This window comes from Polistes canadensis, unplaced genomic scaffold, assembly GCF_001313835.1.
Source record: "Polistes canadensis isolate GaletaPanama2010 unplaced genomic scaffold, ASM131383v1 scaffold_49, whole genome shotgun sequence".
Lineage (NCBI taxonomy): Eukaryota > Metazoa > Arthropoda > Insecta > Hymenoptera > Vespidae > Polistes > Polistes canadensis.
The window spans coordinates 840,837-912,925 of record NW_014569596.1 but is presented as its reverse complement, the minus strand read 5'-3'; the positions used below and the strand labels follow the sequence as shown (position 1 = coordinate 912,925).

The 72,089-nt window shown below is 32.6% G+C and overlaps 1 protein-coding gene across 1 annotated transcript; it reads left to right on the top strand.

Moving 5' to 3' along the window:
• The first annotated feature begins 25,765 nt into the window (after positions 1–25,765).
• LOC106785380 lies at positions 25,766–71,074 on the top strand. The gene is made up of 3 exons (XM_014745785.1): positions 25,766–25,986; positions 30,038–30,135; positions 66,762–71,074. The coding sequence occupies exons 1-3, from the start codon at positions 25,841–25,843 to the stop codon at positions 66,863–66,865; spliced, it is 348 nt and encodes a 115-aa protein (XP_014601271.1). The 5' UTR covers positions 25,766–25,840; the 3' UTR covers positions 66,866–71,074.
• Positions 71,075–72,089: the final 1,015 nt, after the last annotated feature.

Below are 72,089 nucleotides of genomic sequence, written 5' to 3'. Positions count from 1 at the left end.
CTGAATTCTTTCCCATTCCCCATCCCCCCCCCCACAGCGCATCCCTTCACCCTTGTAGACTTTTAATACACGGTTGATATATTGTATCGTTTCTGAAGTACTTCGTGAAATCTCATTAAAGGATAATAACTAGGTGCAACAAGTTTCTCATCGATCGTCTCTTCTTGTAGGAAAAAAAAGAAGAGAAAAAAAGAAAAAAAGGAAACAGAAAATTATGAGACAGATGAACGAGACTTACCTCATACTTTTTCTAATAAAAAAAAAAAAAATCTTCCGTCTTTTCGATTGTGTACCCATGTCTATTAGAAAGTTCTATCTAAACGTCTTTTTTATTAATTATTCTTGTATTAACGAATATCATACGCGAACTAGTGTTTGTAATTAAAATTCACATAATAAGTGGATTGAACTCGGATTTTATTATTATCCGAACAGCGTAATGCAAATTTGCGAGATTACAAATTAATTGGGAAGTCGGTCCTTTCTTTTTTCCTTTTGTCTTTCCAACGGAAATTTAAGAATTCTTAGTTTGGAAATGGCTACCAATTAGAAGTAAAGTAAGGAAGGAAACGTAAGAATTTTCTACGACCATTTCATTTCTATCGATAAATTTTGTTATATACTTGTGACGATTTCAATTCATCGTTTCATCTCCTTTCTTTTTTTTTGTTTTTTTCTTATTTTTCATCATTCTTCTCATATAGATAGTAGAAAGAAAACAGAATGTGTTCGAATAACATTTTTTAATTAGCAAAAATTGTGTCTGTGTGTCAAACATCAAGTATAATTTTTTAATAAATATTCAATCTGCTTCTCTCTCCGATAAATTTACTAAACATTTTTTGATACTTTTTCTCATTGCTAAGAAAATAATTTTTATCTTCGTACACACACACACACACAAATACGAATGTTAGTGAAAATGTTAAATAGTATTAGTAGAACAGAGATTGAGAAAATAAAAAGAAGAAAATTACGTTACGTTGGTTTTACAGATAACAAAAACAGAAAAACTAAAGGCTATTTAGAGTTGGTTTTTACTCGTTAGAAAGGATCCCTCCTCTTTTTGTAAGATTCTTCCTTGCCTGTATTATATGACCTGTCGACCCTTCTCAGCTTCACAGTAACCAAATACGACGTGTTAAACCCAAACTTTGCATTACAAATACAATTGAGATATAACTTGTGCTTTTCAACGTATTGATAATTACATGTGTCATTAACTCGGGATAAATAATTTATTCTCTCTACTACGTAGAGAGAAAGAGAGAGAGAGAGAGAGAGAGAGAGAGAGAGAGAGAGATTGGCATGAATTTACGAACAATGATTCGTTTTTATTCGACTGATTTAAATATTAAATATCAATGAGAATTAACGAACGATCAACGAGACATACCGATGAAAATCGTTCTCCTAACGAAATTTTCGTTTTTGGGATGCTATAATCGTTAAAGCTTCACATATATCGAAGTTTATGGGCCAGGAAAGCATTCGTTATACGCTAATAAGCATAACGCCGAAATTAATCGTTTTTAGTTAAGCTTTGAATAATGTTTTTGCGTTACCCCTCGCACACCATTGTGTGCAATTAACAAAAAACGCAATGTCCCCGATGTCGTCCCAAATACACCGTATTTGATCGCACAAAATCATCGGTAATGGCTCGCGAGGGTCTGCATTGCGGGATGTTATCGATACCCGACCGATTTAGGACGAATTTTCTCTCGTTATTATTATTATTATTATTATTTTTCATATCTTTATTACATAGGACACACACATACATACACACATACATACCTGTATGCTAAATATCGAAAACATTTTTATCCAAATATTATAATATATACACAGTAGATTTATATTGCATGAAATATTCCATGGACATAAAACATCAAAATTCATTATTCATATTGTTCTTTTTCTCGAGCTACGATATTCTTATTAAAGTAAACACAATTTTCTTTTCTGGAAAAAAGAATATATATATATATATATATACATGCATGCGTGTACAATATTCCTATATGTATACGAACCATATATTGACTTTGAAAAACATCGACCTAGAAAATCCTTCCTTACCACTTTGTTTGGTGGTTCTCGAGAGCAGATACGCCCAAATGTTCAATAGATACGAACGATCTGGGTCGAACGGTGAATGTATAAAACGTACGACTCTATACCGGAGATCTTGGACGGACGGCTGGAATATTCGGTTTGAGATGAGGTTGGGAGAGTTATAGAAAGAGAAGAAACCGTATAAACGTTTGCTACTGTGATCAGACTGCTGCACAACCACTATATATATAGATATATAAATATATGCTAGGATAGATACGTGTAGATTTGGGGAAAAGCACCCTCTAGCAGTATTTTCTTGGTGATAGTTCAAGAAAAAGAATAGAAGAGATGAAAGACGAGCGCATTTTAAATATTCAATTTCATCTTTCTGTAAACTTGAAGCCACACACACACACACAGCTCACAGTAGATACGACTGTTTTTGATCGGCCGAATTTTACACTCAGGATTTACACATGAAAAGATAAATTCGGTCCATTTTTTATACCACACTTTTTTTTCTTCTTTAAATTTTCTTTATCTCCTAACTTCCTGAATCATCCTCTCGACGCTATCCAAAATTCCATCCTATAGGCAACCTGAAAGTACCTATATATATGTATAAATGTACTGCTCGTTGCTCGGCCATAAGCTTCATCTGGGACTCTCTACATTGGCAAATTGATGTTTGAAAAAAAGTTCGTGGTTTTGCGAAAAGTAAAGGATGAATTTTACTTCCGTGACAATTTCACTTCTACTTATTATAAATCTTTTTGTATTTTATTATTAATAAATGTGTGATTAATAAATGTGTGATTAATAAATGTTGAATTTGAAATCAAGTCGAATTATTCTTATGAATTCAAATGATATTCCTATGAGACTCGAAATTTTTTCTTCGTTAAAGTTTAGCTTTAAACGTTTTAATTTTGTTTTTCAATAAATTAAAAACATTTCGATTAATGTACCATCAAAGATGTATAGGAGTAATACAATAAAAATATATGTTACATAAATGTATCTATAATATATATCATTAATTATGATACAACAAAGGAAATTATTTATTCTTTTTTAGTAACAAAATGCTTAGTAACCTAAAATACAAAGGCTTTTTAGCTGAAAATTTATTATAAACGCAAGATAACACTTCGTCAGTTTAATCTTTAAGCGGATAACAAACAGAACTTCTAAGAACTTAGGGAAACTTGCGTCTCATAGGCTTGTGTAATATTTGTCTACAAAGTTTCTTAGTTTTTGACTGGATTTTCACGGGTCGGTCGCTTTTCGCGGAAAACTTGGTTTCTCTAAAACAGACTCTCTCTCTTTTTCTCCTGCATGTATTCCTTTTATTCATTGTTCGACCCCGCACGAATTCCAACAAGATACAGGAGCAAGTTTAAAGATGTCGTGTACGAGGTAGGACGGTTAAATGAGACGTTTTTCTTTTTTTTTCTTTTTTTTTGTAAAACAGAAAAGAGATAGTAGGACCGCCATTAAAAAAGAATAAGGGGACACGATGAACTTTTCGGCTTGGACTATAACTTTCCTAACGAAAATGTTCTAAATTAAAAGTCTCGTGTGTTTTCGTAACGTAAAATAAAAGAGACACACAAGCGAAGAATAACAAAACAAAATGTCTACAAAAATAATCAAAAAAGACAGAGAAAGATATAATAGATATTATTATAGTTATTATAGAGTTCGTATTATCAGATAATTTCTCGGGTAAAAACATTTCAAGTTATTGTTATAGAAAACTTTCTATAATTTCTTACGATACGTATAAAAAGCGATTACAGTTTCCTTTCCAAAAGTATTATCTTGCTGCAAGAAGGTAACGTAAAAACCCATAGAGAAAAGAAAAAAGCTACAACGTGTTCCTATTATTCGAACGATAGCACTTCAAAACGATGAACCTGCTAAATCTCATTGTCGACCAGGGTTTCTAAGAATGACCAGAGTTCGTTCTTTGGTATTTCCTTCCGTCCTTCCTTCTTCCTCTTGCCCTTGTCTCTCTCTCTCTCTCTCTCTCTCTCTTTCTTTCTTCCTCTCTTTCTCTCTTTTTCTCAATGCTCGAAAAAAGCAAGAGCACTTGTCCCATTGCCCTCGTTGCTCTCTGTACTACTGAAAAACGAAGAAACGTATACCGGCCGTATAATCTCGCTTGGTTCACTCTTTACGAGTGTCGAACTTGTTGATGTGTTAGTCTCTGCGTGGGGGGGAATGATGGGGAAGGGTAAAAAAGAGAGAGAGAGAGAGAGATATGCTCGTACGCGTGCGCGTGTACGGTCGAGTTCATATACGTACAGAAAAGGAGAGAGAGAGAGAGAGAAATACATCATAGAAACACGTGTATACGTAGAGATACATATATACAGAAAGAGAAAGAGAAGCAAATAGAGAAAGAGAGAGAGAGAGAGAAAATCGTATAAACGCGTTCAGCCGTCTATAGAAATAGGAGAAAGCAGGAGAGAGAATTACATAGCCTTCTTGATCTCCTCTTTGGTGGTAGCTCAAAGGGCAACGTTACGAGAGTAGAGAGAGAGAAAGAGAAAGAGAGAGAGAGGCTTGCAGTTTGACGTGCGAATGTAGAAACTGTTCCTTCTCTGAATCGTACGACCTCATCGTCCCTCTTTCAACTAGCACCACCTACATTCCCTCTCACACATATACCCTCTCATTCCAAACCCCCCCCTTCCCCCTTCTCTCTCTCTCTCTCTCTCATTCTCTCTTACTCCTTCGGTTTCTCACAAGTTAGACCTTCTCGTGTCTGGCACTGCGGATGTTTCGCGCGTTTCGAGTTCCAACCGAGACCAAATGTATGTCGCGCATGTGCCCTTGCTTCTCCAATGTGGTATACGTGAGTGTGCGTATATGAATATATATTGCCCCTGTGCATGTACGTGCGTGTGTGTGTGTATGTTCGCAGATCAGTTAGCTTTTTAACCCGATGCTCATCCAACTAAATTACATGTGCCCTACTTCTCCTGCACACTAAATACCGTGGCCAAGGGAATATGGGATTAATTAAAAACGTATCAAATCCGCCGCTTCACACCTCTCCATCCCTTTCCTCAACCTCAGCCTCCTCCTCCTTCTTCCTTCCTTCTTTTTTTTCCACCCATCACTTCTACTTTTTCCTCGGTTATTCTCCCTCCCCTTTTCTCTATCTCTATCTCTCTCTCTCTCTCTCTCTCTTGTTTTGACTCGGTTTGTAAACGAGACAATTTTTTTTCAGTCGAATGACAAAATGCCAACCCCACGAGTCGATCGATGTACCCAAAAAAACCCACCTACGACGATATTTTCATTAAATTAATTAAAGTGATAACCAGAATCATAATTTTGTAATCTAATTTTGTTTATGAAAATGATTCGGTATGTAGAAAAAATGGGTTCAACGTTTGTAATTAATGTGCGTTACCAATTTTTTTTTTTCTGTTTTTATTTAAATACTTTTGATCATGATGCGATAAATAGGATTTGTCGTTTAATAATTTTAATTGCGTACGTGTAAAAAAAAACACGTGCGTGAAACATTTTAAGCATAAATTTGTTTTCGTGGAGTTAAGATCGAATAAAGGTTTACGTAAACACGTCAATTTTCGTCACATTTTATAAGCAATTAACGAAAAAGAAAAAAAACGGGATGAGAGAACTAAAAGCAGATCGGTTTGTTCGGATTCCAAGTAACGATAAAAGAGGATTTGTCGATCGATAAGAAGAAGAAGAAGAAGAAGCAATTTCCATTAAACATTTTTATTTCCGACAATTGAAGTAGCAAAGACTTTTTCTCCGTTGAAAAAAGAACTTCACCAAGTACAATCCCTTTTCGTTCAAAGAATATCAGAAGATCTTATTGTAAAGAGGATATAAAAAATGAGCAAAAAAGACTTTGCATAAAAATATTAAAAACTTTAATATTATAATAATATATTTCCATTCTCATTTATATTTTCTTACTGTTATTTATGATAAAAAAAAAAGAAAAAGAAAAAGAAAAGAAGAAGAATAAAGAAAAAAATCCAAGAAACAAAAGGAAAGAAAAGAAAAGAAAATAAAAGACAAAAAAAGGATATTTTCTCTCGATAGAAATTCAAACTTGTAAGTACAAAAATTATCCTTTTTATATTTAATTTAAAAAGAGAAAAAAAAAAGAAAATAAAATAGAAAAACAAATGGGATAGAAAAAAAAACGGGGGAAGGAGAGAAATATTTCCGAAAACTTTTCTCGAAGACTTTACTAATACAGAAAATAATTGTCTTACGAAAGATTCGTTTATGGGACTTCTTTCTACTCGATAGTTCGCGGTAAGAGGAAAAAGTTTAAGCGATGTACCAGCTTAACACTGGAGCTATGCCAATGCGAGAGAAAATGAGAGAGAGAGAGAGAGAGAGAGAGAGAGAAAGAAAGAAACAGAGAAACAAAGAGAGAATTAGAAAGAAAGAAAAAGAAAAAGAAAAAGAGAGAGAGCACGCAATTAGCGTGCAATGATAATTTTATCAAATACTAGGCATTAACCCACTTTCATAGTCTTCGCGAAACTGCGCGTTTAACGAAGGGGAATATTTTCTTTTATCTTATTCTCATATTCCGCGTACGTTAAAAAAATTATTCTGAAAATTACAAATATTTGTGGAAAGAATCTCGTTTGCCCGAGCACTCTTAAAAATTTCGACGAACCAATCAAATAATTCTGGCAAGACCACATTATTGCCGCATTTTCAACAAATATAATATACAAGACATTATTATAATAAAATTAACGAAGAATTAGTGAATTAACGGGTGGCGTTGTTGCATCGTCTCTATCTCTTTTTTTCTTGTTTGTTTTTTTTTTTTTCCATTTCATCTATCTGTGTTTATCCATGTGACTTTTGCACTTTTATCGATGGAAACATTACAACGATGAACATTTTTTCCCTTTATCTTCGACCCATTAAAATGGTTCCCAACTTTTATCTCTTTCTCGGGGAAATTTTTTTGTTCAACTTCTTCTTCCAGGGGAGAGAAAAAAAAAAAAGAAAAAAGTCTTAAACGTTGAAGAAGAGAGGAAGATTGAGTTTAAACTGGAACGAATAATTTGACTTTCTTCCCCAATCGACGCAATCTCTTTTTCAACTTTGCTCTATCATAAAGTACGTACCTTATACTTATCTTTCGTCTTTCCGACTCTTGTCAAAAAAATTATTTCAATCGTTAATACAATCAAAAAAGAAAATTCCAATCGATTACTGTTATAAGAACAAAGAGACTGATTCGGATAATATTTCAATGAACCAATTCGTTACATTTATTTCAATCGTCTCGTTGATTTTATTCTCGTTTTAAATGGAACGCGTATCGAACGAAAGAGAAAACACTATTATTTGACGATCTCTCTCTCTCTCTCTCTCTCTCTCTCTCTCTCTCTCTCTTCATTTCTATCTATTTGTCTTTCTATGGATGACACGTTTCATTAATTGTGAGTAGAAACTATTATCCAAAGCAATGACGACATCAAGGTACATTTGATGTAATGCAACTCTCGAACGTTTAACAGCAGGCGTAATAATCCCTTACGGTAATTACCCATTTCCATTAGGACCTTCATCTCCAGAGCCGATTAATTTCTCCTTTACCAATAACCGTAACTCCATTACGAAGAACTTTCAACGATCTTTGAACTATGACGATCGATTGATTTTATCAAAAAAAAAAAAAAAACAAAAAAGAAAAGACAGTGAACCTTTTTATTTGTTTTATCATTAAGATAAAGAGAGAGAGAGAGAGAGAGAGAGAGAAGAAAAAAAAAAGATATAGGATTCTATCGGAACGTTCTCATTGATTTTATAACAATTTTTAATTGTGAAACTTTATATATCGAAAACACACATCCTTTCTCTTTTTATATATTTAATTAAATACAAAAATCTAAAACTACGATATATGTTTTTAAATCATATAGATTATTGGAATATTTTATTTTCGTAAAACGTAACGAAAAATGAAAGAACGAGGGGAAATATATAATCGCATTTGTATAAAAAAGAAAAGAGGGAGCCTACCGGAGCTTTAACTTACGTAATCTCTTTTTAATTTTATCTCCATATCGCATAAAAGAAACAGAGAAAAAGAGAGAGAGAGAGAGAGGAAAGAAGACAAAGTAACGATATTCTTTTAGTACACGTAGAATAATATACGTAATATATGTATAGAACTATCTATGCATGTATAGTAGTATCCCATTCGACGAAGCTTTTAGTAAGATTTGGATAGGTCGAGTGGGGCATGAATTTAACAAAAGCTGAACGCGTGAAAGCCGTCGATAGGAAAGATCGATAAAGATAGGAACATCGTTGGAACACTGCAAATTGATACATAGTGAGAAACGTAGTGAAAAACGTAAAGAGAGAGAGAGAGAGAAAGAAAAAAGAAACGAATGAGAATCGACGACGACGACGACGACGACGACGACAACGACGACGAGGGATAGAAAATCGAATCCATTCTCTCGTTCCTTTCTTTCCATTTCATTTATCCTCCTGGGCTAACCGGAATCCCTCTATGGATCGGGCAGACGCGTGCTGCTGGTGAAAGATCCGGTTTGATGGGGCACAGCACGTTGAACGGTGTGAAAGCGAATGACGCTTCGGTTACAAAGGAAAGAAGAGACAATACAAAATAAGAGGAAAATGAGAGGCTTTCTTTCTTTCAGCAAGATATTTTCACGTTTCTCGAAAATACTCTTTTCGATATATCGAAGTAGCAACAGGTATTCCGTCAGAGTCCTTTTAAAAGAATACAATACGGTGTTGAAAATGTGCATTGATGAACATTTCTCGTATTTATTTCTCTCTCTCTCTCTCTCTCTCTCTCTCTCTCTCTCTCTCTCTCTGTATCTCTTTCTGTTTTTCATTCTTTTTTTTTTCTTTTTTTTTCCTTTTGGATATCGTAGAGAATCTAAATCCTTTAAAAATACACTAAACAACTAACAACCACCAAAGTCTATCCACAAGTTCTTTTCAAACGAACGTTTCATTGCTACTCGATAACACAGAACGTTGATATAATCGAATCGATACAACCGTCGAACAAGTGATAGATACTTCTGACTACCAGAAAGAGAAATATCACTAGTTTCAGAGAAAACAAATAGTTTCGAATAGAACACGCGCTGCTTTTCGAGATTGAGGACGTCTTTACCTGTCTATATGAGAATGCATGCATATATTCTTTTTCTTATTTTCTTATTTCCCATTTGATCCATCCGACGAGAATATATAAAAACATAGGACTCATTTTAATATATTACTTTTCATGCATCATACTCTATGCATTCGATTAAAATAAAAAAGAAGAGAAACGAAATAATGAATTAAAAAAAATATTTTACATAAATTGTTTCTACAATTCTAAAAGATTTATAATAATTGAAAGTCTTTCTCACAAATTTATCTTAACGAGGTATTATCAATTTTTTTTGTTTTCTTCGGTAAAATTTAATGATAGCGTTGAACGAGGATAATTTCAATGGAATTTAATGTACAAAAATGAGTCTCAACATCGAAAGGCTCAGGACGATTGGCGTACGCTTGATTAAATCGTAATTGCAGTTTGAAAACGTCCGCAGACAGCTGACAATGATTTTGCGGTTATCACGATAACTCAAATCATGTTTCGGACGAGCGAAATTATGCCTCAGTGCTGAAACTGAATTGCGAACTAATTCGGCTATCGGTGACCTATTGATCTTCCTGTGTTTAAAGAGTTTCACTCGTATTTTTCTTATCTCGCGTAAAAAGAGAAAGAAATCTTTATTAAAAATTAGTTTAATAAGATTTTTATTTAATTTCATATAATAACATTTAATATTACAAGTATTGAGAAAAGAAACGATCGATTAGTAGGAAAAATTAGCTTCAACAAAATTGTTCAATTTTATTTGTTAAAGTAATAATATTTGTTTCATTCTCTTTTTTTTTTTTTCTTTTTTCAAAAAAATACTTCGTGAACTACCTATTTAAAAAAAAAAAACAAAAAAAAACAAAAAAAAAGAAAAGCATTCATTTTTTTTTCTTTTCCATCGCTGTTAAAGCAAACGAGAAAATTGTTTTTAAATTCCTGGCATACTTCGAATAGCACACTAATTTCCTCCTATCAAGTTTTAAGTTTAACTTCATAGCTGAACTTTCAGTCTGAAAAGAAGTTATTCAATTTCAAAACGTCTGCGAATATTTCTGTAACAGACTATGTACATTTATATGTATTTTACCGGTAAGAATATATATATATATATGATATGGCTGTATATATATGTACATATATTTTTATATATGTCGTTGACAGGATACAACTACCCATTTACATAGATATCCTAAAACTTCAACAACGTTTTTCTAAGAATGAAATAAGAATGGAGAACTAAGCGACGAGAAAAAGAATTTGAAATAGATCGTTTGGATTTTCTTCCCTTTTCGCACGAAAAATTCACTGAAAATCTTTAGCTTTTCTCGTATCTTCCCCTTTCGGAAGATTCCGACGAAATCGAAACTGGTTGAACGAACTATTCCGTGGTCTTGTAAAAGAACGGGTAGATGTCATCGATTTTCTCCGTCGATTACGTTCTCGGGAAAAGAAAATCGTACTCTTTTCTTTCCCTATCGTACCGTTTTTATCAAGATTAAACGAAGGAAATCAAATCTATTTGATCTCGAGAAAATACGGAAAAATCATTTTACCAATAAATCGCGTTCGCGAATTCAGTCAGAATATTGATTCGATATGAAAAATTTGTTTGAGCGAATCCATCAAACATAATTAATAATTTTAACGTACGTCAGGGTACCTAATTGCTTTATTATTTTTGCATTAAATCCTACGTTATTATCTAAGTTTGATGTCTGCGTTTAGATGCTTGATAATCCCGTTTTCACGTGCTAGATTAATCTGGATTATATTATAATAAGCGGATAACGTATGCTCAACGCTAAATCCGTAGAAATTTAGCAAAGGATCGCAACCGAATCGGATTTCAAGTTTACTCTCGAACGTGATCAATGTTTTATAAAGTTTCTTTGATTAAATATGACGATAGTTAATAAAAATTTCATTAAACGATCGCGATTTTAATTACGAGCTCGCGAAAAACAAATGTTTATAAGAATTTACCGTTGATTTGGTGGACAACTTTGCGAGACAAAGGGTTGAGAGGAGAGATGAGAAAAGGAAGGAAGAGGGAAGAAGTGAGAAAATGGGTTGGGTTGTTGAAATAGGGCCGAGGTCAAATGACGAACTTCGACCTCTCCTTGGATCCCCCTATTTTATTCAGGAACAGAGCTTGTTTGTACAGCTGATTGCTGTGCTAGCTACAAGACTCATGATGATGGGCTTAAGCGATAAATTAAAAATGTAAACTCCGCTAATTAAGACATTAGCAGCTTCACTCTGACACTTACCAACGGGGAAAAAACACATATACATACTATACTAACATATATACATATACCTTTATCTTTTCTTCATACGTATAATTGTAGTTACAAATTATTTCTCATCTTCGTTATTTAACCAAATACCTTTAACGAATGTTTTTCTTTTTTTTTTTTTTTTCTAATTTTTATCCCATTCTTTATATTCTTTCAAATTTAATACCAAATTTCCTTTCATCTAAAATGTTCCTCTCGCATCGTAAAAGAAAATTAATTTTTTCCTTTTTTTTACTCTCTCTCTTTTTTTTTTTATTCCATTCATTTGTATCCCCGCATTATGTTCCCTATCAACGACGAGATCTCGTTTAAAACAATTTCCAATTATGACCGGATTATTACGGATCGCATTGTCGAGACTACGCGTAATGCAATCTCCATTTAGATGCTTTTACTACATTTCTCTGTACTCTTTCTTTCTTTTTTTCACACACACATACTCTCTTGCTTTCTTTACATATATTACAAATTTACGAGTAACTTGAACAAAAATTTTGAAAAGAAAAAAAACAAAACGCACGATACTTTCCAATAAACATTGTTTTATTCCCCAACAGTAACCTTAAAACAAGGTTCGCTGCAAATTACTCATAATTATATTATCGAATTGTCAACGCTTTTTCTTTCTCTCTCTCTCTCTCTCTCTCTCTTTCTCTCTTTTTCTGTATACCAACGACGAGATTCATGTGGGATTCTGTTAAATGTTATTCCTACATATTTAACGTAAGTAATTATTTGTAAATCGTTGCGCGTTAACTGAACCGTCCCTTTTAGAAATTTCTCGAAACAATCACTGCGTTTAACCGAAATTTTGTAAATTACAAAGCATGTCAATGAATGCACAAATACGCGAACACTTCGAAGAATTATCGCTTGTTTATTTCAGAAACAATTGGTTTGACTAGAGCAAATAAATGATCGCGAATTACTCTGAGGTAGATTTTTTAAAATAAAAAGAAAAAAAAAAAAGGAAAAGTAAAAGAAGAAATAAAAAAGTCAATCAAAATTAGGAAATAATTGTTTGTCGAAATAAATATAAAACCATTTCGTGATGAATCACACGAACGAGAATGTTCGCGTGTGATTCTCAACAACAAATAGAGAAACCATGTTAAATATATTTATCACCCTTAAAATGTGAATGACTGAAAACGTAATAGGTACAATTAACATTTTACAAATACCAACTAGACATTGTCTAATTTGCTAATTATATACATATTAAATTAAATTAAACAAAAAACGTGTTACTCGTATCACTTTTCCTTTTCAACCATTCAAATATATAACTTGCAATATATAATATCCTTAAAAGTCAACTTGATGTATCGTTCGACGAAATTCCAAAGCGTTATTATATCTTCCCTTCTCTCTTTATATAAATCAAATAATAGAGTTATTAACAACTTCATCATTTCTCTTTCTCTCTTTCTCTCTCTCTCTCTCTCTCTCTCTCTCTCCCTCTCTCTCTCTCTTTCCGTGTAGCTTGGAATTCCGCTCTTCATCATAGCACACGCGCCGTGACATCGCGATCGTTGCTACTACTGGTGTTGCATGGCTATCGTTTAACAAAATTCAACGAATTCACGAGGCGGGAGAGCGTGAATTAGAACGATGAGGGTGTAATGAGAAAGAGAGAAAGAGATTGAGAGGGAGAGAGAGAGAGAGAGAGAGTGTGGAACGTTCACGAATAGGTTGCATAAATTACCGGCTGCTCGCAGAATGCGTCGCATAACGAGATAATTAATACATGAACGACAAACGAGCGGTGAGCTAGCGTGCGAAAGCATCGTCTCTCTCTCTCTCTCTCTCTCTCATTCCTATCCTCTCATTCTCATCCCTCTTATTCCCCCCACTCTCCGATTCCCACCCTCTTTCCCTAGGTTCTTCCCCACCACTTTTGGATTTGCTCTACTACCATGAACGATATACACACGTTGGTGGAATCAGAATTCGTAGATCACACACAACACATACTCTTATCGGTGCAAATACATGAACCTTTCTCTCTCTCTCTCCCTCTGTTTCTCTGTCTCTCTTATTGGTTCCCGTTCGATGGTCCAACCGACATTGAACATTGTCTGCCGGAGCGTGTCCGGTGGCTCTTTTGTTCACTTAGGGATTTATATATGTATTGTATGGTGTATATACCGTGAGGCTAACAAACACACATACACATACACATACATATATATATGTACATGAATACGTATATACTTATCATACAATATGTATGTGTATGCACATATCCATACATCGAAAGAAGATCATCGATACTTGCATGTACGATCCGTCGATTTCGGAAACGATATGAATTCCTAAGCCAGTACGGAAAGGAGAGAAGATACGACTACTAGAGTTCGATAGTTGGAGGAAAGCCGAAAACGATAATACCAAGTATAGTTGGGAGTATCGTTGCTTAACGCTGCTTGCTCGAACGAAAACAAACGCAAGTAGTAGGAGAAGCTGGATCCCCTTGTACCCTTTCCCCACTTCCTCCTCACCCTCATCTCATTTTTTCTCTCTCTCTATTCCTTTTTTTTTTTTTTCCTTCTTATTTCTTTCTAACAACTATCCTCAGCTTCAAGATTTATGACCTTTCCCTTTTCTTTTCTTTTCTTTCTTTTTTCTATTTTTTTTTCCTTGCTCCCTTTTTCTTCTTTCGTCCTTCGTATAGAATCGTCTGAACTAGTTCGAGAAGAACAGCCTTCGAAAATCCTTTTTTCCTTTCGTTTCACCTACTTCACCAAGTTAACTCGTCTTTTCTTCCTCCGCATAGAGTTTTAATCATCCCCTTTGTCATGGAAAGAATTTACTTTTCCTCGAGTAAATACCGGTTATTATAAAGTCAAGTGGTATAGAGAAAGTTAACTTTTTCGAAAAATACACGCATATCTGCTGAACTTATCATTATAAATTATATATTATTATTATTATTATTATTATTCCTATTATATATATATATATATATAATATATGTTACTCTTTTCTTTTTTTTATCTTCTACTTCTTTTTCTTCTATCGAATATTTTCTCGAGAAGATAACTATCATCAAAGAGGAAACTCTCAAACGATGTGACACAACAGCCACTGGAGAGGTGCACGATATCGAACTAAAAAATGTAAAACAAGAAATTCGATCCAATAGAAAACTCGTTAAGAGCAAACAGTGACAATTTTAACGCGACAATGCTGAAAGACTGACACACGATGCTCCAGAACGAATCGCATCACGTCGTTCTATCGAATATCGTATCTATCGATCGTAAACACGCACAACGAGGATATATATGTGTGTGTGTGTTTGTGTACGTGTCTCTTTCCCTCTCTCCCTCTCTCTATCTATCTCTCTCTATCTATACCTATTTCTCTCTCCCTGAATTTTCAGAGATGGCACGCTAATACACTTCTAAAGTATCGCTAAGTGATTATTATCCCTCTATAGCATACACCACACTGAAATTACGCAATGAGGAATCGAAACGATGGCATCGCCAACGGAAACGCGTTATAGCAACTTCCGAACGCTTTAACACCGCCATTAACGGCACTTTGTATGGCACAGATCCCACGAGAAAATTTTAAACGTTTTGCGGTTTTCCATATTACGCGTGTGATCCTTGCATTATCGTGAAATATGCCATTTAATTAGTATAGATCACAAACATTTGAATTTCTCTTGCCTTTTAAGAACATCATAGAAAATATGTATATACATTATACATAGAATATATTCATGGGCTTACTCTTGAAATATATATATATATATAAGAGTCGTAATTTATTATACATTTGTATATATAACTGTACGTACGCGTAATATTTTGAAACATTCAAGAGAAGTGAGTATTAAATGTTTTTTGATGCACCGACGTAATCTTCGCTCGTTACAAAATGAATCGTTCCGAATTCTCATTTGTAAAACTGGAAACAATTATACGATTCGATAACAACATCAAATTAAGATAATTGCTACATTCTTGATACGATTATATATTTCCAATAATCGTTACTCTTAACAGAATTAAAAATTTATACGAAAATTCTTTCGATTATAACAACGAAACAACCCATGCTGACAATTGTTTCTCTTTTTCCAGATAAAGGGACAGATTAATGTTATGTTATGCTCCAATTATGAGCATAATACAACATGAAATAGATTACATACAATTTGCGTTACTCACTTTTTAAATATATGATTACTTGTTCGTAAGGGTTCATTTGTAGTATGTAGGCGTTATATAAATCGTATCGTTTAACGACACAACATTTACTAACAAATGAGATAACGCAATTGGACAGTTAAAAAATTGCCATTGCATTACCGGAAATCGCAGTAATCAAATACCATTGCGATACTCATAATTATGTTTTAAAATACCTATAACGAAATACATTCGGTAGAACTTCAATTAATATCTCGTAATATCGATCAAATAATAATAATACAAATAAACGAAAATGAAGTAATAAAACATCATTGTATTACACGTCTATTGGAAGAAAATTAATAATTTTGATTTTTCTTTAAAACTTGATTAATCTCCTACTTCTTATAATTACAAATATAACCATAGTTCATAGACCCACACTTAGTAATTTTTATGGAAAGGATTTCTGATAAATATAACTCACCAAGTATCTAATGTTGTAAAGTATGATCTGCAATTTATTTCTTAGCAATGCATACATAATTGCATTTCAGTAAGAATTTTCAGTTACTGGTCTTCTTACTTATTGACTATTACTCCTTTGCTATTTATTTCTTACTAATTTCCTAACTGTTAACTTTTTTCAACCCTCATATCTTATTCCCCCATTTTTTTCTCTTTGTCATGGTATCTCCTTATACTTCGCATATTTCAATAACGTTCGAACTTTATCTATTTCCGTTCTGGAATCACTTACCAAAGAAGAACATCTAGGACTATAAATCTCTTTAATCTTTTACCTGAACGAATCCTTTATCATTTGGGATCAAATCAATTTGGTCATTTCTTCGTAAAAGTTAAATACATATTTCATAATATAATCCCGCATAAATTGAAGGATTATTATCTTTAATAAACAATTATTTATAAGTATAACATAATTAAACATTTAGATTTAAATATAAATAGCACATTTAAAAGCTATAATAACTTTATCCATTCTTTGATAAATAAGAAGTAAGAAACGATAATAAAATAGTGTTTCTAACAACAATCCACAGTAATATTAAATGGATTAAGTTGAACTAATCTTAACAAAGTTCGATGAAGCTCACTAAGGTATGGTGTATCCTCGGCATATAACTATAACTTGGTTTCATTCGTTACGATACAGCACACTTATTTACGAAAGGCAAGAAGATCGATGAGAGGAAAAGTCGAAGAAAGATTTTCGCTGCGTCGAGCATCGATAAGGAGCAATCCTTTACGGCGACTTTCTTTCTTTATTTCTTTCTTTCTTCCTTCCACCAAAGCCACCGCCACATGATCCTAGTTTATAAGCTATAAATCACGTCTCAAGCCCTTCTTCTTTCTCCTACGGGCTACGGTGTCCGTCCGAGAAACAGAAAATAAAGCACAGCTCGTGGCAGAATTTAGCGAGCCTTTAATCGTTAATCCGTTCCTCTCTATATTGCTAGGATAGATTACAGGATAGAAAACGTGCTCTCGACAAGTTTTACGAAAAACAAAATAACTTTAGAATCTTTTCGATTAATGATCGATTGAGAAACTGAATCTCAACAAATAATATATTATAAACTTTATATATCGGATAAATGGATGGCCCTTATAAGACGTATCGAAATTATATATATATATATATATATATGTGTGTGTGTATATGTATATATTCTACTTAAAATTTCTATTGTTTATAAATCCGTAAAACGAGAGATGGGACTCCGTCTGTTTCGTTTAAACGCGCAACGATTCGTAAATAATTACTTCAGTTAAATATTTAGATAAAACATTTAACAAAATCCCAAATAAATGAATCTCGTCGCAGTGTTAAACGGAAAAATTAAATAATGAAAGTATGTGGTTGACAATTTAACCGCACAATTATGAAACAATTTCCAATGTAAATTGCGCTGTAACGTTTTTGAGAAAGAAACAATTAATAGTTTCTTTCCTTTTTTTTTTTTATTTGTATTTTCTACAAACTCAAATTCGTAATATATTTATTTGTCGAATTTTTTTCGTCCCCCATTATACGTTCTGTGATTTATTTTAAAATCATGTCGCATGTGAAAGAAATATGCGATTACATTTGGAATAGAAGAAAAAAAAAAAAAAAGATCGATGATCTTGATAATATATCAAATAAAAAATAATGATCGTAATCGTACGCGGAATTTTAATGAAAAGTGTCGTGTCGAACTTGAAGAATTAGTTCTAAATTTTGTTTCTTTTTTTTCTCTCTTTTATTTCTCTCTCGTTCTTCAAAGTCTACCTACAAAAGTCTCCACCTTGAAAACTAGGAAAAGAACTTGCGTTTTCCCGTAGAGAAAAATATCGTCTGGACGAGTCGGTGGCAATTAATTTTTAACGACCTTACTTTCGTTAACTCGAGCGTCGTTTCTCTCGTACAGAGAACGTTAAAGAAAATAAAAAAAGAAAAGAAAAAGGAAAAAAGAAAAGAAAAGAAAAGAAAAGAAAAGAAAAGCAAAAAAAAAAGAGGTGAAAAAAGAAAAGGTAAGTTCTTTCTGTGTTTCACCATAGTTCCTTATCAACGATACATCGTAACGATTAAGTCGGAAACCAAGCTGCAAATTAAAGATTAAAAAACCGTCGGTGAATTAAGAGAGTACGAGAGATTCTAAATAAACTCCGAATTATATACGGTGAAGAGTAAATCTTAATGAATAGATAAATAATTACATATGTGATTTATAAAGTAAACATTATTTATATATAACAAGCATCTATATGGCATGCATAAATACCGAAACTTTAAATTATGCACGAATATAGGGAAACCATTTTAAATGTTAGACAATATATTTAATACGAGTTTCAAATTAAACGCAATGTCTGTTCATCGCTGCAAATTAAATGATATTCTAGCAATATGAGTTCTACTTAAAAATTCCATACATGGTATACAATCTATTAAAAATCACATGTGTCAGTATACACGAAAAAATAACTTAAATTATGAAAAAATTATCATACAATCCTGACCCACACACATATAGACTTGTAAAAATAATCTTACATATTTGAGTAGAATACATTTGGACGGTATATCAATGAAATTTACAGAACGTCATTAAAGCGTTTCGTACATCGTATATTACCGATGATATACAAGCTGATTAATTTATTAAACACCTTAAAAACGTATATTTTATATAATAAGCTGATAACTATAAAATATATTTCTATAAAAATAATGTGAGATATTATAAAAAATCAAGCATAAAAAAAAACAAATAAGCTTGTTTAATTCTTATATATATATATACATACAATAATTAATAATTAAATATAATGATTCTTAATTTCGTTAAAACAAGACACGTATAACCCGATTGATAAAAATTCGAATAAAAACTGGTCGGAAGGGAACGTGTTAAAGTATCACTTCCCTTTCCTCTTTTATATCCAATACGATTATAAGATTAAATATTACTTTTCCAATATATTACCGAATACAGATAGTATCCTGTTCTTCGTCTAGATATTGAATGATATTTTCAAGTAGATCTAGAACTCTCTCGAGAATACTTTTTATCACTCAATGATATTTACGATCGCGATTTGAACGAATGGCTTGGGGATCCAACAAGGATCGTACGATTTTGTAGCTTTACGAAAGGCGAGCACAGCATCCATAGAAACGGTGAATCCAGTAGCCCGAAGTCGAGAGTATTATTCGACTTATTACTTTCGGCCGATCGAACCAGCCTCACACTTTATTTCCGTCGATGGCGATCGTAGGTTAGCCCATAGGACGTAGTAGGATTCGTGGGGACGAGCCAATAAACTCACTGCAACTACTAAAGTTCAGGACAGGGCTACTGAATGGCGATTCGCGGATTGAGTTTTCAGGTATATCTGCTATTGGACTCTCTCTCTCTCTCTCTCTCTCTCTATCTTTTACTTTAACTCTCTCTCTCTCTCTCTCTCTCTCTTTCTCTTTCCCTTCCTTTTCCTCTCTCCCACTTTCTGTGCCTTGAAACTCAGCTCGGAACTCGGTTAAAGTCGACAGCCGATAAGAGAGTTTCTCCCGTTTTCTCTCTCTCTATCTCTCTCTCCCTTGCTTTCACACTAACACACACATATAAGAGTCAAACAAACTCTTTCGGACATTGTTAAACTTTGAAACGTGATAAATCCGAGCAAGCCACCCTCTCTTCTCTGATATACGAGCCCTGTGCTGCTGTTTCTTTCTCCTTCGTCTTCCTTTCCAAGCTAAATACGTACCCTATTACAAGTCTGCTATTTAAGAGCTTCGTTTCTTTCGAATGAAAAAACTCACTCACTTTTTTTCTCTCTTCTTCCTTCTCTCTCTTTCTCTCTCTCTCTCTCTCTCTCTCTCTTTCTCTCTCTTTATTTTTCTTTTTCCAACTGTCAAGAACAAATCTTTTCTTTTTTTCTTACAAAATTAACTAAACATCTACAATAGACGCGTGTTTCGCGTTTGAAAAAAAAAAAAAATAATATCTCGTAAAATGTAAAGAAAAGAACAGCATTGAATAATTGGAGAACTTATGCCAAAGTAATTTTACATTGAGAATTCAAATGGTTTTTTTTTTTTTTGTTTTTCTCGAAAAGGTTTAGAATCAACAATGGCAAATACCATCTCTTTAGGAAATTATTAAAAAAAAAAAAAAAAAAAGATGGAAGAGAAAAGCGAAGGGCGAGTGTCTTTATTATAAAAATGGAAAAAGTTTAATTCGATTTTCTAAGGGTACTGTTCAACGAACTTGAAGATTACCAATGTCATTCAATTTGCATGGCAGAGTAATTCAATGCATATCTATAAACACGAAAGTCCTTTCAATACGAATGATAGAAAGAGAGAGAGAGAGAGAGAGAGAGAGAAGAAAGGAAAGGATGTCTACCTTTCTTCGTGTCTCAAGATATTCAAGCATTCTTGTTTACGACGTCGATCTTGCAAATAAAAGTTCATTGTTTTAGATACGATAATGCTTACTTGCATCGGAAATCGTATTGACGTTGATGGAATCAATAAAATAAAATGAAAAAAAAAGTATTATTGTATTATTCAAACGCGTAATAAATTTACGTTTATTTAAAAATATTCATTTAATATAATATAGACTATTATTTATTTAAATTAATTAATCGAAATTAAAAATCATTGATCTGTTATATCAAATAACATAATTATACAATAACATAGACAATTTTACAAAAAATTAATTATAGCGTATTATAATAAGTTATAATATACGTGTAATATAATTAAAGGATTAAGTATACGATATTTCAAGTATAATATCATATTGTGATACTCATTGAAATATTGTTAATAGGAGTTTCATGTTTTTTCATTATCAATATATATATTATTCAATCTTTATTTGATTCATTTGTATGTTTAATTAACGATGTATAGGATTTGGTCGACTACTCGCTAATTAACTTTCTTTGTATATTCGATTCAAACATCGAAAATGAACGAATTTGTTATCAATTGAGAAACGCTTAATGATGTGCAAATTAAAACTTACAAATCAATACGTTTAACAAAATATCGATATACTCTATCGAAAATATTTAATTATAATTAAATAGTACGACGAGAAATAAGAGTGGAAAATAAAAATTTGTTAAACTTATCTAACAAGACGAATAAATTTGTTTAATATTAAAATCTCTTTGTAGGTTGATCAATTTTTTTTTCTTTTACAATATAGAAAAAAATAAAAATTAAATTTGCGTCCAATTTATACATCGTTCTTCGCAACTACGGGCTGTTAATTTTTTGCCTTTTGGTTTAAACTCTCTTTTAGTATATTTTTCTTTTTTAATCTGAATTAATTCTCTCGCGATCAATAATTAGATTTTCGATGAAACAAAACTTGTTTCGAAATTACGAAGTGAGAGAAAGTGTAAGATGGGGAATGAGAAAAAAGTAACATTTCGTTGCGGGTAGAGCTTTTACCGAGTTTATTAGTATTGGAAATTGTTTCTTTCACGTAATACGATTATATCGTGGATAAAAAACTCTTATTCCAATAAACTCGGCCGCAGTTTTGCATCAACAATTATAACGTGATATTGCATCCTTCGGAAGTAACTTCCTTTATTACCTGTTCAACTTTTCAATCCATTTCCACGGTAAACCATCAATTCGTAAAAAACTTTTCACGGACAAGAAAAATTACAATAAATTCAATTTACAGAAATATAACAAAACAAATAAATAACGCAGAAAAGGAAGTACATCGAATAACAGAATGATTAAAAGAAAACGAAAAACAAAAAATCTGTTATTTTTGGCATAAAAAATATTTGCAATGTACGAGCGATATCGTATTGTTTATTGATTATTTTACATGTATACATATATCACTAGAATTTACGTATTTTGCTTTCTTTTAAAATCATTTTACATATGAAAAAAAAAAAGAAAAAAAGAAAAAAGGAAAAAAAAAGAGAGAAAAAAATAATAGCAAAACAGAAAGGAAAGGAAAGTTTTCTGTTATTTCTGACGTAAAAAACATTTCCATCGTTTGAACGATCTCGCGCATTTGTTTATATTATTCGTTTTATTTATTTAAGACATTGAAGAAAAAAAAACCAAAAAAAAAGCCCCGCGTATATTTTTCTTTCCCTTTTATAAAAATCATATAGAAAAAAAAAAACAAAAATGGAGAAAGGGGGCAAATATTATATATAAAAAATAATATATATAAAAGGAGAAAAAGAGAGAGAGAAAAAAAAGAAAGCAAAATGAAAAAAGAAATAATGTAGTAGGGAAGCCAAATAAAAATAGGAAAAGGAGAGGAGGGATAGGACATAAAAATCGAAGAAGGAAAAAGAATAAGGGTAAAACGGGATGAAATTTATTTAACGGTTCGGTGAATCAACTGGCGTTAACGCCGAGGAACGCCGCAGGAAGCAAATTTTGACTCGTATCGCTCGATATATCTTTCAGCTCGTGCCGAGACAGTGGCTATCAGTCACGAAACCCTCGTCTATCCAATCCGAACCACCCCCATAGTCGACCCACAACTACCCCAACGTTCCACCTCTTATCCTTTGGATACTCATCCACCTACCCATCTGGTTCCACTACAATTTTATGGATCATCAATCACCGATGCACTGCCGCCGAATCCAACGTTAACGCGAAACTTTTTCCGAAAAGATATGCTCGGAGAACAAAAAGAAAAAAAAAAGCCAAGCAGATTATTGTGAAAACTGCGACCGCATTGTCGGAGATTTTCTCTGCATCAGAAGCTTTAAAAAAAAGAAAAAACAAAAAAACGAAGAAAGAGAAAGAGAAAAACGCATAATTTATTTCCATGATCTTTTTAATAAGCTCTCCTTGGTCATAGCGGAAAAATGTAGCACAAAGAAATTACCAGATAGTAGGAAGAAATATAAAATAGAATAATAATAATATATAGAGCACGAAAAATATTATATATATATATATATATATATATAATATATAACTGTGTGTGTATATATTCGCGTAGATAAGAAAAATTTTAACAATATCAGGGACAAATAACGTTACAATGTCAGCAGTAATTTTATTAAAAATATATATGCGTAATTATCTATAATATATATATATATACAGTAAAGAGAAATATAAAAAAATTTCTGATTGAAAATCGATACAACCATTTGCTTGTATGACTCTAAAAATTCCTATCCACCTTCGGGCTACGTGACGAATACAGAATCGAATATAACATACTCGCAAGCCTAGTTCAGCATCATTACTAAGCAATATATTTCAATACTTTATATCATATAGCTCTTTGAAGAAGATATCAGTGATCGTAGTTGTTTATCTAAATGTATATACGTATGTACAATATTCGTTCTATTTCTTCTTTGTATCTTGGTCAAAGATTCTGAAATGATCTTTGCAATCGTCTACCTTTTTATCCTTTATCGATGATAAAAGAAAAACGTATCAAAAGTATCGAATGCATCGAATCCGTTCAAAGCTACTACTCATCAACGAACATCAAGAATGTGAATTCTTTTACGCACACAAATTAATTTAATTCGATGTATCCAACTTCATGTAGTTTTTTTTATTTGAGATAATATAGAACACATTTAATAACTTACACGGGCAACTATTAAAATTTCAGATAGATGATGAGGTATATAATTTTAATTTTTCGTTTTATTCATAAGCATATGAGATTAGATTGAGTAAATACAAAAATTTTAGATTTACCGTAGAAAAAAAAAAGAAAATGTTAAACCTATTATCAAGATAAATGATTGATATCTATAATATTGAAACTAACGAATTTTTGGGTAAAAAAAGAAAGGGGATAAAAACGTTGACGTTTATTGTCATAAACATGATAACGATTCTCGCTCTAGACCGCTAACAAAATATTTATCTTAAGTGGATATCGTTGATTGGATTCCCGATCGGATATAATACTCGCATCCCGAACGATCGTGGCATGGTTTCGAACGAATTAGAAAACGTTACTATTAATGCTATTATATAGGAAAAAAAAAAAAAAAAATAAACGTACAGCTCAGCACTTTTGTTTTTTGTCGGGGGAAAAAATTCGCAAGAGATGGTCTCTATGCCGAGTACTATGGGGCTTATCGAACGGATGCAGCTGCCATCGATGGATATATATTTCAGGACAAATTCGCCGTGATAGTAGATGAATTTCGAGCAAAATGTCCGTCCGGCCCGCCCGCAGACGATCCAAATAACGTGCGAGTACCGTTAAATTCAACAACACGACAAATCACTTGATAAAACCTATAACAATAAGTTGACTAAAAGAACACTGTTATTCGAATCATTGCAAATGTTGATTTTCCCTCCCCCATCCCCCTCTCCCCCGGTAATTATGACAATGGATCGTGTCAACAAATTCATATATTACGATTTAGTTTATAATTATTTTTAAACTTAACTCATTATAATTATTAATAAAATCTTATTTCTATATAATAAAAATAAATTGTTGGAAAAATGGCCTATCCAAGTGTGTTTATAGATGTAATGCTTATTAATAAATAATTAAATTATATATATATATTTACACGTGTATATTAAAAAGTAAGATAAATTGAAAACATAAATATATATATATATGATAGCTAATAGTGTCAAGAAATAGAGAGAGAGAGAAAGAAAAAGAAACAAAAAGTAAAGAAAAAAAGGTATAAAGTCGGAGAAAATTTTGGTAGCAGGTACGTAGGTTATAGGACGTTTATAAGACAAATATCATTTTTATCGGAATTCGAGAAAATTCCTCGGTGTGGTGGGTTCGCGTGAATTATCGCGACCGTACAAAGGTGTACAGGATCGGACAGTGAAAAATGAGAGGACGTATTTGCAATATTCGATCAATAAGTTACACGGCTCATAGGTGGTGGTCGTTCAGCAGGAGGGCACCCTTTTGGATTGAACTCGGCTAGGCCGACACTCTGCGGCCGCATCGCAGGCCACACGTAGTCCATGTCAGAATTGTAAGCTCGAATTTTATAACCCCGCAATGACCAGGCACGTTTCTCGTTCAACTTTCTTTCTTTCTTTCTTTCTTTCCATCCTTCCTTCCTTCCTTCCTTCCTTTTTCTTTTTACCTTTTCCTTTCCTTTCTCTTTTTCTCTCTCACTCACTCTCTCTCGTTCACTACCCTTCTCTCTGACATACACGACATTCGAATCACTTGAACCGATAGATCGATAAAAAATTTTACTCTTTGCGGTCTTCCCTTTTCAACGAGATCACTCACATCGTTCAAACCCAATTCTTTTTTTTTTTTTTTCTTTTTCTTCTTCTCCTTTTTAGAAAAGTATTCCAAAAATCTGGCTCCCATTTTATGACATAAAGGAAAAACCATATCTCGTTCACGTCAATGACAATCGAAATGAATTTACCGCGATGACATTCGATCGACGAACAAAAAGATTTCATCATTTTTATTTTTTAATTTTAAAATAGAATATATATATAAATAAATAGAGAGAAACTGGGTTAACTATTCCATCTAACTTTTAAACCATTCTATTGTATTTTATTTCGTTTTGTTGCAGAAGCACGTGCCAGGATAAACGGAACATCGGATATTTACGTTAAAACTGGGAGTCTCTTGACACTGACCTGTCTGATGTCCCAAGGTCCTCACCATTTGGGAACGGTTGCTTGGTATCGTGGTAACCAAGAGGTTGTTACATCTCCGCGATCAGAAAATGACATTAACGCGGAACCACGTATTTCCGTCGAAACGGAATGGAGTGACGCTCTTACGTCAAGGTAACAATTATTTTCTACCTTTTATTTTTTTTTTTTCATTTTCCTATATACGTTAGTCATCGGACAACAAACGAAACACCGTATGATTGATTTTAAATAGAGAACAGATTTTAATTATACCGTAGGATCTTTCCAATTGATACCCTCGTGAAATTGTTAATTATTACCACTGTGTTCGTATCCTTTTCAAAGCGCATCGTTAAAAATTCCACGATATCATCTAAAAAAAAAAGAAGAAAAACAACAAATAATACACCAACTCGTAGAAATTCCTGTTGGACATTATATTTTAATAAAATATAACTTATCCAATTTTATTTGATGTTTAAACAAATACTTCTACTATGTTAAACTTAAAATTTTAAATAAATATACGATATCCATCGATACCGCATACGCGTACTCTATATCGTGTATTAATAAATTTAACATTCGGTTATGAATATTATCAATTATTTTCATCTCGAAGAGTGAGAAATAATACAACAACAACAAGATATAGAGACGCGTTATAAATAAATTATTCCAAAATGAATAACGATCCTTTTTTCTAAAAGATTAAAATCATTATATTTTCGTGTATCCCTCTGTACTATACGACGATTGAAGATTTTTCTGTTCTGTCGGGGAAAGAAAAAAATTTTCAAAATCATGCAACGTCGTCTCTCAAAAATATCTCAAGCGCGCGTCCTGGCATAATATTTTTTGAAAAAAGGATATATCTAACGGCACGGTACGACACACGATGTAACGGAATTGGGCGGGGACGTTGTGGGCAGGGGGGAAAGGGGGGAAAGAAGGACACAAAGGGTCTTTCAATCGCGTCGACGTGAAATCCGCGACGGTGGAACGCGATAGGCGGTTTCTCGTATATCGTTCGACGGCTTTGCGATATGGGTTATAACTCTGCTCGTAGATATCACTACGAGTGAGAGAGAGAGAGAGAGAGAGATCGGGACAAAAAATGTTCCAATTTAAGAGCTACGCCAGGTACGCAGATGAAAATCACTCACGGACAAACGATCCTGCAATACGCGCGCGCATGCTCGTTGAAACGATATTTCATTCGATTTCGAAAATCGCGGCTTCTCCAGTCAGATTAATTGCTCTCTCCTCTCTCTTTCTCTCTTTGTCTCTCTCTCTTTGTACCGTGATACGCGTGACGATTTCAATGACGCTAACAACTACGCTATGCTTTAATACTCACTTCGTTTGTTCATTTCATTTTTCATAAGATGATAGATCACGTAGGTTTTCTTTTTTTTTTTTCTTTTTTTTTGGGTAAAGAAACCATTTTTCAATTTACTCCTACGCTTGTGGCTTTAATAATGGATTCATATTTTAACAAAGCTTTTCTTTTATATATATATATTATATCTATTCGATTTAAGATAAAAATATAAAATTTATTTCAAAAAATTCATCCTTATCAAATTTGTCCTATTTTATGACAGAAAGATGAATGTATAGATGATACTTTTGTATGATACTCCACCTACGTACGTACTTAAAATATTGCACACTGGATATCAAACTAAAAGTAGTATGGGAGATTATTTGAGAATTAGATTTTTATAGTTCCAGTGAAATTCGATTTATCTCTTGACAGAAAGATGAATATGAAAATACCTAAACGTAATATACGTAATATACATAAAATATTACTCTTCTATATCCGTCTCCAAAGAGAAAAAAAAAAAGAATAGAAAATTATGTTAAAAATTATATATTCATATTAATTCTTAATTCAATAAAATATATATATATTACTTTAAACATATATTTGTGTGTGTTATGACATATTTAAAATTATTAGTGATATTAAATTTAACAAAAAAGAAAACAAAATGTATTAGAATGATAGAAGATTGTTAGAGAACGTAAAGTGAACACGTGGCAGTAAACTGCTTGATGATACAGCTTGTGTATCTCTTGTATCAGTGAGAGAACAACGATGTCCTTTGTCAGGTGCGTTGCGCTCCGTGAAGATGCATCTGGCATGCTCTGCATTTTGGGTAACCTCTTGTTAGAGAGAGACAAAGAGAGAGAGAGAGAGAGAGAGGGTTAGTTCTATCTTTGTATACCCTAGCTAGATACTCTCTTGCTAGTCTCTCGTCTCTCTAGGCTAGAATATCGTTGCACGCATTACAGTCAGCCACGTTCCACATATATATATAGTATATATGTATATGTATATATATATATCTATACACGTATACGTTGTACATCTGTTTTTGGACGTGATTGACGATTGTCACGAGGCGCGATGCCGGTTACACGTGGACAAATTTACGAGCTTTTGTTCAAGAACCAACCGAATTAATTCTCTTTCACTCCCTTACCCCCCCCCCTCCACACACACACCCCCAACCCCACACCTCCATTCTATGTCTCTATCTCTGTCAAAATAAATTTTGATTTATTTTATTATCATATACTACGGATACCTCTGTGAATTCTATTGGATTGACTATAAAGCTTTTTTCTTATAATATTTTAATGCAAAAGTTAAAGAAATATTTTCCTTTTTCATAATTTCCTATCCAATCGTTTTCGAATAATTTAAAACTGAATTATGCTAGATGTTTAGTTTCTGCTAATGTAACAATATTTTTTCAATTTTGTTTGTCCATGATTTCCACAACTTATCCATCCTATTGTTCGATCAGAGTAAGATCAATCTTTGATATCAAAATTTTTTAATAGAAAATATTAGTAAAAGCTTCGTGTTACACTTATTGATACTTTCTTCCTTCATTAATTATAATTTTCTCAAACTCTCTCGTACACATCATTTTGCAACTATCAATCTATAAAAAGTCTATAGATAAAATTCATGTAAAAGGAGAAAAAAAAGAAAAAAGGAAAAGAAAAAGAAGAGAAAACGAACGGTATAATTTGAAAAGATCGTTATTAGTCTCCTGAGAATTATACACTATAACGCAATGAAATCAGCTAGCTTGATACAACACTTTTAACGAATGATCGATCAAGCAAACCACAGAGAATACTTTTTTTTTGTAATCTCAACGATAACTAGAACGGAGCAACGATTTCTCTTTCTTTTTTTTTCTTTCTCCTTTTTTAATACGCTTCAATGGAAACCTCGGAACGCATTGAAAATCATCGGAACACATAAAACTACATATTATCTTGCAAACAACTTAACGAAGATTATTGATTATTGGCATTTTATATTATCGGATTAATATATCTATAATAAAAAAATAAGAATATTCGGATATCTCGATATATATTTAAAACTAGGATTAACTATATCTTGATATCGATATCGATTAGTCGTTTCCCTGTCGTCTATGTGTCGATTTGAAAAACGACAGGGCCATTGGGAAAGTTGATTACCCCTCTGGGGAGAGTTTTCTATTCAAGTACGCGCACCCATTTGTGCTCTCGTAGTTTTCTTCTCTGCGATCTTGGCCACCTAACAGAAGTGACAGCCCAGTATCGGTTCCCGAGGCTTTTCAAATACACCGATAAAATGCAACGCCCACGGCTGCTGTTGGAAGTTTAAGATGGACTGATCGAGACTACGGGAAAATGCACTTCTGTTCCTTTTTTTTTTCAATTTATTTCTTTCTTTTTCTTATTTTTCTTATTTGAAAAAAGAAGAAAAAGAAAAGCACGAAGAAGGAAACATTGATAAGTGGAGCCACGAGCCATTGGCGAACACTTTGAAAATACCATAGAAAAAGTCTATCGAAAAGTAATCGAAACGGTTTCCTGCGACTAACACGTTTCTATTGATAATTCTTCCTGTTTCTTATTTGTTTCTTTTTTTTGTTCTTTTTTTGTTTTACTAGACTGATTTTTCATTTTTTGATTTTGTTTTATATATTATCTATCGTACGGTTACGGTATTTCGTTCGGAATAACTGTTTAAATGTTTTGAAACATTTATTTCCTGAAATGTAGAGAGATATGTTAGACAGGAATAACATCATTGAGGAATACTTCAAAGAGAGTTTACATTTTACGATAGAACTGATGTTCATTTGATGTTCCCGCTTTCTCCTTTCGCCTTATGTTTCAGATTGAGGATCACTCAAGCGAAATTGAGCGACTCAGGGAACTACAGTTGCGTACCAACCTTTGCGAAAAAAGCAAGCGTTACCGTTCACGTTATCAATGGTAAGTTATCAATATGTTATAATATTATTTATTATATTAAATATGTATATTTATATTGTTTGTTTCGTTTTTTTTTTTTTTAATTATATCGCGCTATGAAAAATCACGTTTTTGAAAATAATTGAAATATTAACATAAATCTTTATTATTTCATGCTTGAAATGTTTTTCGTATAATTTGTCGTCTTGACTGGAGTCATTTTATTTGGTCTCCTTTTTCTTTCTCTCTGTCTCTCTCTATCTTCGTGTCGCTTACATCCCATCCCTTGTTCTTAACCATCCCTTGTTCTTAACCATCCCTTATTCTATCCTGTCTAAAGCATACCCCTATCTCTTATACGCCGTTTTCCCTCTGTCTTTTGCCCTATCTCACCGACGGCTAAAAAGAACAAAAATGCAACTTTATGCTCGGGAGAACATTTTTTACGAACTTTCTAAGAAGTTCGCGTAGGATACATGACATTACTTATTTCTATTATTTCGATATTAAAAAATACGATCTTTGAAGAAACAAAGGCTTTTCATTTTAAACGGGTATACGTTTCCACCTAATTGTAATAAATTTTCCAAATTAATCTTAAGTAAAAAGAGAGAAAGATCTACTTTTAAATCTTTTTCTATAAACTTTAGTGTCTACGAAAATAGTAAAGTAATACAAAATAATAGTTACAAGTATAGTATCAATATGACATTAGTATAATAATACAGTACTTCCAATATAAAATAATAATTAATTTCTTAACACAGAGTGAATTTTGAATTGAAATTAAAACGAACAAAAAGAAACAAAATGCAAAGATAGAGGAAAAAATGATTGAACGTATTAAAAGTTAGGACGATTAAATTGACCTGAATTTTTCTGATCCATCGACGTTGAAGAAAAATACGATGCAAGTTCCATCCGTTCCTTTCCGAAAAGTGGAAAAGACTTACCGGAACAAGACTGAAGGATAAGAGATGATGAAAGTTCGAAAGGTCGAAAGAATCGAATTACGTTTGGGCAGAACTGAGTTGTAACAAAAGAGGGATAATGGTCGGTGAAAAAGCGGTACACTGTTTCGAACCTTTCGTAAGAGAGGGAAAAGGAGAAAAAGAAGAATAAGAGAAAGGAACGAGGAGGGGATGGGGGGAGGGATTGACGGATAGAAGGGAATGGTCCGCAAATTACAGGCGCTATGCCGCGAGCTTTCGTCTAATTCCACCTATTTACGGTGATCTTCCATCCGTGAACCAGTTTTGATGAGGGCTGCGCCACCATGCGTATGCTTTCAACTCTCTATATCTATATATCCCGTTTTTCCCTCTCTTTCTGATTCAAGACCAAGGATAGGGCTTTACCTCTGTCCAAGTGAACCGAACTGGAATACCAACTTCTGAAAAGACGTCTTTCATTTAGCCCTACTCGACGTCTTTTCTCCAATGATATAAAATTTCTTATTTTATTTCCGATATTTTCTTTTCTTTCTTTCTTTCTTTCTTACTCCTTATTTTGGTTACGTACGAAAATTATGCTGAATACCGAATTTGTTGTTCCGTCAATTTGATTATTTATAATAATTGTTATATTATATAATATATTTAATTTCCCCGAAAGTTCGAAGACGTTTTTTTCTTTTTTTCTTTTTTTACAATAGTAATAGCTTTTCGATTCTCTGTTAACGAAATCGCATGCGACAAAATTCTCGACAATGAAAAATAACAACCAAACCGACAAAACCGAAAGCGTATTTCATCGTCTTTATTGCGGTATTACGCTTTCAGTTGCGAAATGAACTTTTACGAGTTTAACCATGGAATCCTGTTTGACGTCGTTGTTAGTTTCAACATTTGTTCATACGCTGCATCCGAATTTTCCCACCATCCTTTTATTTTTCCGTGACATCTCGTTAATATGTTTTCATCAATGCATTAAACTTTTAACGATTCTAAAGATCTTGGGGATAAATGTAAAAAGCGCTATAGGATTGATCGATTTTAATGATATTTATAGCATGTTTAATAAAAAAAAAAAAATTAAAAAGGAGAAAAAAATAGCAAGTCTATCAAATGGAAATGCAGTTTTTGTAAAAGCACTCGATGACAAATTTGTTAAAAGCTTTTTCTGTTTTGTTTTCTTCTTGTTTTTTTTTTTTGTACTTTTTAAGTACATCTTCCTAAAGAAACATTATATTTTGTTTAATTATAAAAACACACTTTATACAAAATATTAATTTATCCGTATTTATATCGAAAAATTCTCTTTTTTGTAGACTATAAAAGAAAAAAAAAGCTAATAATATAAGAAATGTTTAAATACCAACCATTGTGAAGAATAAAAATGAATAAACCAATATGACGATGCTTTTAATAAATTGATCGACATCTCGAGTTTAATATAATAACTAGATCAAATAATCCTAATGATATTTGAAAATGACTAGAGTCATTAGGATTCGAACGAGATTCCGTTTTGCTTATATTATTATCTCTGATCGATCGTAAAACGATAAAATAGTTCTTCGACAAAATGTAGAAAGGGAGATGGAAAATTTGATCGCATTCATCGTTTATTCCGCATTGGTGCATACTCGAATCGCCTGCTGGAAGATTGGAGTACGCAAATGTTTAAAGCACTCTTCTCTTCTTGGAGAGAAAAGACGGTACGCGTTTTATAGAGAAATTTAAAGGAGAGTATACGAGACGCATAAGGTCATCCATATTTTTTTTTCTCTCTCTCTCTCTCTCTTTCTTTCTTCCTTCCTTCTTTTCTTCTTTCTCTATCATTCTTTCCTTTTCTCTATCTAACTCAGTATTAACCCATTCAGGTTTCGAAGATAATGCAGATAAATTGTTTTTGTTTCACGACACAAAAAACTATCTCAGCGTACACATTCTCAACCTTTAATTTATTTTTCCTCCCATAATAACTTCGACCCCCATTCCGTTTTGTATTCTCGGTAATAGGATATTATAAATCTTCAAACAAAAATAAAAAACAAAAAAAAATAGAGAAAGAATAGATTTAAAAAAATGATATGAAAATTTGAGAATTGTTGTGTATGAATGATGGCGCCAACATTGAGTATATGATCGCGAAAGAAAAAGAACAGACAGAAGAGCATCCTTCAGAAGGGTTTAGAAATATGATGAGAGAATAAACCAAGACAGGATGATAAACCAGTAGCTTTGTTCGTAGCATTCTAAAGGCGAAAGACTCTTCAAGATCTATCCTAGTTTTGCTCGTTTCGCTTTCATATCTAACAATAAGCTACGATAATGCTAATGCATACCATTATACGGATTTATCGATTATTTATAAATGTTTAGTTAAATAATTGTTATTTAGATTGATGATCTCTTTTAATTTTACTCTTATATACAAATGTTCATTATTTATGCTTCATCTTGTCCGATATACGAATTTGTCCAAAATTCATTTCTTGTATTACAAAAACATTTAAACCTTGCCAATACGTTTTTAACTTTATAAATATTTTTCAACGTTGTTTAAATAGTAATTTGATATTCTATAGGATATCAAAGTATTATGTTCGATGCTTAGGAAAAAAACTCTGTAAAAAGTCTTATTTCTGACTTCGTCGGAATGCTCTTTGCATTCATAGTAATTTCGAAGAATTACTAGCAATGACTGATTTCCGGCTTTGACGGTAACATATATATATATTCGTTCTCGACGTATTTTTGATAAAAAGCATTAGAAGAACGAACAACTTCTACCGAACGCCGCCGATCTGCTGAATATTATTCATTCGGGTCCGAGCTATTTCATCTACAACTAAATACGATACACCAATGCATATAAAATCAATACCAATTGATATATCGGATACACGCATGCACACACACACATATTCAACCAAATATTTTTTTCCTCTCGCGCATGTAAAACGATACCAATTCGTGGTTCACATGGTTTAGAACATTTTTTTTCATATTTTTTGTATCATCCATATGCTAGAACATGTAATACCTATATTTAAAAACTGCAGTATTTTATCATAGAAATAATGGAAAAAGTTCTTTTGTTTGTACAAATGTTTAATTATTTGAATCTTCGAGAAAGGGAAAAGGAAAGAAAAACGAATTGATTGGAAATAAAATGCAATCGGTAAGGTACATCGTAATGTGAACATTTAAAGTATTACCGTAAAATTATGCAAGCTAAAAAATTAAAGAGAAAGAAATACAAATAGACGAGACAAAAAATTAGCATAAGAATTGAAAGTTTAATTACCGTTTAATAACGCACAAGCAAAGACAGAACCCCCATTTCGATTTTATTATCCAGTAGGACTTTAAGTAAAATCCATTTGTACGATTTATTTTTCTATTTTTATAATAGAAGAAAGATATAAATAATTCTTCATATCCTCGAGATAAAACACGTCTAATCGTACGTGCCAGCCTTTAATTACTCGGAGCGTATATAAAAGAGTAAATTTAATTGCCGCCGTTCTTTAGGTACCTGCACACAAGCTCGTGAAAAATAATTCTTTTCTATTTCGAGAGAAAGAGAGAGAGAGGAAGAAATTGAGACAAAAACTTAACCCACAGTATGTTTTTCCTTTTCTTTTAACGAAGATTTATTAATTGATCAAAACTCGCATCAAGAAACGCTCGGTTCGCACATGTTAGCTTTTTTATTATTCGACAATTTTTTTACGGAAAAACATTTCAATGATAAAAACCAAGTCACATCTCGGATATTACTTTGTAATTTTTTTTTTCTTTTCTTTCTATCTTGGCACGGATAAGATTTAATAAGACAAATATTATGAAGTTTGTATTTTTTTGGTATTCATTTTTTCTATATGTTTTTTTCATGAAAAATAAAATTGTATTTTTATTCGCGTGGCATCTCGTTGTTTAATATTCGAATGCATTAGTACCGCAAGAAAATCTCATATCTCGGTTATCGAAATCAAAATCGATTCTTCGATATACAGTATCAACAACAACAACAATAATAAACGATATGATAATGACGACGATAACTAAAATGACAACCTTCCATTTGTCAGAAAAGTATAAATAGTCGGAAGCTTATAAGCACACGTTCGATTCTATTTGAAGTTTAAAATCATACAAACGTGATTAGACATTTTATAAGAAAAAAAAGATAGAGAGAAGAAGAAGAAGAAGAAGAAGCTTTCAAACTTACATATCGTAAAGAATAAATTTGTTCACAAAGATATTCTTTATTGGATAGTAATACATATATAAAAGCCTTCTATATATACGTAATCTTTAATAATTTAATACCAATCGAACGAATCGCGTATCGAAATGAATGATTTGTTAGCTTGCACAAATAATATATATTATTTGATAGTAAATATCCAACGAGAGACACATATGATCATCTAAATAATTATTTAACCTAATGAAACCTGTGTTGATAATTTATTCAAAGTTTAGCGACCATGTTACCACGAATTTTACGTAAAAAGGAATAAAATGTTTGTAAAGAGAAAAATCAAAAAAAATAAACTGCAAACAAAACAAAACAAAATAAAACAATGAAACGAATATAGGGAGAAGAAAAAAAAAAATATATTCTTGCATATTCGTGACATCACGACGATCTACGGACATATCGTAAAAATACATAAAATTCTCGTTAGCAAGTACAACGGGCGTTCGTGTTTTGATGAGGGCCGTGGCAAGTGGGTTGGTTGACAGGGGAAAAAGTAGAAGTGATTTACGACGAAGTTATATTAGTATCGATCATACTACATTTTTGTTTTCTCGCGGCTAACGAAACAAACATTTCTTCCTAACGGCACGTTTTCTAAAATAAATCTTTGCGTAGTTGTGTCGTCGTGGTAGTAGCTATCGTTTAATGTGATCGTCTTAGCTCGCTCTTGTCTCGTTTAAGTTTTAACCGGTCGGGTTTTAATCTTCTCACCGCTTTTCCCTAAGAAGATTCAAGCAAAATTAAATCCTTGCCAGATCGTCATCGTCATCGTCGTCGTCGTTCTCGTTCTCGTCCTCGTCCTCGTCGATCTTCGATTAAAAGCTCGAACGCTTTGAAATACTCGATTAAAGTTGACACCGAAATGAAGCGTTTAATCTTCGTGGTTTACAGCATCTTCACCTTCCCCATCTTTCCCTTCTCTCTCTCTCTCTCTCTCTCTCTCTCTCTCTCTCTCTCTCTCTTCGTAACTCTACCTTTTTCTCTCTCTCTATCTCTATCTACCTATCTATCTATCTATCTATCTATCTATCTATTTATCTATCTCGCTCTCCAAAATACCGTAGTAAAATTTAGCTATCTACGTTACTCGATATAAAGCAATAACTTTATAAATTGCCTGGGAAAAGGGATTTAAGTTTTTAAGACGTAAGCCCTTACTCGTGGAGAAGGAGTTATACGACTTTATGCTGGTTCTTGGCCCATTCGTGCGCTTTAGACAAACTTCAATCCCACAAAAAGTTCGACCAAAAGATGGATAGTTTTCGCGTTTCATACTATCTCAGCTTACATATGACGATCCTAAGAAATATTTGATCGTTTATTTGAAAATCTCATATTTATTAGAATATTATGTTATTACTTAAATCCTATATATTTACAATGTATACGTATGTAATATAAATATAATTGACCATTGTAGCATTATATTTATTAGATAATGTCTATTATATTATGTATTGAAATGTTTTCAATAACATGGCAATATTAATTAACATGTTATGATCGGCTAACTCTCGAATACTGTGCACGTGTGCATTGTACATATATTATGTACGCGTGGTATAATATAACATATATATATTTATATACAATACATACGTTTATTGCATAGTACATAGACATAATTAAACTAAATAGAGAAAGCCGACGTAAAAAAATATTTATATTAAATAGATGTAAACTTGCTTATCTATGCATCAATAAATTGAACAATGTTTTTTTGCTAATTTTACCCGCAGATAGATATGTGACGCGAATCACTAGAATATTAAATAGAAATGTTGCTAATTATTATGCTTATCAATTATCATACCATAAAATAATAAATTGACGATTAATTATGCTAAACGAATGTGCAAATTACTTGAGTATTGTTAGGAGTAATAATAATATACGTCATTTTGATTATCTTTTCCGTAACGAGATATAATTTCTGTTCTTAACTTAAAAATGTTTTTAATAAATCAATTTTTAATTCTATTTAGATAAAGTGTTTATCTAGGTAAAATAAACCAAGTAAGGATACCAACCATTGAATTTAGTTTAAACTAAACGGGTTGTCGAATCTCTCTCTCTCTCTCTCTCTCTCTCTCTCTCTCTCTCTCTCTCTCTCTCTCTTTCTTTATATTTCTCTTTCACCACGTTTGTTTCTAATTAATTTTACTGCCAATTAGATTTGTTTTCTGCTTTCGAACGAAATGCTTTAATTGCTCTTGTTTTCTGTCTCCCTATATGTCTAATTTCTCTCTCTCTCTCTCCCTCTCTGTATCTGTATCTCTATCTATTTATCTATCTCTTTCCTTCCTACTCTTTTTCACCCTTTCCATTTCCACTGAATTCGTGTAAATCATATCAACAAACGGAAAAACGACGTATCGATCGTAACATGAAACACGTTATTAAGTCTTTTGAATTTACTGCGACATTTTGTAATTGGATTACATAACAAATATATATATATATATATATATTCTAAAGAAGTTTTCACTTTAAAAATATAAAAAGTATATAAAAGTTATTCGTCATTAGCATGCGCCTCCATTAATTTAGACTTTTTTTTTCTTATTTTATCCGGTAGTCATTCGGTAAGGCCGTATACCTAAATAATAAAATTTAAAGTTAGAAGTAAGTTCCACGGTTTTTTGTTTGAGAAACTTAGAACTTAACAACAAGTAAGACGTTTTAAACTACATAAAGGATTATATTTGTAGAAAGTAGAGGAACGTGCGACATATGCTTTCAAACGTGAGATAAGCGAACGTTTAGTAGTATAAGCCAAGTTACTATTAAACTCGTGAGAATTCCTGCAGATCGTTTCGTGAGATAGTACCTGTATAGGATGAAGTTAATGCCGACGCACAAGCATAATTCACGAATTCGATCTCGTACGCCAAAGGCTCCGATGTTTCTCTTGGTAAAGATGACGATAGTGAGATATCGGAAATTTCTAATAGATCAAAACACTTATTAGAAAGTATTCACGACTTGTCGACAATCCTGAAATTAATTTTCTAAAAATTGTTTGCTCAATTTATCGTCTCATACTTATTGTTTCTTCCTCATCGATTTTCGTCGACATGGAAAATAAAAAGAAGAAGAAAAAAAATAAAAAATAAAAAAAATAAAGGAACGAAAAAAGTATTCCATTCTTTATCAACGTCTTTATAATTCAGAAACGACGGAGAGTTATAATAAACGGCCAATAACTCTTTTCCGATTCTTCGATGAGCACGAACAACTTAATATATGTTCAAAGCGATAAATTTATTATCGATTAAAATACATACATATATACACACACACACAGACACACAAAAATAAGTGTTCTTAAAAGCGTTTCTATATCCATAAAAATTAAAAAAATAAAATTGTCTTACAATGAAACTGCCAATCCTGTACCTTTTTGTTAAATTAATTCTTTAATGAATGATGTATTTTTTCACTTAACAGCTAATTTTTATTCGTGAAATTCATTGCGATGTTTATTGTATAATACCTATATTTTTATCTTATATTAATCAATAATAAAAAAACTGTTCGTTTCTAAATGTATCACGATTATTGCATGTTTATTATATCGTATATAATCATCATATTTTATTTTTTGTTATTTGCAAAAGAATATTTCAAAATTCTTATACATACATATTCGTATGAAATAAATTAAAAAATGTAAAAGCAGGTGCCAATTAAATACTATTTACAAAAATAATCGTTGTATTTTTATTATATCTTGTACAGAGATACGAATAATTTTTTTACCATTTATGTAAAATTATAATTCTCTCTAACAATAGAATGTCCGTCTGCAATAAAATTAATATCACAATTAGAAAATTAAATAATCCTAAAATAAATGTCTGTCTATGAGAATTTGATAACTTTGCATTACAAACAAATATGAATTATTGAAAATTTACAGTTGAGACTGTTATAAATACTCTTGTGACTCTCGTTGTATATATTATAAAAAAGTGCATACATAAGAGACATTTATGTACACATATAAAAACGAATTGGATAACGAAGCCTCGTTGAAGAAGAATAACCAAAAGAAGAATGCAAACGTGCACTCCAATTCTCTATAAATCTCACTTTAGAAAAACAATGAGGAAATTCATGCGCGAATTCCAAGCATAACTTTGTAATACCGTTTATAAAAAATTCACTGAACCGTGCGTTTAAGCTTTACGAGCATTGGCTAAATTTTTTTCTTTTTTTCTTTTTTGACCACATTGACATGTTCCGGACACGTGAAAATGTAGAAAGAGACAAATTGAGAGAGAGAGAGAGAGAGGGGGGGGGGAGAAACAGAGGGAAGAAAAGGAAAGAAGAAATAGATAAGAACACAAGAGAATGCCAAAAAAATAGAGAAAGAACAATGTCTATGGGTAAAGAACATTTGTATGAGTAAACCATTGTCTTCTTTCTTTCTTTCTCTTTCTCTCTCTCTCTCTCTTCCTACGAACATACCTATTCAAATTGAAAGCGAACAGCAGAGAGCAAAAGGGATACAAGAAAATAACGCAATGGCCGCGACCGGTTGCTATTTCAAAAGCATTCCATGTGTGTTACCTGATGTACATACTCGATATAACTTTGATCTAGTGTATCGGATAATCTATACCTCCTCACATTTTCTTACGCATGTGCATTGATACCTTATACGTTAATATTATTTTAATTGCATAAAGATAAATCGTATGTTCGATATCTGATATGGAAAACACCAAACAAACAAACAAACAAAAAACTCTATTTCAATTTCAATTTGACACAAATTTAAGATTAACTCTTTGTTTTTGATCAAAAATCCTTTCTTTAAATCACTTTTGCAAATTTCGTACGAACGATTCGATTTGTTTTGTTCTTAAAAATCACAAATTCGATCAAATGGATTTATTTAATAAAAATAAAATGGAACATAAATTTTTACCTGTTACTCGTGTATATCGATAATCAACGTAAATTCGAAAAGTACAAATTTGGATACTTTTTTGCTAATTTCATTATTAAAGTTTTCTTATATAGTAAAAAATAAAAAAAATTATATATCATTTACGAACGTATAGTGTTAACCTAATGACATTTACTTTTTCTCCACGACAAACACGCGGGGCGGGGGGCGGGGGGTCCTTTCTTATTTGATTACATCCCATCCAATTTCTTTATCTTTTTTCCGACTTTCATTTGGATGGAGTTTTGTCAAGTGGCATAAGCAAAATACACCAAGTCATAGCGCGCGCATCTCAACGTTACGTGCAACTTTTGCACGTGTTGCGCTTTTCCATACCCTGCACACCTATGTAAATTCAAATTAACATCGTAGACACTCAAGATTGGATTTTCGCGTATAATGGAATTTTACGTGCGCGTTAAAACGGACTCCATCCCCATTTTCACTATAATATCGTATAATTATTTCTCTTTCTCTCTTTCTCTCTCTCTCACTCAGTATATATATATTCATCTCTATTTTATAATTTTCAAAGTATTTTCTACTGAAGTAAGCGCGGTGTTATCATTGTAATGATATATAATTACTCAATGAACAACGAACGTTGTGACAACATTTAACAATTTTTATTATTAAAAATTTACTATAATAAAGTTTCATTAATTATTACTACCTACCATAGAGAATATTTATACTTTGATTTTAAATGACTACGTTTTAATACCACTCCACGATATTTTAAACGACGATAGACATTTTTTTTCTTTTTTTTTTTTTCAATTAATTTCTTTTCTTTGTTTTTCGTACGAAAATTGTAACTAGTAAAACGATAATATTCACAACATGCGTACTCTACGGAATTCGCAAAAATTGCCTCTTCCAGTGACAGGATATGTCAAGGCATACGAGTACGAGATACTGCGTGGTCATATAAAAATGTTATTTCGGTTACGCGATTTGTAAATTTACGTGCTTTGCATAAATATTCTCCGACCGTATCATGCCCTACTAAATTTCGTTATACACGGTTGGTTCCTTCATATATTTCATGGATAAATATAAAGCATCCTTTTGCTCCCTTCCCGCTCCCCCCCCCACCTATCATTTATTATTTATGTATATATAAAACGACGTAATGTTAAGAAAATCAAAAGAAATACTTTTACTTTCGTTCGCGTAAAAGTTCTTTGAAAATAATTAATAAAAATGTAATCAATAAAATGTAATTATGACGAGTAATAATATAACACGTGCAAAATCAATCAATTACAATTCATCGTAACAATCGTAATTATCATACAATTTTTCATTTATTTTTATCGTTTATTATTTCGTTATTACATAGAAATGCATTTAATTACAATTCTTTCGATCGATAATTTAAACGATGCATCATTAATACTCCGTTACAATGTGCTATATGTTGTATTCATATTTACTATACATACGTGATACGAATATTCGATATGAACGACGCGTTATAAACTTGGCTTTATCTCGAACACTAAAAAATGAATCAGTACGTTGTTCATTTTGGCATTAACAGAAATAACAAAAAAAAAAAAAAATAGACCACGTTTGATGGTATTCCTCGTTTAACATAGATCCTATAAGAGAGAAAGAGACAGAATATAGAACAAAAAGCATATATCAGTAAGAGAAAGGAAGAGAGAAACTAATTGTGGGAAGGAATCGAGTCGGCAAACGATACTCAAGGGAAAGAAAGCCCGTTAGTCGGCAAAATGGCACGAGTTTGGCTCGGTCAGTCATTCAAGTGTTCCCGAGGATCTCATTCAGGTTAAGATTTTAAACTGAACAGCCAGCCAACCAGCCAACGCAAGTCGTTTCCTTAAAATGAATTAAAAAAAAAAAAATACATCTGTTCAAAAGACTCACAAATGCCCCCTATCGACTCTTTGAATATAATTTTGTAATATCGAAATACATTTGAATAAATTTCATTTATCAGTTGAAACATTAAGTAATATTTGTGTTAATTAATTGATATATATATAAAAAAATAATATATGAAAAAATAAATTAATAAAGCACAGGGGACGATAAGTATCAATTCTGTTAATGGATAACATTACTATGTTAATTATTACAAATTACTCTAATTAAAATACCTGTGTGTTATAAAAGAGAAAAAAAAAGTATTTATGTTTGTGTAATAAAAATATCAAAATAAAAGAAAGTGAGTCTCGTTGTCGAGGAGAATGCACTTTCACAAAATATTCTTCTCTTGCTAAACAACGGGAAAAAAAAATAGAAAAAGAAAAAAGAAAAAACAGGCAAAAGAGAAGAAGAATTCGTTTCTCGTGTTGAGGGTTAAAAGCGTTCTCCGACGTGCTACAAGCACCGAAACGGACAGTGAAATGACGCGAGCCTCCACCCCGGTCAGCCGATTTGTATTTTATTCGAGTTTTCCTACTCCTTCTCTCTCTCTCTCTCTCTCTCTCTCTCTCTCTCTCTCTCCCTTTTCCCTTCTTTTGTTTCACAGGTCAACCGCGAACCGTCACATACAGTACAAACACATACACACACACATATACGTATAGCAAGCAAGAGAGATAGATATACGTTCACATATATTATACATTATACATTATACATTACATTTCCCCCCATAGAGACATACACACTTTTCCATAGTGAAAAAGAACTCTTTTGAAAGTTCTCCAATGGCGTTACAGTCTAACAATAAATAGATAGAGCTTACTACGCTTTATATCCGCTTTCTCTTTGACATTTGCTTCCACGAATATAACATAACCGAGTCATGTGTCCTTTCGCATCAGTTATCCTCTCTTCTGCCGAAAGAAAAGAAAGGAAAAATATAAAAGAAGACAGATTGTAAAAGAGAAAGAGAGAAAGGTGACGGCTGTCTGACTCGCGCTTGATATTTCCACTAGAACTTCCTACATTCGCATCGATGAACTTCCTACGTGACGTGGTATCATTTATGTCATAAGCATCCGAACGTTTTTAGACGAATCTTATGATCGTACACTTAAATGTATTATAAAATAATTAGGTCAGTGAAATGTCTTTCAAATTTCTTAAATTTATTTTGATCGATCATTTGACAAGCTAATTGATGAATATAACTTAGGAAATGTAAACAAAATCTAATGAAATTTAATCACGAAGTTTGGGAAGAAGATTCATACAACAATTACCGAGCAAATCCTTCGAGCCATCTATTATATCAGAATAATTCGGATATATATATAATACCAAGATTAATTAATTAAATTTAATTAATAATACTTGTTAAATATATAAAACAACGAATAAAATTCGAAAACATGTTTAGGCGGTTTGATAAAAATTAATAATTACAATATAATTTGGTTGTGTTCGCATAAGGTTTTCGTATATCATTTGCATAACACGCGGTCAACTAATACATTTATTTGGTATATTCAAATAATCGTATATAGTCCAATCTCTCATTTCTATTATTCGAGATCTATCGTTAAAAGCACAAAGGATTTCCGTCTTGAATTTCATGGCGAACCAAAGATCCGCCAGAATCGTTATTGCAAAATACGTCTGTTTGAACATCGATTGTATGGAAGTTCTCCTTGAGAGTTCGTAATCAAAAGGCCATAGCTATTTCACGTCAAAGACAGAAAGAGAGGGATAGAGAGAGAGAAGGAGAGAAAGATAGAAAGAGAGAGAGAATATACGCAGAGTTCTCATTGATCGTACATTTTCAAGCAGCAACTGACAATAATAGCATCAGAAATGGCAATGGTTTGAGCTTGCTATAAGTGAATTCAAGAAGATATCTAACTTGTAAAGGAATTTCTAGCACAAGATAGTAGATATGACGCGATGAACTGATAAATCAAATTACCAGTATCACGTACTGCTTCGTATCGTCGCACGCATTGTACAAATTAGAACGTCATAGACATCTTCCTATCGTCGTTTTCGTCTTCCTTCTTATTCTCTCTCGTCCTCTCCTTCAATATATTCTCAACTCATTTCGTATCGTATCCTATCCTATCCTATCCTATCCTATTCTATCCTATCCTATTCTATCGTCTCGTCTCGTCTCGTCTCGTCTCGTCTCGTTTCATCTCATCTCGTTTCTTCTCATTATGTCTCGTTTCATCTTCGTTTCATTGTCGTATCGGCTGTTCTGTTCGAGTACGCTTAAAACTATGATCTACTACCACTCGAACAATTAAATTCTAATCAAAGGATTAGAAAAGAGCAACTACAATGTAGTAGCTAACTCTTGTTCTCCTCCCACTGTTGTTAAATTTCTTCTCCTTTATCGAATTAACTCGTCTGTCTTATATTTCATTTGTTAAATTGTTGAGATTTTGTTAATAGTTTCGTTAGTTTCTTCATCTTCTTGTTATTTTCAAATTCATCGTTAAAGAAATTGTTTAAGAGAAGACGTTTCTTTTCAAAACTCTAACTACGTATCTATTGTTTTTTTTTCTTTTATTCATATATTTTTATCTTTTTCTTCTTTTTTGTTTTTTTTTACATATATAATACTGTAACCGTTTATATAAGAACGAGTTTTAGGAACACCTATTCGAATAAATACTTGAAGCATGAATTACTCTCTTTTTCCTTTCGCAACGTGCTTCCCAGAAACGAACAAAAAATCTAAAAGAAAAGAGAATGGAAAGAGAAAGAAAAAGGGAATTTCTGTTCGGTTGAATTTGATAAAGGAATAAAAAAAAATATTATATTAAGAAGAAATAAAAGAACACATCAAGAAGTAGAAAATGAATGAAAAAAGAAAATCATGAAAAGATGGAAAAATGAATGAACCGCAGTGCTGCAGAACAGGTTGACTTGAATACTTTGAATATTTTCCACTTGTCTCGACGATCTCTCACCTTTACAAAATATAATTCATTCATAGATTATAATTATTTAAAAGAAATACTTATAAATACGAGCGAGTCAGACTCGATGACAAAATAAAATGAAATAAAATAAAATAAAACAACTAGTGTAACCTCAAAGAAAAATATTACAGTCAATATATTCCGCTTCTGACATAATTTCGTTAAATTGGGTGTCGTGTTTTTAACGGTGCCTGACTTATCTCGATATCGCAGAACATTATTCGTTACAAGAGACCACAAAGAGAATAAAGGAGAGAAAACAAGAGGGAGAGAGAAAGAAAGAGAGAGAAAGAGGGAGTGAGATATAGTCGAGAAGGTACAATTTGTTAAGATAGGCAGGGAAAACAAAAGGGGAGGACGTAAAGGGTGAAAGAGAACGACGGCTTGTCTATTATTATCACACGTGTTCTAACGTGCCAGCTTCGCGTTCGTGCTTGCTATCGCTAGACTTCGAGGCAGTTGTCGCATTTCCTAGAAGTTCCTCATGGGCAACGAGTTTGCCGCTTATGCGCCAAGTTCATGAGTTAAATAAGCATTCCTCTGACGACATAGAGTGAACGAAATCATTTCGTGGAACATATTCCTCCCGTTTCGTCTTTATTTAAAATAAAGTTCACAAATCAGATGTTAGTACAATACATTTTCAACATATTATTTTAATTAACACGTATTTCAAATTGTTTCGATAAAATTTATCCTAATTGTAATTAGACATGGTACTTAAACATTTTGATTTATAACGCAAAAAGGTATTCTACGTGTAGATAAAAGAGTGTACTTTAATTTAATATAAGTTTCATTAAAATCTATTCACTTTTAGTATAAAAAATATTTACCAAAACTTTTCAAAGAAATAGCAAAGTTGTACAATTTATAGCATTGCAATCTCTGATATATCTTTGAAAAGTTTTTGGATGGGAGGAGGGGTTGCATATGGCTGTGTTTGTTTGTGTCCGAGAATGTATTTTTTTTAACGTTGTTTAAATAGTAATTTGATATTTTATAAAATATCTCTCTCTTTGCATTGATAAGAATGCCGAGGAATTACCAGCAATGGCGGATTTCCGGTTATGACGGTAACATATATATATATATATATATATCTCGTTCTAAACCATATAATAAAATACGTAAAAATAAATATATTAAAGTTACTAGCTGTGTATATCTTTATTTTGTCTTTATTCAAATAGGAAGGATAATGGGAATATAATTTGAAAAGAAGATCTAAAAGACGGAATGATCTCCCTTTCTCTCCCGTTCGTAAAATGACATAATCGAGTTGTAGATTAACAAAATTTTCTCTCGAAAAGCTCGATTAATTTTATCGCGATCGCTTTCGTGCCGTACCAAGAATTACGAGCTATTGGAACTAGTGACACACTGGAGGCGCCAAGGGTAAACTAACTAACCGAACCGACGTGCTCTCTAATCGAGACCGATACGGCGCGTTTAAACCGATCCTGTTGGACTCGCTCGGCCAAGCAGAAGTTTCTGCGAGTATTCGAAAAGCCCGCCAAATTGTTCACAGTAAAGAGAAGAACGAGAAATTCAATTTTCCGCTCTGCCAAATTACTGGATGTTATAATCGAGTGATTTTCTTTTCGTACCTTTAAGAATATCTAAAGGATCTCAAAGTATTAGAGAATTCTAATACGATTCTTCCAAATGGTATTTTGTTCATTTAAATAAAAAAGAAAGAATAAAAGAAATAAAAAAAGAAAAAAAGTTAATTAAACGGGGTAATATGATAACGAATTTTAAATGAAATAAAAATAGGAACAAACGTATAAATGAAAAGGGAAAGAAATAAAGTGCAATGTATGAACGTGTTTCCATCTCTCGTGTGCTTGAAACGAATATTAAAATACATACGTGCGTATATATACATATATAATACGTATATATACGTACGAACGTAAGTAAGTACATACATTGGAGAGTACAAAGCAGATCTGACATAGGAACGAAATAAGCCGGACGCGCTCCTGCTTTTCATCTTAAAATAAACGGATAAACGGATCAAGGAGTTTCTGCGCGTAGGACGTGAATATCCTCCTTTTGAATCAAAATCTGCACTTCTCTCTTTTCCTCTCTCTCCCTCTCTCTCTGTTTCCAAGCTTTTACGCTTCGCGCAATGATGTATTGTAGAACTCTTTCTATTTTCAACATCTGTGTTGAACTTTACCTTTAATTCATACGTGAAAGTTAGTCTAATGCATTAATTAATTCATTAAATCGCTGTTTATTTTCCATAGTTTATTATATTCTCTGGTTTATTAAAATGAAATTCGTTCGAGATAATAATCTGTAATAATCATGATAATTCAATCACTAAATATACAAGAGAATTCATATATAAACGAGTTACAAATATATTCGAAAGGTATAAAGTAAAAAAAAAAAAAGGAGAAAGGAAAAAGTACAGACAAATTCTAACATCATTAACTTTTAAGGATGACGTATTTTCAAGGAGAGAGTGAAAATCTGGTATCCTTTTTTTCATGTTTTAACGAGTCATATACTAGATTCGGGGGAAGTTTAAGGGTTCAAAAGCCCTTAAAAGCTTCAAACTTGTAGTGGTTAAGGAAAGAAGCGAGGGAGAATTTCACAACCATAGTAGGTCTTTAAACGAGCGAAAAATCACTCACCTTCTACGAAGACGACAACGAAGACGACGAAGACGACGACAACGACAACTATGACGATGAGAGGGTCTTTTTCAGAACGAGTCCCTATATCATTATATCGTAATGCCTGGTGGAACACGTCGATATATTTTATATATTATGTCACACGTCGTTGAACATTAAAAACTCAACAAACGATTACCAAATTTTGATTTGTAAATTAAAGGAAATCGCTTTTTCTCGACCTAATTTATATTTGTACGTTATTATTATTGCGAACAAATTAAATTCGTGAACTATAAACCGCGGAACATAGGAGTATTCGTATCTCCATTGATAATTTTAAACAATTAATAGTTGCTTGTAAATTGAAAACTTTTTAATTCGTATAAATTTTATTGTAAGAGAAATATAAAGATACAAAATAGAACCAATTATAAGTACTACTTACAAAAATGGTTATTGTATATTTATTATATTTTGTGTGCAAGCACACGCGAAAAATTTTATTATCATTTATGTTATATTATTATTTTTTTTAAATAAAATATTCTTTTGCGATCAAAATTTAAATCAATTTGAAAATTTAAGTAGATATGTAATTTATATATCGAGAATATACAAGTGGGGACATGTAGGGGAATACTCCTATAAAAATTATTTAAAATACCTTGAATTCTCTTCTCTCTCTAAATATGAACACAAATTGTCTTGCATTTAACAATATATTAATTAATATATATTTTATAATTGTATAATAAAATTTATTTATTTATTAATACAATACAATAATATATAATATACGCGTTTTGAGAATAAATCTTAAACATTTGATTTTATCAGATATGTAATATACATATATGAAACGTTACGTCAAATTCAAACTTGATCATCGTATAAATGAATAATCAATATATGCACAAATCGATCTCCCGTAACTGTTCGTAATTAATAACGCGGATTAACAATGAAAGACTCTTATAATCGGATTAAAATACGTACAGCCAGACATCGTTCGTTATTACACACGTTTACCCTTTCAACGCACGCATCATTAATTACTTTGAAAAAGCACTTGCTTTGCTTTTTTGTTTTCTTACGTATTCATAATAATTGAATGAAAGGTATTAATATGTAAGAGTTGAGTGTACTGCAATTAAAATACTTTGCTGTACATTATTCGACGTTATTCAAATGATTAACACGATACTTTAGAAAACGAAGTCTAAAAAAATATTAAAGGGATTATAAGGGAATGGAAATAAAGAAGGGTGAAAGAAGAATGAATAAAATAAAACGAAAGAAAGAGAAAAAGAGGAAGGAAGAGAAAGTATATGTAGCAAAAAGGATTAACCGGATTAGTAACAATCGAAAGGGCCTGTAGGGTAGTCTGCAGCCGTTTAGACACTCGTTTGGCAACCTTTAAGCCCTAGACACGATAGGTACATACTACCGGACCGTCTCCACAACCACTACTGTACACCCTTTACACCCTATGCCCTTTCCCCATTCTATTTTACCACACGTTCATCCCTATTCACCCTTCTCTCGTTATTCTCGTTATTCTCGCTACAACGGTCTCAGTCAAACTCCACTAAAACTATATAAGCGTATCTGACGAATATCATATTCTCTCATTCACCAATTACTATTTGAATAATTATAATCTGCCGAATGAATTATCTTTTCTTTTTTAATAATTTATCTCTCTCTCTCTCTCTCTCTGTTTAAAATATTTAATTATTATTAAAATAATTTAATTGTGAAATTTTATCTAGAATAAAATTTCGAAATAATTCATAAAATATAGTTGACTATTTAATTAATCATAAAATATTTGAACGTTTAAAAAGGATATAACTTTGGTATACAATAATTTGGTACACAGGGCATTAAATTTGGAAATTCTTCTTCAATGTACTTGTTAGATGCCTCGCGTGTTGTTCGTTCGTTAGTCAAATCTTCCCTCTATTCTCTTTTCTAGAAAAGAGCACACGTTGAAGTATATGTGGTACTCGACGGTACTCACAAAGCACTTCTCCGAAACACTTCTGGCTGATTTTGCACAGCCACAGACAACGTACGCCCTATCAGCGTTGAAACCAAGCTCTAAGAAAGTTAGCTCTTCTTGAAGAACCGAGACATCATCTACACTGTTCTATTCTCATCATCATCATCATCATCATCATCATGTTCCTATTCTTTTTCTTTTTTTTTTTTCTTTTTTTCTTTTCTTTACTTCTTCCCTCAGACAATCATTTTCTTTGTTTTTTTTTTTTTTTTTTTTATTTTTAAACGGCCTTCAGCTATCATCAACCCCCGAGACAATTTAATTCTTGACAACGACTATAGAACATCTTGGCTCGTTTAATCCATCGACTTTGTGATTTATGAGCCACAAGAACAGAGAAATTTAATCTACCTAAGTAACGTTCAGTAATACGAGACTTCGAATTAAATATTATAAGACAGCGGTTTATATAACAATCATGGACTTGCAATTTTCAAATGAAGCAACTATATTCTAATGATAAAAATTGAACAAATCGATATGGACAATATTTAATTGGAAAAAATTAAAAAAAAAAAAAAAACGTTCGGATTTACAAGCAATCGACATTTACGAGAAAAAGATTTGATCAAAATAATATGTTCTATAAATTAAACATTGGAATTTTCTCTATCGCAATGATCAACGACTGTGCACAAAAATGCCTCGTTGAAATATTTTACTTTAACACGTTTAATCGAGAAACAAAAAATTCTACCGAAATTCCTTCTCTTTCTCTTTTTCTCTCGCGTTTGAGTATTACGTTCATCTAAAGTCTCACGATACTACAATACTTTTTAGTGTCAAACTGGTTCGTCAAATGTTGAGAACTTTTTGGTGAGGTCGTTTAGAATAAAATTCTATCTCTCTTAAGACTTCTCCGAAAAGAGTATTATCTCTGTTTTAACAGGACAAAGTTCGATTAAAATATTTGATACAAATGAAAATCAAGGAGAAAATCTTGTTACGATATATCGATCAAGTTAATATCGTTTAATTATCTTACGGAACGGATGAAGGTCGATTTTGTTTTTTCCTAAATCTTAATTTTCTTTCGCAATTAATCATTATGTATATATATATATATTCGAAACATAAACGGGTTTTCATATTTTCGCAGGCGTAAGCCACAATTTCTCTTGGGTTTTCTCCCATAAATAGCAGCCTTCGTATGATATTGTATGATATAATACGCACCGAGCTCGTGAAACTCCAGAGTTAGCGTCTGCAAATTCAACGAACGCCATTGTGACGATTCAGCACCGTAGTTATGAGAAGTCCTAGGATTTTGTAGTTTTGAAATGCGCCAGAGACGCGAAGAATACATCGAGGAAACGATAAAGTAAAGTTAGTCTAAATTTGATCAAAATCGTCGTTAACAATGAAGAAGCAATAAAAATTTCTAAACAGCTAATCAACTAACATCATTTTTCTCACATTCAATTCTTACCAAAGTAATACATACTTATACATACATACATAGATATATACATGAGAACTAGTACATTCTAGTTTGATTTAAACGAATTTAAACGGACTCAAACAATTTGTCAAGAACATATTTTTCGCCCTGGGGCGAGAAAATTGAATGAAAATGAAAAGAAAAAGTCGTACGAGTAAGAATTTTCGAATGAAATGTCGCTATCTCAGTTGACATTCAGTGGAAACGATTTACTTCCTACCAAAGCACTGTTCCAACTTGTTTTTTAACTTATTCTTAACAATCGTAGACAATTTTCCTTGACTGTCGTCACATCACTCTCTCGGAAAATAGGATTCGTTTTGTAAAAGCTTTTAGCATCAAATTCATTTGAATACAGCCGGTCAAAGTAATCTGCTACGTAGATAACGAAATGGCGCGTTTAAAATTGCAATGATCGTTTTGATTCGAGATTGTTCTCGACCATACTATCTCTCTCTCTCTCTCTCTTTCTCTCTTTCTCATTTTATCCTCTGTACGCCTCTCTTTCTCGACAAATTTTCAACCTAGTTTCATAGTCTCCACCCTTTCTCCCTATCCCTCTGTTTCTCTTTTTCTTTTTATCTCTTTCTCTCGCTCTCTCTCTCTCTCTCTCTACATCTCCGATTACGACGACGAACCCACATTCGTCCTACCCTCTCATTTCGTTTCGGCGATCCCGCGGAATGTCCGCAATTAAACCGACCTTTAGCTTACCCGCTTTCCAGCTGATACTGTTTTATAACGAACTCCTTCTACGCTCGGACGTACATATCTTTCTCGAAAATGGGGAGTATTCTACACTTTTCGACTACTTTTTACCCCTTTTTTTTTATGGATATTAATACGAGCAGATATAATTTATCGCGATTACAATCTAATGATTTATTAAAATTCGTATTTTATATTATTAAGAGAGTCTAAAGAATACGAACAAGTTAATAATATCAAGGGTAACAGAAAATTTTCGTATTTTCACATTACAAGACTTCGAATAAAATAAGTATATTTAATCAATAACATAATTGGCGTCATTTTCATTGTTAAATTGTCTGAAATTTAAATTATAAATCAATACTATAATCATAGAAATTGAAGGGGGTTTTAATTATCAAAATTTTCCAATACTTATTATATATATATAGGAATATATCAAAATCTTATAATAAATAATTTCTTTGAAATATAACACAAAAAGAGCTTCATTAAATTTCATTTGATAAGAATGTTAATTGAATAACGTACCACGTAACAATCGAACACAAAAATACAAATTTTCTATTGTAATATTATTACTCTATCAAATCGAAACACTCGTAGAATATTATACTCTTTTGCCGAAATATAGAAACAATGAATTACTTTTCACGATTGAGTTTTACTTAAATTATCTGAAAGAGTAATAAAATACGTATCGATTTTTACACACATCTAGATATACATATACCCTACATACAATTTCATATCTACCGATACGTATGTTCACATACGTTTATGGTATATCGCATAAAGGTAAATTGAATTTATACGCATTCGTCCGCGAGGCCGGCGAAGTAATTTGAAAACGGGTTTACGTTTCCGTAGCGTTTTAATTCCGTCGGGGATTGAAGCAACACCGTACTCGTTTCGCCCTGGACAAAATTTTAGGATTACAACGGCACTACATTCGCGAAAGATCGTTACACGTTGATCGCAAATTTATTCTTCGCTCGTGGCAAACGCGACACGAAAACGATATTTAACTTGTAAAAAATATAATGCTACAGCTCTTCCTAACAAGATAAGATTATTTTTCATTCAACCTGATTATCTTTCCGAAGGATAAAACACCCTAGGGTATTTTCCCGCAAAGAAACTATTATGGAAACGATTTTTTCGTCATTAGGATTTATCGTTTTTTAAATAACGATCATTTATTATTTTCTAATAAATATTTATAACACACAATTATATGAATACTACGAACGTTGCTATTCTCGGCAGAAATATATAACAAATTAAAAAATGTTAATGACAAATTCATACAGTTAGTAAAGCTATTGGATATTGGTCAAACTCGTTGGTCACGTTCACGATATTTCCCGACCATGAACAAGAAGTCGAATTTTCTTTTCGTTAGATCCTTACGAGAATAGTTAAGTCGATTGTCGACAACGTTGCACGGAGGTAACCGACTTGAAAATTCGAACCGGAAGAGTGGTCGGTACTAATTTTCACCAGAGAGAGAGAGAGAAAGAAAGAAAGAAAGAAAGAAAGAAAGAAAGAAAGAAAGAAAGAAGAGAGAGAGAGAAAGAGAATAAAGAAGGGGAAGAAAGGAGAAAGGGGGGAATGATCCTAAAATTCTTGAAGTGATACTCTTGTGTTACATTGGTACGTGCTACCTTTTCTCGACCTCGTTATCCCGGCAAATCGAGATCACCACGTACAAAAAGCTGTCCGCATAATTGGCTTTGGAAGAGAAATGTTGAAGTGAGAGAAATAAATGTATATATATATATGTGTGTATGCGTGTGCGCGCGTGAGGGCAATCGCATACGTATAATTCTAAGAAGAAAGAAATATTAGTTAAAGAGAGAAAAAAAAAAAGTCAGGAATTTTATCGTTCTTTGTTAAAAAAATTTCAAGCAAATGTTATGCAACGAACATGAATTCTCCTATACGAGAGAACGATTTAGAATGATTCCGAGGAAAATTTCAAGATTATTCACTTTAATCGTTCCGTCTTGCGAAATGGAAAAACGCGAAAAGAGTAAAAGGAAAAGAAAAAGAAAAAGAAAAAGAAAAAGAAAAAGAAAAGAAAACAAAAATGGAACTTTTTTCGCGATATCGATAACAAAGAAATAGATTTTCGTCTCGAGAAATCGATTTGCTCGATTATTCCATACCGAATGTCTACTAGTACGTTTTTCGTTACCCTATTCTCGATATGCTCTCTCGTGACAATTTCTTTCGTCGATGTCATCGTAGCGTGAAATTTTGATGAGCCAAACCGGTCGGATTTCATACGGAATAATCGTACCCACCTCTTTTCCGAGCGAAGCTTCGAATCGACAAAATTTCATCGCAATTGTTAAACCTCGTCATCGTTGTCGCGAACTTACCTTTTTTCTTTTTTTTCTTTTCTTTTTTACTCTAAAAATAAGAATCCATAAAAGCGTTGATGTATTCTTAGAAAAATCGTATTTCCACGAACCAAGTTGCAATATTTCGTATTCTTATTCTCTTGGATGTATTATCGCCTATTATTGGTATATATTAAAATTTTTCTAACTAAATACGGAACATTCAGCCGTGAAAAAGAAATATTTTCATTTAAAGAAATCCGCGGTAAATTTCAACGAGTTGGATAACATTTTGTGCGTAAAAATCACATGAGAGTTAATTCAACGATGCGGTTAAAAATGAAATCGATAAAACGTTTCAAGCAGACGTATATAAGCTTTATCGTGGCCAATCGAGTAGGTACAGTTATTCCCAATTTCCCACAGAACAAATTGTCCTCTCGACTCGAAAAATCCTCTCAGCTATATTTTCTAAGCGGATTACTAAATGAACATTCGACCCTACTTCGCGAAATAAGTTTAGCCCTTGTACGCTTTTTGAACGTCTTTTCTCTCCTACCTTTTTTTTTTATTTTTCCTTCTCTCTTTCTCTCTCTCTTTCTCTCTCTCACACACACATACACACACACGTACATTACTTCTCTTTCTCTTTTTAACGTTACCTAGACAAGAATGAAAAAAGTTACGTCACGTCTATGCCTTAGACTTGATTCGATTTCGATATCCTCCTGATTTCCCATAGGAATTTATTGGCATGGGCGTATCCAGAAAGTCAGTAACGGAAAGGAAAAGCAACGTATGCTACGAAATCACCCTAGTCCTCTTTCCGAGCTTCCCACATTTCTGTACTTAGGGATTCAATGCCGGAAACGAGTCGGAACCGCTCCGATTTACGTTAAAGTTTGAGCTAGCATCAAGAAGCTTTGCCAAACGACTAGGACAAACGAATTCATGCGATTGTTAAAGTTAATCACACGACGACTAGGAGGATTCAAAGCTTAAATTGTTAATTTTCCCTTTGCTACCTTTTCTTTTATCTTCTCAAAACGAGTTGAGCATTTCTCATTTCACGTAACCATCCGCCAAATTAACCTTTGTCTATTTTCGGACTTTGTCATTCTCTTACGATTACTCCTTTCTCTAAGGCTACTTTTAAACATTTTATCAAACGATTCGAACATCTCAAATTAACGATTGTCAAGATTACAAAATTCGTTCAAATTTAAAGCCATATAAAGGATAGGGAAGAAATGAAAAATAACGAAAAGAAATTGAAGAAAACGTTCGTATTTTGCGAAAATTTGATTTAAGAAAATGAATCAATGCTCGATAACAACGCGATCGGCTCGCGTTTGATTTGCATTAATTAAAGGTAAAAGTTTCTATTTCAATTTCAAATATCACGGATCGTCCTTTAGCTCATAGCAATGTAGAAAAGGAAAATTGTGCTCTCGGCTGAACGTAAAACGATAATACCACTTGGCTTGCCTTACCGATGATCCGTATTTCCATAATTCACTCCGCAACTTAATTTCCGCCGTCTTAACGTTCGCTGAGGGCAGACATCAACCCGTCTCCTCCTTCTCCTCCTCCTCTTCCTTCTCCTTCTCCTCATACCCCTTTTCCTCCTTCTCTGTCCCTTTCTTCTTCCATTCTTCCTTGTCGTACGATATTGAATACTTAATGTCCGCTTGATAAAATTGTTATTGAGCCTTCACGTGTTTAGTTAGTTTGTTCATTACTTAGATGTATGTACTTAAGCATATTTAATTAACGAGTTAGTCGTTGATCCCACAACTCTAAAACAATATAATAAACCAGTGCACAATGCAAGTTCATTTCTGAATTCAAGAAAATAACTTGGAAACTTTGTACGTTAAAATGTGTACGTTTTGAATGAGTTTCGTAAAAATATTACTTAAACACACAGATTGTACAAAAATTGAAAATAAATTTAAAAATAATTAAATGATAATGAGACCAAATTATGATATGATAATAATAAAAATGATAAGTATGAAAGCAATCATTGTAATGTTGGTCATAATAGAAGAGGTAAAATAACGTAAAATAGAACGTGGGAATCTGTAGTCGCATAATTTTAGGAAAAGAACTATGAAAATGGTATTTTGAATCGATCTACCTATGAAACAAAATGATGAAATATTTTATTAACGATAATAAGCATTCTCCAAATAGCATAAAGAAAACGAAGTCGACGTTTTGGCGCGCTATTTGAATTCAAACACGGATTTATATCCTCTCACCGACAAACGTTCTTTTGTATGCGATCGCATTATTAACATTCACGCGTACAACTCTTTCTCTCTTTCTATGTATTGCACATTTCATATATATATATATATACAACACGACACAGACATATTTTATCAGAAACGAGAACAATCCGCAATAGTTGCAAATAGATGCTCGTCGTTCATTATAACCACTCTTCTCTCTTCTATTCTCTCTCCTTCTCTATCTTTTTCTCTCTTTCTCTCGATAGCCGAATTCTACCGACAGTAACGAGCGAATTTTAGTGGGAAACACTCGAAAACATATTGCTCATTCTTCAACCTTCTCTGTCTCTATTTTTTTTATTTTCCCCATTTTTTTCTCTCTCTATCTCTCAGTATTTTGAAAAAGTGCCAAAATCAACGCTTTTAAAAAAAAAAGCCTCGATTTATCATTCCGATAGAATTAACACGGAGACCTTTTGAATGATCGAGAATCAATCGTGCTCACACTTTTACGATAACAGATTGGATATGCTGGATGATCAAATAAAATTTGTCTACATCTATTGTGTACTTATAGTGTCGTTGATTAATCATTGTATTTTAAATTCTATTAAAAAAGAACAATTAAAATATTATCAAAAATTGATCAAGAAAGAATTGAACTTTCGTTTATTGTCAAAAATGATCTAGATAATATCGATAAATAGTTTATCGATGACATAATCTATTAATATTGAAATTCCAATAAGAATTGAATCATTAGCATTAACTTATTTACAATTGACATAATGAAAGATCTCAAACATATATTTTACCATGAAGTAAAATTTTCGAAAGAAGAAAATAACATTCGGTGCATTTACGAAGGAATAAAAAAAGAAATAATCGAATAGAAAAGTGCAATTGATTGTCCCTTCTTCTTCTTCTTCTTCTTCTTCACCTTTTGCTATTTGCTGTATTCTTTCTCCGGTTCGATTTTATTCACCTCGCGTCGTTCTCTTTTTGAAAGTCTATATATAAACATAATATATATCTCAGAACGTCAGCAAATTGCCAAACCATTATTGAATCTCATTTAGAGGAGAATCAGAATCGAGGAGACCTCCAGCTGGGTCATTAGCATAGGATATTACTTCGATACCACGAAGTAGAGTAGACTAGATAGATAGAAAGAGAAAGGGAGAGAGAGAGAGAGAGAGAGAGAGAGAGAGAGAGAGAGAGAGAGAGAGAAAGAGAGGGAAAGTGGGAGAGAGAATAGAACTCGAGTGGAACTTAAAGCTCACTCGAAGCAGTGGCCATTGTTCGAATGAGAAGTGATATTCGCATTACTGTACACCGAAACTAGCGGTTTCAAACTGTTTATTCCATCTTCGAAGAGAAACTGATTGCTTTTCCGATATTGATTTCAGATATTTCATTAATCACAAATAAACGTCCCACGCGTATAAATGTGACAATAAAGATGAAAGAATTCGGGAAAGGGGAGAGACAGAAGAAAATAAGATAAATACTCGTACGTTTTAATTTTCTTATTAAACGAATCGTATGCTATAATTTGATACGAACGTATTTTAACCTGGTACAGAGATATAAAAACGACTAAAGATAAAAATTAAAAAGATATAGTTGTTTAATCGCATGTGAACGAGATGATCAAAGAACTACAGATTTTTTAACTTTTTTTTTTGATACAGTACCACCATGGACAGGATAAAATGTCTTCTTTATTTTTCGTTAATTTTCACTCGCGCACACGGATAGCTAGTTAATCGTTTCTCACACAATTTTCCCGTCGACTGAAAAATTCATATCTTTTCCTTTCCTTTTCTCTCCCTCTCCTACTCTTTTTATTTTTACGTATGCATTTGATAAAAGAAATACGAATTATAATGTAGGAAATTATCGTTTCGATGTTTCGGAGATATAAGTCGATTTTCATGGGAGGGAATGGGATAAAAAAAAGGATTGTTGACTTATTGGGAAAAATCCAGGTAGACAAGAGAGCACCTAGTAGAGAAAGGGTCGACACGACGTGCGCGAGGTTACGGACAATGTTGTTGCACGTTCGGCCAATATTTGCGAAAAGTGTGTTGATGTACATACATACGAATGCTTCCAGCTGCGGTGTATACGCTATTTCCATGTAAATACGAAACGACGCGTTTGCACGCCGCGTTATAATATTTAATTCGTTATTACAAAGTTTACATTACGGTCCGAACTGAAGGTAGGTAGATAGGATAGGGTTGGATAGAGAGAGAAAGGGGAGCTGGAAGAGAGGGAGAGAAAGGGAGCAAAAAACGCGAACATGATCAATCGAATATGCTGAGTGTCACGCACGAGAGCGTGACGTGTCGAAGAAACTTGCGTGTACTTTACTGATTGAAAAGAGCTGCTTCATGTGACGTAAATTTATCTCGGACTGTCCATCGATTTCGAAACGTTAATCGAATCACGCTTCTTGTTATCAACGACCCAAAGATAGCGAGGTGGGGGAGGGGGAAAAAAAAGCTGCGAACGAGTATATATACTCGAATCAAATCGAATCGAATCGAATTACGTTCGATAATTCTTCAAGCGTTCGTTCGATCATTTCCAAGAACGATCTTATAAAAATCAAAGTTTAACTCTAACGAGTCGTAGATTTTTCCTCTCGAAAAAATAATCTTTATCCGATAACTACTCGTTAAAACTCTACCTTCCAAGGGAAACTTCAAATTGCACCTAAACGAAGTACACCACTATGACAACGACGGTAAGCCAGATTGAAGGTAAATCAAGCCAAATCATTCGGAAACTACTATCCCTCTTACTCATCCATCCTTTCGTTTTATATATCGAGTAACGACAAGTCTCTATAACATACCTAAAATTTGAAAATTTGCAATCGATATATTTTAATAATTATGAAACAACTTTTTTTATTCACCAAGGGGCAGAATCACGTTCCTATTACGCAAATGAGTTCTAAACGAGCTTCTACAAATGTCAAGCTGTTTCCTCGTTATATGACAAGAAAGAAAAAAGATGATAGAGAGAGAGAGAGAGAGAGAAGGAAAGAAAAATAAAATACATACCGGGGATCAAAGTTAGGTAAAAAAATTTATCATGAAATTTTAATAACTCGATACTCGTTTTAACTTTAATGTGTAATATCCAACTTGCCAACCATTTAACTTTATCTACCATAACGAAAAATCGAACAAAAAAATGAAGCAAATTTCTTTCGAAATTTGAATTAAGAACAATTCTTTTCCAACATCCCCATCTTTTTTACTATATCAGTAAATACTGCACCGCGTCCGTACGAAAAGATTATTAATTACTGAAACGTTATTCGCAAAGGGATTTATTGTTTTAAAGAATACTCTTCGAAAAATATCGTTCTTTCCTTTCTTCTCTCCTTTTCTCTCTCGAAAGACCTCGATCGGAAAATCGAAATAAGATAGATCGATGAATGAACACAATAGAGAATCACGCTACATTAAGCTTCATTCCGATTCTTCGGGTTCGTCGGACATTATATGAAATAACAAATATTTTATTTAAATATCAAAATTGATGATAAAAGTTTTAACAAGTGAAAAAAAAAAGTAATTCTATCCTTGTAAAAAATCATTAAACGCGTTTCATAACTCAATGAATAGGAATAAATTGTATTATCTATCTCGAAATATTTTAATATTAATACGAAATATAAAATAAAATATCTCCCATACATATATATATATATATATATATATATATACCTATTACCGGTCGAAATTATTTTACCATTTTACAAAATAATAAAAAGTTGATTTAATTAAATACTTACCACATGAAATTTTCTCTTATTATCAGTATTTGTACATAGCATCAATTGTTTGTTCAAAAAATTGTCTATTATTAAATATGTAAGTTTTTGTTCCATTTTGTCATGAGTCGTTTCTAACGAAACCCATTTAATTTCGTAATTTGATTACTAAAATAAAATAAACGATCGACAAGTTATTTTCTATTATTTATCCTGAAAATCAGGAAATTTTTCTACGCGAAAAAATTATTTTGACCGATAGTATATTAAAAAACAAGTTTATAAAAATAAGTTGGAAAAAGGGTGTAACATTTTTTTCGTTTGTGGCCCCATTTTCAAAAAAAAATGTGTCTGAAAATATCTATATACATATTACAACATTGTTAAGCTTTACGAACATTCCTCTATATATCTCTCTCTCTCTCTCATTCTAGTACGGAAATGTATATTGAGATTATAAAGAAACCTCAAATGGTTATTTCCGAAAGTAGATACGCGTGAAAAAGAAACGCAAATGGATATAGTAAAAAGTTCTCCTATTTTTCGCACCTTTCCGATCCACTTTAATAACCGAAAGTACGTATTCTCCGTATCATGAGTAAAAGAAACTTTTCTCGAATAATACTATGACATGAAGAAGTCTGTACAACGATCGCGTTATGACGAGAAATTTCACTTTAACTTTCGTATTTTTAACAAAAATAATATATTATGCGCGTACCTTAACACAATTTCATTAAAATAAATCAATATATTGGTTATCAATCTTGCAAATAATATACTTTAAAAACTTATTTTATATTTTTCTTATTATTTTTATTATTAAAATAACTTTATTCAACCGTTAAATTCTTTTATACAAAAATATTATCTTCTCTTTTGTTTCTACACGTTCGCATGAACGGTAATTTGTAATATTTACAACGGCAAGAGACTAAATATATCATCTATAGATAAATACGAACAACACAACAAAATCATATTGGAAAATATTCGATAATGAACAATTACTGACAATTAACAATCACTAATTTTACTTATTATTCAGTTCTTTGATTGATTAAATTAATAATGACTTTTACGATTTATCCATTTCAATAAATCACATTACAGTTTTAATCAATTGCTGCCACGCAATAATGCTCATAGTTTGAAATGTAAGAAGATAGAGAGAAAGAGAGGAATTATATAAAATACATAAAAAAAAACGTAGAAAATTCGTTAAAATGACAAAGGTATCTATACACATGCAATTAGTACTTTTTGTAATTAAATATCAATTAGGAAATAAAGATGCATTTAAAAATTCTATTGTACAAAAATAGAATAATAACAAAAACAAGAGACAATTATAACACATCGTTGTCGAAAGACACCTTATCCGAGAGTCCATTAACTAGGTTTCATTACGCTCGGCTGAATTTGCATTCGCTTCGCTCAGCAAACAAATAACAAACGATTTCACGCTCGACGTACGCACGTAAGCCACCGTTGCTCTTTGACATTTGTTAATTTTGATTATTTCTATAAAAGTATTTAAATTTTTAATTAGATACACCAATGATAAAGTGAATGAATGAATGAATACGAAGAGGAGAGACAGAAATACAATATATAGAAAAATGAAAGAATAACGAACGAGAGAACCAGCGAGTAAGAGAAAATGAAAGAACAAGAAAGAAAAAAAAAAAGGAAGAATGAGTTCGTGCTTTCAACGCTTACAACGAGCTTTCAAAAAGTAACTTTCTACTGGATGTTCAGATCACTCGTCGAGCTATCTCTCTCTCTCTCTCTCTCTCCCTCTTCTCTTTCTTTCTATCTTTATTTTTCATTGCGATCCAGGCAGGATTTTTCCTACGAACGACACAAGCATAGTCCTTTGACCCGCTTCGATTTTCAACAATGTGATCAAAGCTAGGAGTTTTTTGGCGAATAGAACCAACCAGATGAAGCTTACCTTCCTGTCGAAACGCGTGACTGAACTTGCCTATAGAAGAAGAGAATGGCTGAGAGGGTATATGGGTGAAAAAGGGGTTGCGCCAGAGTTGTATCAGGATTTCGGAGGATGAGAGAACGAACGAAAATGGGAAAGAGAGTGAATTCTTCCACTTGCTACCAACGATCGTACAAGTTGTTAGACTGCGACGGAGTTGTTGGTTTCACGCATCGTCGTCCACTCGTCAATTTTCACCCTACCTCCCTCCCACCCTCACTCTCTCTCTCTCTCTTTTTTTTGGAAAAAATCTTTTGTTACGCAATACAAACCAACTGTGATTAACGCATAGTCATTCTTTCCAGTATTTCTCGCTTACAAAAGCTACGGAATTTGATTCGACTTTCATTCGAACCGAACGAGATTAGTATCGTTTTGTGTAACACGATACAGAGACACGAGATCTACTCTGGAAAATTTTACAAAGATTAAACGAACAAACAATATCTTTGTTTTCTTATAATTTAGAGTTACATGTACATACGTACGACTTATCGGTAATATTGTATTTTTTATCTATCTATATGAATTCGAAGAAAAATCGCGTTTAATTTCTATCAATAAAAATCAATCGTTAACTTATGATCCATTTATACAAATTTATTTTTTAGTTAATATTAAATACGCTAATAATATTTTCTCTCGTTTATTATATTATTATCTATATCTCAATTTCATTTCTATATAAGAAATTCGATCGAAGTTTTGACGATTTGGAGAAAACTTGCAAGTAGAAAAGCTGATCATCGTGTCATTTGCGGGCGATCGGATAATAGACACACGCGTGTGAGAACGTGCTAATTCCAGACTCGAAAGCACTCGTCGAAGATTAGAGGAAAGCTTTTCGTTTACTCGCTCGGATCAAAAGCGAAACGTTGCGAATTTTGTGGTGTTGGACCTCCACTGAAACTCCTGTGTACCACTTACTCTATCTCTATCTCTCTCTCTCTCTCTCTCTCTATCTATCTATCTCTATCTTTCTCCCTCTGTCTCTCTATCTATCTATTTATCTCTACCTCTGTCTATCTCTCTCCAACGTACACCTTGTCGATCTTCCGGTTCTAGTTCTCTTAGAGTATGTAACCACTGCTGCAGTTACCACGTAATTTTGGTAGCGGCCAACCAGAACGCATTAGACCATCGTGCATACTTTCCTCTCTCTCTCTCTCTCTCACTCCTTCATCTATTTCTCCATCTCGTAACATACTCTTACAATTATATTCGAATTGACTCCGATGCAACCCTTGCGATCTCGCAGAGCAATTATTTCGACACGTGCAAGTCAAACTCGTAACAACGAGACACAAGTTCGCCGTACTTGGTTAACATTGCTGCCACTTAGTCGTTGTTAAATGTTCCGTTACAAAAGCCACACAATCACTTTGCTTGTCTTTTACCCCCATTTCTCCTTTCTCTATATTCTGACTAAATAAAATCTACGATTTAAATGATTAAAGCATCCGACATGGTCATTTATATATTTCTTTTCCTTTTTTTTACCTTAAAGAATCTCATCAACGTTTTTCTATGGTTATCGAATTCTTTCTAAAATAATCCTTGACAAACCCGATTAGTATCGCTTGAACGATCGCCAACTAACATTCATGGATAATTTTGTAAATTATTCGAGCAGAAAAAAAGCTTTTCAAAAAGATTATTATTATTCTCGAGCATATTACTCTCGTAATTATAAAACGTTACTAACTACTGTACAAGTTAGATATCTATAAATTATCGATATGAATTTAGCTCGTGAAAATTTTACATCTCTTTCTTTCTACATTGAATCGTTTCCTTTTGATAAAATCTACAATTTTATCCTCCTCCGTTTTTCGATTATTATTAATAACGATGAAATAATAATCCGAGCATGCAATCATGGAGTTTAGAAGTAATTAAAATAATACAAAATATTGTTAATTACAAATAAATGAAAATTAACTTGGAAAAGTGTCGATGAATTTTTATCCTATTTCTTTTTCTTCTAATTTTTTTTTTCCTTTTCTAAGTTTTTACACGTACCATGAATTTAATAAAAGCTCGCTTTAATTATATCCTGTTTCTCTCCTTTCTGTCTCGTCTCTATCCGCTTTGATAGTATGTAAGTGTTTTTCTCTAGTATAAACGAGCTTGACGTCTTCTGTAATTACCTTGGATGCAGTGCATGAATTTATTCTTCCTCGGTACCCGATGAATTCACTGAGGATTACGGAAAGATAAATATTCAGTTATGCATAACAGGCAGAACAGGATGAAGCCCACGGTACCACCAACGATTTCCACTCTGTCGAGATTATTTTTCGTGGAAAAACTTGTCATTCTTAACGGTTGTGCGCATTTCTCAAACAGGCGCGAATTTAATCGAACAACTTACATGATTTAACGAGTTATGACGAATTTCGAATAACATTTGAACAAAAAAATACAATTTTCAATCACGTTGAAAGAGTAAAATGTTTATTTTAACAAGAACAAGAAAATATTTCGACGCTTATACAATCAGTGTCGACAAAATATATATATGTCTATGCTTTCGTTTATTTTTTTATCGATCACGAAATGCGAGATTTTCCCCGTGAAAAATTTCGCTGACTTTCTGGCTTTCTCAATTCAAAAACTGCCACGTCAAGAATAGAAAGAAAGAGAAAAATAAAGGAATACAGATATCGAAAATCATTTATTTTACGTATCGGCTGGAAATGTAAAATAAAAGGAAAGAATGATCGGACGTTCGATGACCTATTGAAGTAGACCAGGTTACGATCCAATTAATCTGAGAACATTTAAATAACACACATATATCTATATTTTAGTATGTATATTCACATAGATCCAATATACACAACATACATGGGTTTCCGTGCTTGCATATCTCCAACCGAGTTCACATATTTATTCTCACGAATCGTTACCCGTTAAATGCGAGTTTTGCGCGTAATTCAACGTAGCATGTTATGTAAAATATATATATATACGAAATAAATACAGAGAGAGCGAGGAAGGTGATGTTTAATGATTTTAGTAGATGAGAGTGAAATTTTTGAACAAAATTACCGGCCGCACGATGTCACGTCATAGACCACCGGAAAGCTTGTCACGCCTCTCAATGTTCATCCGTACGGCATGTAAATCATATTGCGCGTGATGTGCAACTGCAAGTAAGGCACGATGAAAGAAAATCAATGCACCGGGGTGTCCTTGTAGATTTTATAATATATGTATGTCAAAAGAAGGAAGAGAGATTAGAAGAAGAAAGAATAATTATTAGATATCGAAAGAATTAAAACAATTAATATGTTTGTAGAAAATAAAGGGATTTATTTCTCGATAAGAGAGTTATTTTATCCTATTGAAGTAAAAAATAAATTGTTCATCTTTGAAAAAGAAAAATCAAAATACATAATAATTCACAATGTCCCAAAGACTTGTCGATAACCCTCGTTTGAAAAATTCAATCAACTTGTCGATAGCTCGTCCGGAAAATTCAATTGATTCCGAAGGAACGAATGTTTCATTTTGCATATCCAAAGTCTTTTCCAGAAATCGACATTTCTTTTCGGATGAAAAAGTTAATCGAAAAGGTGAAATATGTTTCGTTTATCGAATAAGAATATTCTTTAAGATCTTATACGCGAATAGGACTGTGAAATATATTCTTTGATTTTCGCGGGATTATATTGAAAACGTTATTATATACTACGGAATATTCCTTTTAGTAAAAAATTTCTAACAAAGCTTTGATTTCCTAGTCGCAATATATGTATTTATATCAAATCGGAATGAATGGAACAGTTATATCTGTAAAACGAACAACGCAATCGAATACATTCATCAAAGCAAGAATATACCGAAAGCCAGAAGATTATTACATTATTGCTACGATAGCTGTAATTTCTGTTCCCTTCGCCTACGGCAGCACAATAATTACAGATTGCAGTTTCCCGATTGATGAGAAATCGGTCGAAACGTATTAACGTGGCTCCGTGAGGTAATTAACGATTTTCTACGGCTTTTAAATCTACTCACATCGTCAAATTGTTGTTTCTGTCCTATGATCTTAACAATCAAAAAATTCCATTAAAAGTATTCATACTTTTTTTTATACAAATTATATGAAGAGAAATTGATAATAACTCTCTTAAGAGAGTTACGTGAATACGGATTAATATATTTAATTTATGTATATTCGAATCTATCTCAAATTTTGAATTATTTGTCTTTTTATTTTTTTTAATAAAATAAAAAAATTAACGATGTTAAATATTTTCGTCGATGCATATTTAATAATCGTATGAATGTTAAAATTGTACTTTTAATGTTAGCACTCGACGGTGATCTAAAGGATCGATATTTGTTTCAGGAGAGCATCCAGCAGCTATGCAACACGGTAACACAGCTGCGGGTTCACCAACGTCGAAGACCGTTCTCCTCTTGCTCGCATTTTTCTTAGGCAGACTAAGATAATGTGCGGGCGCATAAACTTAGACAAAAGTCGGACGAAGGCCTGAAGAAAATAAAACGGAATCATTGGACTCGATCTTTCGTTTCTTCTGCGAAACAAACGATTTTCAAAAATTTGTTAGGCGCGCGAATTACGAACGATCTACTATTCAATTCGCACCAAAAAATTCGCCCGAATTATGGAACACTACGAAGAGCTTTATGAAAAAATAGAACTGGAAAGAAGAGGCTTTTATCAATTTTGAGAGGACATAAAAATGATGCGAAGAATAAAACGATCGAGTCGACTCGATATCTATCGACGGATCAACAAACAGAGAAAAAGAAAAAGTAGTGAAGGTTGGCTAGAAAATATGAGACTACCAAGTGTGCCGGTTTATCTTTAATCGATTATCGTCAATCGAGGAGGTCAAAGTTTAAAGAGAAAAGGGAAAAAAAGGGAAGAGAAGAGAAGAGAAGAGAAGAGTTTATTCGATGAAATCGCGATGGGACTCTCCGTGGGACGTAGTTTCTCAACAATAAACGCAATTTATATTTGCGCGCGTTCCCTTCTCGTCCACTAAACGACGAACTCATAAATTATTTCTCCGCGAATCCGGATTTTAATTTCGTCGGCGATGAATTGCGTACGCGCTCGTTTGCGTATGTTGTGAGATATTATATATATACGCAATATTCTCATACGTGAAAAAATACAGGAATGTAAAAACACAGACACGCACACGCATATACACCAAATAGAAAGATACGTAGAAGCAAAGAGAAATACGTTGTGAGGACGTGGAGATCGATCAAAAGAAAACACACGTTATATTATAATGATGGCTAACGGGTCCTCCGTTATCGTAAGAGAGAACTCTACGCAAAACTATAAATCAGAAAAGTGCATAATATAGTATCGCATGCGCAAACTCATAAATCAGATTAAACCGTGCATGTAGTCCACCACGCGAGTAAGAAGGAAACGTTTGTTACGTAGGGATTATCGATTCCTTGCTCTACTTGAAAATCGGAACGTTTTTCTCCTTCTTCCATTGTTTTCTTTTCTTTTCTTTTCTTTTCATTTTCCTTTATTTTCTTCCCATCTTCATTTTTCTTACCTTCTCTATCTTCTTTCCATGCTTTAAGAAACGTTCTCTTTTCACACGGAGAATTCGGTAAGATCGAACGATGACGAGGACGATTACGTTTTCCTTCCAAATTTAGAGAAAAAGATATAGAGGAAGAAGAAGAAGAAGAATAAGAGGAAGAAAATATACGATCGCGCAAGTTTGTAAAAAAGATATCTTGAAAAATCTATTAGAAGACGAAATTCCTGGCTTGATAAAGTGAACTAACCTTTTTGTTCCTCTTTATTTGTGAAAAACACAACGTGTTCTATGTAAAGGCATCGACGTTGTGAATTCAGTTCGTCTCGAATGAACGAACGTTCGTGTTTCGAATGATCCAGGAAGGAAAAATAAAATATAAATAAAGTCGCATGAAAGAGAAGAAAATAGGAAAAAGGGTTAGGCGACGTAGATATATCGATGTAAGGGCATGATATTTTTATTACGGATGAAAATTCTAAATGTGCGAGAAAACTTTCGAAATTTTAATGCGACCGAACTGAATCGCGAATCGTTTCGAGGAAGAAAATTGGAACGCGACGGTTGTCAATAAATTTATAAGCATTTCGATATTGGAGAGTCGTACTCGTATATTTTCTGCGTGGTAAGTACGTATATTTATGTGTATATGTGTGTATATATATATATATATATATATACGTACATACATAAAACCCGATGGATTCCACCTGCATATTTTCTTCTTGCACAACCACAATTTGATCCTGATGTTGGGTTCACGAAAGAAATGGCGATATAAACTCTGACATGGAGCGGTTTAAAATGATTTTCTGTTGGCGTACATCTGCGCAGTTCCGTGCTGAAACGAATAACGAAAACGGAAAATAAATCTTTTCCGAAGATGTTTGTCGTTTGATATCTTCTGTTAGAAGAAACTAACTTACCGTAGTTACATCGGTTCGGAAGAAAAATCAATTGTATCTTTTTTTTGTGCGCACGTATCAATGTTGACCCAGTTATAAGGAACACATCTTACCCTTTTTCTCAAATACAGATATCAAATTTTTATTGATAATACAAAAAATAAATATACAATGATATCAAAGTTATCTTTACCGAAATCATATTATATCTTTTTTTTTCTATAAGTTAAAATATTTATTATACTCTCTCTCTTTGATATAAATGGAATATTCAGATACGATTAAAATAGTGATACATGGAATTGTGAAAATTGTAAAAGATTATAAATACCCGGAAAGAATCATTGAAAATTATCGGAGTGCTTTTCGCGCTATTCGAGAAGCATTTCTTCCAAGGGAAAAAGTTTTTTATCCATTATCGTTTTCTTTCAGAGAAGCGGAAAAAGTATTCGAACTTTCGATTAATTTTCTCCAAGAATATGATTAACGTTCTTTCGAACTGCTTTAAAGTACGCTAAGTAATAAATCTAGTTTCACTTGGGATATCTCGGCCATATCCTCGTAACGAAAATATGTGAGGAAAAATCATTTTCTCGCGTTTGATGGAAAACGATAAATATTTGAGTGTTTCACATTAAAATCCTATAACTTGTTTATTACAAACATAGGATACATTTTTTTTTTACACATAAAAAGAATGAAGCTTTCATTTGCCACTTATGAAATTAATTAGACAGTTCCATTTCGAAATATAACCAATACTGTCTATTGCATATCTTAAAAAACAAATATAATTACTTATAACTATCGAAAAAATGGATACGAATCTAGAGAACATCGTATACATCTACGTTACATATATATCACTTATTATCGTAACAAATCTCTTTATTCCATTCAACTTTATTCCAAATTTTAAAAAATTCAAGCATAAGGGATTCGAAATATTCCGAGCTTTATGAAATATCTCGAATGATTTCACGATAGCTATTCGTCGATTTATACTGAAACGATGATATTTCCTTTTAAACAAGACTGAATTTCGAAAGAAAGTGATCAAGAATTTTCAATCACAATTTCTCGAGAATTTCCTCTTTAATGAATATATCTTCGTGAACGATTCTGTTACCCTTACTGGACATGCGTATTAAATATCGAATAAAGAGAAAATATAAAATAAAAAAAAAAACAAAAAAAGGAAGAAAAGATCATATCGAAAAATACGACACGAATAAGATTTCGCTATTACTTATCGTTACGACTAATTAGTCTTTCGAGAAATTACGCGAATAAAATTATGTTTAAGAAACGAAAATCTTTCGCCGCTAGACGTACTTTTTACGATTTCGTATTTTAATAAAAGGAACACGATGGCCGAACAAACTCGTTAATTAAGTTTACGCTCGTAAAGCAAAAACTATCGTCTCCACGTCGGAACCAAAAACATAGAAATTTTAAACGATGACTGGCTAGAATATTTTTAACGAGTCATATTCTTGACTTAAACGTATGATACGAACAATTCGGAGAAAATCCAAGTTCAAGGTTCGAACGTTAAAAACTAACTAAAGGAACAAAACAAAAAAGAACAAAAAAGAAAGGGAGAAAGAGAGAGAAAATTAATTTTCTCGTCGGTGCTTTTACATTTTTTTGGAAATGGAAAACGTATATTCCCGTCCCGTTATCGGTTAACCATCGTTTTTGTGGATTGAACGATAAAAAGGAAACGGCACTTCTCTGTTGCTTGATCCTTGAAAATTTTAATCGTATGTTTCAACGCAAACCAGAACTGTATGTTACATTTGCTTGATCGAATGAAAGACTGCGTTTATCAGGGAGAATGAGAGGGAGAAAATGAAATGAAAAAAAATATCCGCGTCCTCTCCACACTGACCATAGAGAGAGAAAGAATATAAATGAATGTATGAAAGAGAGAAAGTGAACGAGTGAACGATTCGAGATAAACAAAAAATGTTAAGTGTAAACTGAGTGTGTCAAAAAGTATAGGCTAAGAATACAAAAAATAAAAAGAAAAAAAAAAAAGAAAGAAAGAAATAAAATAAACATAACGAACAAAGAAAACGACGACAAACGAAGATATCGACGTTGGAGTAGGTAGAATACAATTATCCCTTCAGCAAAATACTTTCTACTACGGTATAAGTGTTAAACGAAATTAACGAAGAAATATGAAAAAATATTAAAAAAAAAAAAAAAAATATATGAAAAAAAAAAACAGAAAAAAAGAACAGGTAAAACAGTAGGAAAGTAATATCGTAACCCAAAGAAAAAACAAACAAACTTATGTCTAGTCTAACTCTCGTATGATTTACACCATGAATAATAACCCAACTGTGTTCCTCCTACCACAACTTTAACATCTTCTTTTCACGCGATTCTCAACGTATTATTGTACAAAAATGTTTTACTCTTGTAAATAAATTATCCGTATGAAGATGTATAGAGCGGAAAGATTTTTTTACTCCAACCTGCTGATACGAGAAAATTTCATCTAAGTAATTTCTTTCATCTCCCCTTTTTCTCAACAATTATGGAATCGAAAAAAGAACGCACGAAAAGAAAAAACATTAATACATAAATAATAAATTGATAATAACAATTATAGACGAATGTAAAATCGTCGAACGTTGAATTCCCTTAAAATTGGAAATATCATCAGTCAAACTCTTATATTGAAAATCAATTATTCATATTTATTATCCATCCTTAAGCTTATCCACCCTCCCTCTCTTTAGATTTCAAGTTCATTGAGATCTGCATTTGCTGTAAACATCTCTACTCTCCATCTCTCTTTCTCTCTCAAGAGACAGATTCATCATTTTAGCTGGACCATCGTTGGCATTGTTAGACATCGAAGGGATTATCAAAGTCGGCAAGCATATTCGAACCCTTGTTGCTCCATACTCGAAAGTACCAATCACGGACTATTCTAAATATGTACCTTCCAAGTCGCATCTTAATTCCCTTTACCTTAACTGTTTGATGGAGTATAGCAATCCTTCGATGTATCCTCCTGGCTCTCCCCTTCACTCACGTAATTTCAAACGTCTACTCCTAACCACTGAAAGATATTTTCATTCAATAGAGGTTTGGTCCCTTTAGGGACGATATGCGATATCAGAGAAATGCTAGATGCATTTGCATGATATAGTGTCAAGTAAGTACTTAAGTAGTATGTATATATACTTCCTATGTAATATAGTAGCGAACTGT

Bases quoted from the DNA above. Each gene is read 5' to 3' on its own strand.
- LOC106785380 (XM_014745785.1), top strand. From the start codon at position 25,841: ATGTCCCAAGGTCCTCACCATTTGGGAACGGTTGCTTGGTATCGTGGT. The intron at 25,987-30,037 runs GTAACAATTATT...CTTATGTTTCAG, and splicing joins AGTGACGCTCTTACGTCAAG to ATTGAGGATCACTCAAGCGA. The intron at 30,136-66,761 runs GTAAGTTATCAA...TATTTGTTTCAG, and splicing joins TACCGTTCACGTTATCAATG to GAGAGCATCCAGCAGCTATG.